Below are 72,089 nucleotides of genomic sequence, written 5' to 3' on the forward strand. Positions count from 1 at the left end.
TGGAAATGCTGAATAATATCTTCGGAGTCTCCACCTGGATCTAGAACGGATCCTTCCCAGCCTCCATCTTCCTTCGGTCTTGCCTGTCATGTCACTGCAGCCCGCAGCTGCAGGTAAGAAGCAAAGTTTTCTGACTTTCTCGCTAGGTTAGCATTTCGAAAACAAGACACGAAGCTGCTCGATTGACAGGAAACTGTCAGGGGTTGAAATGTTTGCTGTCTTGGATGAGAAATTACCGACCAGTAAAAAAAAAAAAAAAAAAAGCCCTCGCTGAGAAAAAGCTGCCATCCCAGGAAACTAATTGGGATTGGCAGGTAAATTCTTTACTTGGTCGCAAATGATCTCGCCTGTTTTGCTAAAGACAGCAATAAACAAGGGTGGGCGAGATTTTGACGGCCAGCCTGGTGGTCTCGCCAGGCGATATCGACTAGCGCCTTATTAATCCTCATAATGATACTTAACAACCTGGATAAGGAGATCAAAGGCCCGGCTTGTTCTAGAATTAAAGGATTTGTAGCGCGAGATGCTCGCCACTGGGGCGATACAGAAAAATCTGCATTTTTTAAAAAAAGGAATATAGTTGAACGGAGGGCGCATGTCGTCACCTTTTATCTCTCACCCACCTACTCCAAGGGGAAAAAAAAAACACAAAGGAAAATCAGAAGAAATTCGAAGTAATAGTCTCCCTGAACGTTTTTAGCAATGAAGCAGGCCAAGATTCGATTTTTTTTATTTTTATTTTTTATTTGCATTTATATCCCGCCCTTCTCCGAAGACTCAGGGCGGCTTACACTATGTTAGCAATAGTCTTCATTCTATTTGTATATTTATATATAAAGTCAACTTATTGCCCCCAACAATCTGGGTCCTCATTTTACCTATCTTATAAAGGATGGAAGGCTGAGTCAACCTTGGGCCTGGTGGGACTCGAACCTGCAGTAATTGCAAGCAGCTGCTGTTAATAACAGACTGCATTAGCAGTCTGAGCCACAGAGGTTTAAACATTTTTTATGATTATTGTTATTTCTCTTTTAAAAACAAAACAAACACAACCATAAAAACATATATTTCCTTTTTACAACAGTTTCAAATCGGTGTTCTTCCATCATTTACATTTCCCCCCAACTCTTCTTTACATACATTTATTTTTATAGTCCCCTTTATTCCTTATTCATATATGCAATCCTTCACACATAGTATTGTAACTATATATTATTTTACTGACATTATCTGCTTTATGACGCTTTCCCAATTGTTCTTATTTACTGTTTCTACTCCCCAAGATTGGTGTAAATATTATATCTTTACTTTTTTAAAGAAGAGACTAGACAGCCACTTATCTGAAATAGTATAGGTTCTCCTGCTTGAGCCGGGGGCTGGACTAGAAGACCTCCAAGGTCCCTTCCAGATTCTATTCTATTCTATTCTATTCTATTCTATTCTATTCTATTCTATTTTTTCTTTTATTTTCTATTCTATTATCTCTTCTCTTCTATTTTCTCTTCTCTTCTATTTTCTGTTCTCTTCTATTTTCTCTTCTATTCTATTCTATTATTTTCCTTTCCTTTCCATTTCATTCTATTCTATTATCTCCTCTGTTCTCTTCTCTTCTATTTTTCTTCTCTTCTCTTCTCTTCTCCTCTTCTCTTCTATTATCTCTCTCTTCTATTTTCTATTCTATTCTCTTCTAGTTTATTTTTCTTCTATTTTCTATTCTATTATCTCTTCTCTTCTCTTCTCTTCTCTCTTCCATTCTATTCTATTTTCTATTCTATTCTCTATTATTTTCCATTCCATTCCATTCCATTCCATTCCATTCCATTCCATTCCATTCTATTCTATTCTATTTTTTCTTTTATTTTCTATTCTATTATCTCTTCTCTTCTCTTCTATTTTTTTTTTTCTTCTATTTTCTGTTCTATTCTATTTTCTATTCTATTCTATTCTATTATTTTCCTTTCCTTTCCTTTCCTTTCCTTTCCTTTCCTTTCCTTTCCATTCCATTCCATTCCATTCTATTCTCTCTTCTGTTCTCTTCTCTTCTATTTTTTCTTCTCTTCTCTTCTCTTCTCTTCTCTTCTCTTCTCTTCTCTTCTCTTCTCTTCTCTTCTCTTCTCTTCTCTTCTCTTCTCTTCTCTTCTCTTCTCTTCTCTTCTCTTCTCTTCTCTTCTCTTCTCTTCCCTTCCCTTCCCTTCCCTTCCCTTCCCTTCCCTTCCATTCTATTTTCTATTCTATTCTCTATTATTTTCCATTCCATTCCATTCCATTCCATTCCATTCCATTCCATTCCATTCTATTCTATTCTATTCTATTCTATTCTATTCTATTCTATTCTATTCTATTCTCTTTCAATGCATTGGACCTTCTCTGATGGACATCAGCTATCTGGCTTCTTAAAACCTTCAAAACCTTCAATCTTGGGGAAAACAGGATTTCTTCCCGGGCAGCTTTTCAGCATAGAAAATATGGGCAACCAATCAAACCTTCATAGAAAGATAAATGGAGAGAAGAGGAAGGGACTGAATATTATAAATATTATCGTATTATAAGCAAGGGATACAACATTTTTCTCCATACATCCACAAACTGGACTTTGTGATGGGGATGAGTTTTGCCCTTGGTTCCTGAAGAGTAAGTGGCTTTAATTAAAGTGGTTTGTAGCTTGTGGAGGGAGGCAAGGAAACCACAGTGGTCACATCTTCATTTAAAGGAACTTGGTCCGCACAGCTAACCTGGTTAGTTAAAGAACTAGGTTCTGCCTTTGCCCAAATTGCACTTCAGTTATAATAGACTAGCTGAGCTGGAAGGGACCTTGGAGGTCTTCTAGTCCAACCCTGCTCAACCAGGAAACCCTACACCATTTCAGACCAATGGCTTTTCCAGCCTCTAGCGATGGAGCACCCATGACTTCTGAAGGCAAGTTGTTCCACTGATTAATTGTTCTAACTGTCAGAATATTCATGATTGGGAAGACATAGTAACAAGGTCAGCCAATGAGTAGGCATAGCAACTAAGTCAGCCAATGGGAGTTGAAACAGTTTGGAGTCTGGGCGTGGCTTAGCTCTGAGTGCTGTGCTGAGAATAGAAAACAGAACTCGTCTGTCTGTTATACTCTGCTTGTGTTTTGCTTGTAATTGCTACCACGTTGGAAGAAACTGCTGTTGGTAGTGTACATTTCTTCATGTGTTATTATGTATATAAAGAAAGTTAATGAATCCTGCTGAACCAGTGATCTGTGTGTGCTTATTTGATTTTTGCAAGAAACTCTGACATTCTCACTGTCAGGAAATTTCTCCTTAGTTCGAGGTTGCTTCTCTCCTTGGTTAGTTTCCTTCCCTCACTCCCTGTCCTGCCTTCAAGTGCTCTGGAGAATAGGTTGACACCCTCTTCTTTGCGGCAACCCCTTAGATATTGGAAGACTACTATCATGTTACCCTTAGTCCTTCTTTTCATTAAACTACACATACCCAATTCTTGCAATCGTTCTTTGTATGTTTTCTCGTCTCCTCATCATCTTTGTTGCGTTTCTCTGCGCTCCTTCCAAAGTCTCAACATCTTTTTTTCATTGTCCAAATCGGTTTGGTGTCTTTGTGGATGAGTGAACTGTGAGAACCTAACTGGCTTGATAAGCTTCTGTTTCCCAAGGATGGAACCAATGGCGAACATGGGCCTACTCAGAGGCTAGGTTAAGGACCTTCTGCAAAGACAAATACTTCACACCTGATACTTGGATTCAAGACAGGTCTCTAACGATCAAGCTTAGTACAGTCCAGGGAGCCAAGATTGAACTGGCTGATTGAACAACGAAAGCAATCGACAAGCCGGTATTAAGCTCAGCCCATGAGTTGACTTGCAGAAGTGCAGAACCACCAATCTAGGAAGCGTTGGCTGTCTTCCGTTACTAACCGCACATCGAAAGTATCCTTCTATTGGCACTTTACACTTCGTTAAAATGATGTCAAGTGTCTAGCAGGAAACACAACGCACGGCGACAAATGTGAGGATTCTCACTCTTGCTAACAAGCCCACTGCTTGGATGCTAAAATAAGGCTTTTTTGGCATCATCGGCTATAAATAGGAAGAAAGGGTTGGCGTCCTATGTATAGAGCAGTGGGTATTTTAAAATCCGGATTAATAGTTGTTTTGCCACGTTCTGCTCAAGTTGCTCTCCTGGCATGGCGTCAGCACACACTGGGGTTCCTTCCCAAGCTGCGAAATTTGCTCAATTTGGTTTACGCTTTCTTCCCTTTTCACGAAAGCTAATACACGATGCGCTGGATGTTTTTTTTTTTATTATTATTTGCATTTCTATCCCGCCCTTCTCCGAAGACTCAGGGCGGCTTACACTGTGTTAAGCAATAGTCTTCATCCATTTGTATATTATATACAAAGTCAACTTTTATTGCCCCCAACAATCTGGGTCCTCATTTTACCTACCTTATAAAGGATGGAAGGCTGAGTCAACCTTAGGAAGACAGTTGCGACCTTATGAGGGTGGAACTCCGTCATGATGGACCCACAGACTTTATCTTGACGTGCCTTAACGTAGAATAACAAAGTTGGAAGTGGACTTTGTAAGGAGGTCATCTAGCCCAGTTCCCTGCACGAGCCAGGAGAGCCTTTTTCCATTTCAGGAAAAAGTGGCCATGCTGTCTCTTCTTGAAAGCCTCCAGTGATGGGGTACCCACAACTTCTGAAGGCCAGGCGTTCCACAAACGAAGAAACGACCACTGCAGTGACTCCAGAAGTACTCTTAATTGTGGTAGGGTAGAATAAAAGAATCTTGGAAGCCTTCAGAATGGCACAATTATTTTCCTGTAACCTTATAATAAAATTAGCATTCGCTTGCATGGTTTTGGTTTGGTTTCCTGGTCTACCTTGAAGGATTGACTCTCTCTCTCTCTCTCCCTCCCTCCCTCCCTTTCTCATCTATCTATCTATCTATCTATCTATCTATCTGTCTGTCTGTCTGTCTTTCTGTCTGTCTGTCTATCTATGTCTGTCTCTATCTGTCTATCATCTATCTATCTATCTATCTATCTATCATCTATCTATCCATCTATTCTATCTATCTCTATCAACTCTCTGTGTCTGCGTCTGTCTCTATCTGTCTGTCTATCTATCATCTATCTATTATCTATCTATCTATCTATCTATCTATCTATCTATCTATCTATCATCTATCTATCTATCTATCCATCCATCCATCCACCCACCCACCCACCTACCCACCATCTATCTATCTATCCACTATCTATCTATCTATCTATCTATCTATCTATCTATCTATCTATCTCTCTATCATCTATCTATCCATCCATCCACCCACTATCTATCTATCTATCTATCTATCTATCTATCTATCTATCTATCTATCTATCTCTATCTATCTATCTATCTCTCTATCATCTATCTATCCCTCCATCCTCCCACTATCTCTCTATCTATCTATCTATCTATCTATCTATCTATCTATCTATCTATCTATCTATCTATCTACTATCTCTGTGTGTCTGTCTGTCTGTTTGTCTCTCTCTGTCTCTCTATCTATAAATCATCTATCCACCTTTCTTTCTTTCTTTCTTTTTCTTTTCCTTCTTTCTTTCTCTGTCTCTGTCTCTCTGTCTGTCTCTGTCTCTCTGTCTCTCTCTGTCTCTCTCTGTCTCTCTCTCTCTCTCTCTCCTCGGTTCTAGGTTGCTTCTCTCCTTGATTAGTTTCCATCCATTGTTTCCTGTCTTGCCTTCTGGTGCTTTGGTAAATATTTTGTGCTCCCCCCCCCCACATCTTTGTGACAGCTCCTCAAATACTGGAAGGCTGCTATCATATCTCCTCTGGTCATATCATACCTTCTTGTCAGGGGAAGAGAAACTCCATCAAATGGCAAGTGCCGTTATCTTCCCCTCTACCAGTCCTAGTATCTTCTGACCCAGGAGAGTTGAACACTGTTGTTCCACACACATAGGAGAAAAGTATGAATTAGAATTTACATCCTTTCAAACTGCAAAACCTTCTCTCTATTCCAGAGGTCTAACAAGGTAAACTTCAGCGGAGTGTAAAAGACTCGCCAAGTTTAACTTAGCTTTTCCTTTCCTTTCCTTTTTTTTTTTTTTGGACTCTTTTTAATTATTTCCCCTTATTTGTGTGAATTGGGGGAAAAGACAAAATCCATTTTAATCAATGAAGCCACCCCAGTTCCAAGGCTCAGCTTCGCAGAACCAATAAATGTATTTCCTGTATCATCTAGATTTGCTTCAGCAACCGAGACAGCTCATACATCATGGAAAAATATAAGCAAATATCAGTTTCTTGTATACTATCTATAAGTTCTGTTTTCTCTGGTGTTCTTTTTTTCCCCTCTCTCTTCCCTTTCCCCTAGTTTGCTCTCAGGATGCTCCACCGCTTCCTTCAAATTTCGAAGGCAGCGCGTTGTTAAAAAGTAAAAATAGGAAATCGCTGTAATCCTATGCTTTGTCTGGAAATACGCCTAAGGGGGACAGGAGGAGGGAAGGAAATGATATAATGGGATGTTAGGAGGCACCAGGAGATACGAAGAGCCACCCTACAATTTGTCTTCTGGAAAAGGTCTGCTTGGTGAGTCATCGCAGCCTGGAACGACAGCCAGAGTTTTCTTTAATGTGCCTGGTACATTTGTTCCCCCAAATTCAAAAAGCCGAAACTTCTTTCTGAAATGAAATATTTGAATTGGGAAGAAAAGTGTGAGAGGTTTTGGAGGGGAGATTTGTGTGTGTGTGTGGGGGATCTTGGGTTTGGTTTATAAAAAATATCATAACAGGAGGAGGAGGAGGAGGGAGAAGGAAGAAGAGGAAGAAGAAGAGGGGGACAAGGAGGGAGAAGGAGAAGAGGATCAGGAGGAAAAAGAAGGATCAGGAAGAGGAAGAGGAGGAAGTGAATGAAGAGAAGAATGAGGAGAATGAGGGAGAAGGAAGAGGAGGAGGGGGACACGGAGGAAGAATGAGAAGAGGAACAGGAACAGGAGGAAGAAGAAGGATGAGGAAGAGGAGGAAGTGAATGAGGAGAAGAATGAGGAGAAGGAGGGAGAAGGAAGAGGAGGAGGAGGAGGACAAGGAGGAAGAAGGACAAGAGGAACAGGAACAGGAGGAAGAAAAAGGATGAGGAAGAGGAGGAAGTGAATGAGGAGGAGAATGGGGGAGAAGGAAGAAGAGGAGGAGGAGGACAAGGAGGGAGAAGGACAAGAAGAACAGGAACCGGAGGAAGAAGAAGGAGGAGGAAGAGTAAAAGGAGGAAGTGAATGAGGAGAATGGGGGAGAAGGAAGAAGAGGAAGAGGAAGAAGAGGAGGAGGAGGAGGAGGAGAAGGAGGGAGAAGGAAAAGAGGAAAAAGAAAAGGAGGAGGGGGGATAGCATTTTCAGTAACAGCATCAGCATGGGTATTCAAGGGAAACTCTCCCCAATTGAAATCTTTCCCTTACATCAGCCCATAGCTCTGGTGAATTAGTTTCTCCTTGGCTGCAATTTGATTTCATCTGCTCCGAGACATGGGGATATATATTTAAACAGAAATCTCCAACAACAAGGCAGCCAGTTGCTTCTAATAAAAACAGTTCTGCTGGAATAATGCAGTCTCCGAGAGATAGGGTATAATATGGTTAAATGCTTTTACAATCTCCCATTAAAGTAAGTGGATGGAAATTCATTAAATATTTATAGGGTTTGGAGAAGACAAGGAAAGAGAGAGAGAGAGAGAGAAGGAGAGGGAGAGGGAGAGAGAGAAAGAGAGGGAGAGAGAAGGAGAGGGAGAGAGAAGGAGAGGGAGAGAGAGGAGAGAGAGAGAGAGAAGAGAGGGAGAGAGAGAAGGAGAGGGAGAGAGAGGAGAGAGAGAGAGAAGAGAGGGAGAGAGAGAAGGAGAGAGGGAGAGAGAAGGAGAGGGAGAGAGAAGGAGAGAGAGAGAGAGAGAGAGAGGAGAGAGAGAGAGAAGAGAGGGAGAGAGAAGGAGAGAGAGAGAGAGAGAGGAGAGGGAGAGAGAGAAGGAGAGAGAGAGAGAGAGAGAGAGACCAAAACTTCATGCCACTTCTCAGAATGCCAAATAGTTCGTGCTAGAGATGGTGTGATGGGACAAGAGAACAGGCGCATGGCACCCAACACATATGCAACACTCAGGAATATATGTCCATCTCCTAGAAGAGCCTTAGTAAAACCATGCATCCAGTTTTGGTCACCACACTATAAAAAAAGATGTGGAGACTCTAGAAAGAGTGCAGAGAAGAGCAACCAGGATGATTAGGGGACAGGAAGCTCAAACATATGAAGAATGGTTGCAGGAACTGGCCATGGTTAGTCTAGTGAAGAGAAGGACAGGAGGAAACATGATAGCAGTCTTCCAATATTTGAGGGGCTGCCACAGAGCGGGGGGCGGGGGGCAGTCAAGCTATTTTCCAAAGCACCTGAGGGCAGGACAAAAAACAATGGATGGAAACTGACCAAGGAGAGATTCAACCTAGAAATAAGGACAAATTTCCTGACGATGAGAACAATCAACCCATGGAACAGAAGTTGCCTTCGGAAGTTGTGGGAGCTTCATCACTTGAGACTTTCAAGAAAAGATTGGACTGCCATTTGTCAGAAATGGCGTAGGGCCTCCTGCTTGAGTGGGGGGGTGGAGTAGATGACCTACAAGGTCCCTTCCAACTTTATTCATCTGTAAAGACCTTTCTGAATATCTTCTGCTCTATATTTCTTCTCAGATGTTTAAGCATCTGAATGTCTCATCATCATCATCATAGCCAGTATTATGATGTCGAATTTTCCGACTTTCTGCTTCCACCAGGGCCAGTCCGATCTTCCTAGGAAATCCAGAAACAGGATCTGTATGTAATATCACTCACAGGTTCACGAGCGTGATAGAATATATTTATAAAACATATCCAATATCCAATATCACTCACTAATGATATAGCATCCTTCATCATTCTACCCTGAACGTAGCATGATTAAAGGTAAAGGTAAAGATTCCCCTCACACATACGTGCTAGTCATTCCTGACTCTAGGGGGCGGTGCCCATCTCCATTTCAAAGCTGAAGAGCCAGTGTTGTTCTCGGTGGTCATGTGGCCGGCATGACTCAATGCCAAAGGTGCACGGAACGCTGTTCCCTTCCCACCAAAGATGGTCCGTTTTTTCTACTTGCATTTTTTACCTGCTTTCGAACTGCTAGGTTGCCAGAAGCTGGGACAAGTCACAGGAGCTCACCCGCATTACGCAGCACTAGGGATTCGCACCGCTGAGCTGCCGACCATTCGATTGACAAGCTCAGAGTCTTAGGCCCTGATCCAATGCATCCCTAAGTAGCATGATTAGAACCCCTAAATATCGTTGTTGTTGTTGTTGTTTTGAATTTATATCCCGCCCTTCTCCGAAGACTCAGGGCGGCTTACATTGTGTTAAGCAATAGTCTTCATCCATTTGTATATTTATATACAAAGTCAAACTTTTATTGCCCCCAACAATCTGGGTCCTCATTTTACCTACCTTATAAAGGATGGAAGGCTGAGTCGACCTTGGGTCTGGTGGGACTTGAACCTGCAGTAATTGCAAGCAGCTGTGTTAATAACAGACTGCATTAGTCTGTTGAGCCACCGGAGGCCCATAAATTTCTCCGTGAATTTATCAGCTTCCTCCATGCAGGCCATCCGTGTTGATAGCCATCACACCGAGGCTTAACCATGTGAAAATATACTAGAAGAACAGAATTGGAAGGGATCTTGGAGGTCATCTAGTCCAACTCCCTGCCCGTGCAGGGGACTCTATATACCATTTGAGAGAAATGGCGGCTCACTCGTCTTTTAAAAGCCTCCAGTGATGGAGCACCCACAGCTTCTGAAGGCGAACGGGTTCCACTGGTTTATTGTTCTCACTGTCAGGCAATTTCTCCTTAATTCTAGGTTGCTTCTCTCCTTGATTAGTTTCCATCTGTTACTTCTTGTCTTGCCTTCTGGTGCTTTGGAGAACAGGTTGATCCCCCTCTTCTTTGCGGCAGTCGCTCATTTATTGGAAGGCAGCTCTCATGTCCCCCTTAGTCCTTCTTTTCGCTAGACTAGACAGACCCAATTCCTGCGACCGTTCTTCGTATATTTTAGCCTCCAGGCCCCTAATCATCTTTGTTCACCTTCTCTGTACTCTTTCCAGAGTCTCAATGACTTTATATTGTGGTGACCAGAACTGTAACAGAAACAATTAAGATATATGGCAGAACATTTCCCAGACCTGAATAAGAATAAGCTAACTGTAAGTGAAAACGCTACTTCATTCAATGACAATTCCAACGCCATTTGGCGCAGGTCACCTGGCATGTGTGGCCTTGTCTGTTTGTCTTCCGGGTTTCCGGCATGTATGCGCACATGATGATCAGCTGTCCTTCACGCAGCGGTCATGCTGAAAACCGATGTGCGATGCGTACTGGCCAGCTGATTATCGGGAACCTGGAAGTTTGGCTTTTCCGGAGCGAGATCCCTTGGCGTATGTGGCAGTACCGAAAACTGGCCTTTGCTGGCCAGCTGATCGTCAGGCGTGCATGTGCTAGAACACAAAAGTTCAGCTTTCCCAGAGCGTGATCCCTTTGCGCGCATGGCATTGGCAAAAAAACAGTCTGTGCATGCACGCCGGCCAGCTTATCATCAGGCGGCATGCACGCTAGAACCTGGAAGTTCAGCTTTTCCGGACTGCAGGCCCAACCAGCGCACACATGCGTGCGCAACATTTCCTCGCAACCTTTTTGGCACTCGGAAAGATTCGCCATCACTAACGTAAGTCAGGGTAGTTGTAAATTGTAATTCAACAAGACGCAGAGAATCATAGATTTCTTCAATAGCCAAATTCGATCGCCAAAGAATAGAATAGAATAACAGAGTTGGAAGGGACCTTGGAGGTCATCTAGTCCAACTCCCTGCCCGTGCAGGGGACTCTATATACCATTTGAGAGAAATGGCGGCTCACTCGTCTTTTAAAAGCCTCCAGTGATGGAGCACCCACAGCTTCTGAAGGCGAACGGGTTCCACTGGTTTATTGTTCTCACTGTCAGGCAATTTCTCCTTAATTCTAGGTTGCTTCTCTCCTTGATTAGTTTCCATCTGTTACTTCTTGTCTTGCCTTCTGGTGCTTTGGAGAACAGGTTGATCCCCCTCTTCTTTGCGGCAGTCGCTCATTTATTGGAAGGCAGCTCTCATGTCCCCCTTAGTCCTTCTTTTCGCTAGACTAGACAGACCCAATTCCTGCGACCGTTCTTCGTATATTTTAGCCTCCAGGCCCCTAATCATCTTTGTTCACCTTCTCTGTACTCTTTCCAGAGTCTCAATGACTTTATATTGTGGTGACCAGAACTGTAACAGAAACAATTAAGATATATGGCAGAACATTTCCCAGACCTGAATAAGAATAAGCTAACTGTAAGTGAAAACGCTACTTCATTCAATGACAATTCCAACGCCATTTGGCGCAGGTCACCTGGCATGTGTGGCCTTGTCTGTTTGTCTTCCGGGTTTCCGGCATGTATGCGCACATGATGATCAGCTGTCCTTCACGTGTGCGGTCATGCTGAAAACCGATGTGCGTATGCGTACTGGCCAGCTGATTATCGGGAACCTGGAAGTTTGGCTTTTCCGGAGCGAGATCCCTTCGCGTATGTGGCAGTACCGAAAACTGGCCTTTGCTGGCCAGCTGATCGTCAGGCGTGCATGTGTGCTAGAACACAAAAGTTCAGCTTTCCCAGAGCGTGATCCCTTTGCGCGCATGGCATTGGCAAAAAAACAGTCTGTGCATGCACGCCGGCCAGCTTATCATCAGGCGGCATGCACGCTAGAACCTGGAAGTTCAGCTTTTCCGGACTGCAGGCCCAACCAGCGCACACATGCGTGCGCAACATTTCCTCGCAACCTTTTTGGCACTCGGAAAGATTCGCCATCACTAACGTAAGTCAGGGTAGTTGTAAATTGTAATTCAACAAGACGCAGAGAATCATAGATTTCTTCAATAGCCAAATTCCGATACGCCAAAGAATAGAATAGAATAACAGAGTTGGAAGGGACCTTGGAGGTCTTCTAGTCCAACCCCCTGCTTAGGCAGAAAACCCTACACCATTTCAGACAAATGGTTATCCAATCTCTTCTTTAAAATTTCCAGTGTTGGAGCATTCACAACTTCTGCAGGCAAGTCGTTCCACTTATTAATTGTTCTAACTGTCAGGAAATTTCTCCTTCGTTCTATAGTTCTAAAGGAGTACCGTGTTTCTCCGAAAATAAGACCCTGTCTTATATTTTTTTTGAACCCTGAAATAAGTGCTTGGCCTTATTGCCATGCGCTCAAAAGCCCAATTGGGCTTATTGTCAGGGGAGGTCTTATTTTAGGGGAAACAGGGTAGGTAGGTAGGTAGGTAGGTAGGTAGGTAGGTAGGTAGGTAGGTAGATAGAAGATAGATAGATAGATAGATAGATAGATAGATAGAACTTTGTAGATAGATAGATAGATAGATAGATAGATAGATAGATAGATGATAGATAGATAGATAGATAGATAGATAGATAGATGATAGATAGATAGATAGATACTGTGTTTCCCTGAAAATAAGACCTTGTCTTATATTTTTTTGAATCCTGAAATAAGCATTTGGCCTTATTGCCCTGCGCTCAAAAGCCCGAATGGGGTAAACATGATATACTACAGCTCTTGTGCGATTGTTGGCCTACAGTTCCTGCTAAAAGGAAGATTGGTGAAGGATGACACGAGAGGAAGGTTCTAAAAAGCCACCTCTTGCCCAGACCTGCAATAACTTCCCCAAATTTATGAAGATCCTAGATCTTCCAGAAAGAGATGTCGAAGGAATAACAATAAACGAGTGTTAAACAAGTCAAAAGAGCAGTTTTTTTAAAAAAGTCACCCCCCGTAGAAATAATTCCAGAACTGATGAGGCATTCTGCCACGGTTTGTCCCTGAAGGCTTAAATCACTGTTTGTTTTCCCACCTCTGAACGGAGATGTCTCACCAGCTCGCATTATGCATGTTCAAATGTTAACATTTTCATACTCTTAAAAAATGCCACATCCATCATTTTGCAAAAAGCCAGATCCCCGAGAGGGGAGACCAGCTACAAATAGTGATCGATGACTAATAATAGCCATTTTTAACGTCACGTCTATTCCCAAGAACATGACAGCAGGAGCCTGTGGAGATCATTCATCCGAGGTAATCATTGTTCTAGGGATTACCTGTGAGATGGAAGATGTTGGGTACATTCCTGTGATAGGGAAATGTGGGTTTATGGAACGTAAAAAGTTTGGAAAGGCAGTTTGGCGGCCATTCTGGAGACCTCTGGTATCTAAAATCAAACTTGTGGAAATGTCTATGGAGATTCTTAGCCATCCAGGTCATGGTTGTCCCAAAGGTGCTTTGCCAAGAGACAAGTGGACTTCCTTGTTTTTGTTGAAGACATTTGACTTCTCATCTAAGAAGCTTCTTCAGCTCTGGCATAGAGTAGAGTAGAGTAGAGTAGAGTAGAGTAGAGTAGAGTAGAGTAGAGTAGAGTAGAGTAGAATAGAATAGAATAGAAGTAGGGTGGGGTGGGGTGGGGTGGGAGGGGAGGGGAGGGGAGGGAAGGGAAGAGAAGAGTATTTTTTATTGGTCAAGTGTGATGGGACACACAAGGAATTTGTCTTCGGTGCATATGCTCTCAGTGTACATAAAAAGACAAGAAGCATTTGTCAAGAATCATAAGGTGCAACACTTAATGATAGTCATAGGGTACAAATAAGCAATCAAATCATACTAGGAGACAATCAATACCAATATAAATAGTAAGGATTCAAGCAACAAAATTACAGTCATGCAGTCATAAGTGGGAGGAGATGGGTGATAGGAACGATGAGAAGACTAATAGTAATAGTAATGCAGACTTAGTGAATAATTTGACAGTGTTGAGGGAATTATTTGTTTAGCAGAGTGATGGCATTTGGGGAAAAATTGTTCTTGTGCCAAGGTCATACCTATCTTCAAAAAGGGAGACCCTAGCCTAGTTGAAAATTACAGACCAATCTCTTTTTGTTGCGTCACCTGCAAAGTCATGGAATCAATCATTAACCAATCTATTACCCTCCACCTAGAGACGAACAACCTACTTTCTATCAAACAGTTTGGTTTCAGAAAAAAATTATCCTGTAATCTACAACGACTACATTGCAAAAACATATGGACTACACGTCTCGATCAGGGCAAAGCAATAGACGCAGTTTACATAGACTTCTGTAAAGCTTTTGATTCAGTGGTACACAACAAATTACTTCTAAAACTAAAATCCTGTGGCATTTCTGGACTCCTACATAAATGGATAGCTGCCTTCCTGTCAAACAGACAACAAGTGGTCAAAATAGGAAGTGCTCTATCAAATCCTGTACCTGTGAATAGTGGTGTTCCCCAAGGCCGTGTTTTAGGTCCAACACTCTTCATACTTTACATAAATGACCTTTGCGATCATATTAAAAGTAACTGTGTTCTCTTGGCTGACAATGTTAAACCATTCAACATTACAAACAATGCAACTACCCTTCAAAAAGACCTTGACTATGTGTCAGATTGGTCTAACAAATGGCAACTTCAAATCTCAACCAACAAATGCTCTGTCTTGCACATTGGCAAAAAATCGTCATTTGTCTGATATGTTGTAGGGTTTCCTGCCTAAGCAGGGGGTTGGACTAGAAGACCTCCAAGATCCCTTCCAATTCCGTTTTTCTACTCTACTCTACTCTATTCTACTCTACTCTATTATATTCTCCAAAGCACCTGAGGGTAGGACAAGAAGCAATGGATGGAAACTAATCAAGGAGAGAAGCAAATTAGAACTAAGGAGAAATTTCCTGACAATGAGAACAATTAATCGGTGGAACAACTTGCCTCCAGCAGTTGCAAATGCTCCAACACTGGAAGTTTTTAAGAAGAGGTTAGATAACCATTTGTCTGAAATGGCGTAAGGTTTCCTGCCTAAGTAGGAGGTTGGACTAGAAGACCTCCAAGGTCCTTTCCAACTCTGTTATTCCATTTTTCTTTCTGTCCCGTTTTTACGCATCCTTTTGGGTACCAGACAGATTTGTACAGTCGGAGTATCCATCTGATAAGTGAACAGAGAAGCTTTCACATCCCTGATTTATAGCACATCAAAGACCATAAATTGCCATTAGGAGAAGTGCAGTCTTGTAGATCATACAATCTGAGACTCTGGGTCACTATTTATTCTCCACTGACATATGGGAAGTACTGCCTGTCACACCTAATTTGTAAAAGGATAAGGATGAGGCTCGGGCTCAGCTGGCAGAGATGCCCTTTGACCCGGAAGTGCTACCCATAGGCAGGATGATTGCTGCAATTCAAGATAACATCCATTGTCCCTCCCAATGAGAGGTTATGTTGCTAGTAAGTATGTTTCCCCCGTTGCTGTTCTTCTGGAACATCTTTATACCAGGATGGCTGGCGCGGAGATATAATTAGTTCAAATGAGGAGAAGGCAGTCACATTTTTCAGAGTTATGGAGAAGGGACAGCTCGGGAATGAAGAGGCTAAAGCTATTGCTGAAATCCTCCCTTCAGCAGCTGTCTTAAAATTTCTGGTTTTTGGTGGATTGCTTGATGATACAGGAGAGAAGGAAAGCAGGACAAGAACAGCTTGTTCTTCAGCCACAACAATACATGAGCACACAATAGATACAAACTTAAAGTGAACCGCTCCAAACTCGATTGCAGAAAATATGACTTCAGCAACAGAGTAGTCAACTTGCCTCCAGAAGTTGTAAATGCTCCAAAACTGGAAGTCTTGTACGTAGCTTCTTTTCCAAAAACACCACACTACTGACCAGAGCATATAAAAATTTGCTAGGCAAATTCTTGATTACAGCTCGCCTGTCTGGAACCCATACCATATTTCTGACATCAAGAAATGAGGTGGTAGAAATGGTGGTAGACTTTAGGAAAAACCCTTCCATACTTCCAACTCTCACAATACTTGACAACACAGTATCAACAGTAGAAACCTTCAAATTTCTGGGTTCTATCATATCGCAAGATCTCAAATGGACAGCTAACATCAAAAACATCATTAAAAAAGGACAACAAAGAATGTTCTTTCTGCGCCAACTCAGTAAGCTCAAACTGCCCAAGGAGCTGCTGATCCAATTCTACAGAGGAATTATTGAGTCTGTCATTTGCACCTCTATAACTGTCTGGTTCGGTTCTGCAACCCAACAAGAAAAACACAGACTTCAGAGGATAATTAGAACTGCAGAAAAAATAATTGCTACCAACCTGCCTTCCATTGAGGACCTGTATACTGCACGAATCAAGAAGAGGGCCGTGAAAATATTTGCAGATCCCTCGCATCCTGGACATAAACTGTTTCAACTCCTACCCTCAAAACGACGCTATAGAGCACTGCACACCAGAACAACTAGACACAAGAACAGTTTTTTCCCGAAGGCCATCACTCTGCTAAACAAATAATTCCCTCAACACTGTCAGACTATTTACTGAATCTGCACTACTATTAATCGTTTCATAGTTCCCATCACCAATCTCTTTCCACTTATGACTGTATGACTATAACTTGTTGCTGGCAATCCTTATGATTTATATTGATATATTGATCATCAATTGTGTTGTAAATGTTGTACTTTGATGAACGTATCTTTTCTTTTATGTACACTGAGAGCATATGCACCAAGACAAATTCCTTGTGTGTCCAATCACACTTGGCCACTAAAAATTCTATTCTATTCTATTCTATTCAATACAGTTGAACGTGTCCAGAGGTATTTTACGAGAAGAGTTCTCCACTCCTCCATAACCAACAAAATACCTTATTCCACCAGACTTGAAATCCTGGGGTTAGAAAACTTGGAACTCTGTCGCCTTCGACAGGACCTGGGTGTAACTCATAGAATCATCCGTTGTAATGTCCTTCCTGTTGAAGACTACTTCAGTTTCAACTACAATAACACAAGAGCTACCAATAGATTTAAACTTAATGTCAACTGCTCCAGTTTGGATTGCAGAAAATATGATTTCTGTAACAGAATTATCTGTGCTTGGAATGCATTACCTGACTCTGTGGTCTCCTCTCATAACCCCAAAAGCTTTAACCAAAATCTATCCACTGTTGACCTCACCCCATTCCTAAGAAGACTTTAAGGGGCGTGCATAAGAGCACAAATGTGCCTACCGTTCCTGTCCTATTGTTTCTTTCCCTATATATATATATGCTTATACTTCCTTGTTTCTCCTCATATATATGTTTATATATTATATAATCTTTTTGTGTTATGCTTGTGTATATTGTTATGACAAAATTAAATAAATAAATAAATAAAAAGAGATTAGATAACCATTTGTCTGAAGTGGTATAGGGTTTCCTGCCTAAGCAAGGGGTTGGACTAGAAGGCCTCCAAGGTCCCTTCCAACTCTGTTATTCTATTCCATTCTAAGAGGGAGAAGACCTGTGCGATGGAGGGAGATACTGGCCACCGAACGAGAAAGCCATCTCAAAAACCAGAGTCAGAATCGCCAAAGGAGGACAACAGTTTATCTTAACAAGGGGAAGTTCATCAGCAGGAATCTTCTGAACAAAAATGAAAGCAAACCGTTGGCTCTGAACAACTGTAATTGCACAATAACTTGTTCAATTGTGGCATCCGATAATAGCTTGTTATTGTGGCGTCTGACGATGACACAAATTGCTGCCGTTTGCAGGAAGATGGGGTGTCGAAATTGGGGCAAGCCAGAGCTTTCATTTCCTATCCCGTCTACAGTCTGTGTTTGCCAGATCCAACAGCTGCCTTCAGCATCTGGCATTCAAAGCAAAATCTGTGCAACATGGTGTGTGGTTTTTTAGGGGGGGAGTGCGGGGATGGGGGGGTGGGCAGGGCAGGGGGAGCCGAAGAATGTGCCAGACAGATTTTCATGGATGGCGTTCAAGCTTTGCTGCCATCTCTGTCACATTTATTGGAAATCGCATTTTAAAATGTCATATGGATAACAAATTGATGTGTTGGTGGTTGTTGTTGTTTTTTCTTCCTTAACAGGCGCCAATTTTATTTTTTTTCCCCCTGAGTTTGTAGCACCTCAATGTAATGTTTGGAAAAGTAAGTTCCAATCGAAACCAGGATGCGATGCAGATTTCCAGAGCAGCTTTTCTTTAAAATATGGAGTGCCAGAGAGCCGATCGGGGAGTGACCGGTGGTGGGATTCAGCCAGTTCGCACCAGTTCGGGAGAACCGGTTGTTAACTTTCTGAGCAGTTTGGCAAACTGGTTGTTGGAAGAAATCATTAGGGCAGAGAACCGGTTGTTAAATTACTTGAATCCCACCACCGCTTATAGATCATCTAGTCCAACCCCCCCACCCAAACAGGAGACCCTACACCATTTCTGACAGATGACAGTCCAGTCTCTTCTTGAAATCTTCCAGGGATGAAGCTCCCACAACTAACTTCCGAAGGCACCTTCTGTTCCGTGGGTTGATTGTTCTCACGGTCAGAAAATTTCTCCTTATTTCCAGGTTGAATCTCTCCTTGGTCAGTTTCCAGCCATTGTTCCTTGTCTGGCCTTCAGGTATTTTGGAAAATAGCTTGACCTCCTTTCTCCTCTCTGTGGCAGACCTTTGAATATTGGAAGATGGCTATCCTGTCTCCCCTGGTCCTTCTCTTCCCTAGACTAGCCATGCCCAGTTCCTGCAACCGTTATATAAATATTCTATTCTATTCTATTCACTAAGACTCCAAGATCCCTCTCACAGTGACTGCTATTAAGCCTGGTTTTACCCAGTCTATATAGAATAGAATAGAATAGAATAGAATAGAATAGAATAGAATAGAATAGAATAGAATAGAATAGAATAGAATAGAAATTTTATTGGCCAAGTGTGATTGGACACACAAGGAATTTGTCTTTGGTGCATATGCTCTCAGTGTACATAGAAAGACAAGATACGTTCATCAAGGTACAACATTTACAACACAATTGATGGTCAATATATCAATATAAATCACAAGGATTGCCAGCAATAAAGTTACAGTCATACAGTCATAAGTGGAAAGAGATTGGTGATGGGAACTATGAGAAGATTAATATATGTGTGCTTTTAGTTTTTCTTGCCTAAGTGTGGGACTTGGCCCAACCACTCCCAACCAAGAAAAGGTTAAAAAAAACAAAAAACGCTGAGCACTGTAGTTCAACGACATCCAGAAAGCTACAGACGTCCTACCTGGGACCGAATACGGTAGACCGAATACGCTTTGCTTCCTTTGGAAAAGTATTTGGTTTCCTCGAACCCCTACAGCTTTCCCCGATTCAGGTCATCCTCCTCCTCCTCCTCCTCCTCCTCTTCCCGCTTACAAAAAAGGTGAACAGACATCTGGTACGGCAGATAGCCTTTTCCGAACCCTTTCATGCATGATCTCCACATCCGGCGTCGCTTTATAAATATGGTAATGGTTATTTCCCCTTGCTTGCCTGGGTAGGAAAATAAAGTCCAGAGACAGCTGAAGATCCTGGACCCGGAGAGATAACCATAGAAACAACCTGCTGCAAAGCAAACACTCCATATTATACACTCTGGGTCAAATTAACTCTCCCTTTTTTTCTCTCTCTCTCTCTCTTGTCCTTGTCCTGGTGCCCATCGCTTTCCAAACAGCTTCTGTGCTCGCCTCCTTTGCTGATTGCATCCAGTGAGGAGCCCCTTGTTTGCTTCGTTACCAGAAAGTGTGAGCTTGAGATAAAAAAAGAAAATAATAATAATAATAATAAAAAAGAAAGCACTGATTTATACAATAGCTTCACTTCAATAGAGTTGTCCTGCTGAGAAAAATTGCAGATAAACTCTTAATTTCTTCTCCATTAAAGCACCAGAAGGAGGTGTAGAACAGAACGGTGGACTCTATAATCTTATTCCTGAGATGCTCTCTTCCTCCTTCCGCTCGATGGGCAGCTGCGGTCGAGAGGAGAAGACACAAGGAGGACTTGTTGCCTAGCATGGTCTTCCCGCAACAAGCGTCTGAATAACGGAAGGGTTTGGAAGGGGCCGAGGAGGTCTTCTAGTCCAAACCTCTACTCAAGCAGGAAAGCCAATGCCATTTCAGACAAATGGCTGTCCAATCTCTTCTTAAAAACCTCCAGTGATGGGGCGCCCACAACTTCTGGTGGCAAGCAGTTCCACTGGCTAATTGTCCTCACCGTCAGGTAATGTCTCCTTCTTTATAGGCTGCTTCTCTCCTTGATTAGTTTCCATCCATCCCATCTTGTCCTGCCTTCAGGTGCGTTGGAGAATAGGTTGACCCCACCTCTTCTTTGTGGCAGCCCCTCAAATACTGGAAGATTGCTATCATGTCACCTCTAGTCCCTCTTTTTGACTAGACTAGACATCCCCAATTCCAGCTACTGTTCTTCGGATGTTTTATCTTCCGGTCCCCTAATCATCTTGGTTGCTCTTCTCTGCACTCTTTCAAACTCTATTTCATTGAGAGCCGCATCAGGGTAGTGTTTGACCTCGGGGGTCCGGGGTGGGCATGGCCAGTTCAATGTCACTCATGTTGGGGATGCTTGTGGTGGCCCAAGCGCTCTGCCAATGAAAAGGGTGTGGCTCAGGCTGTAAGAAGCCTGTTATTAAAACACAGCTGCCTGCAATTACTGCAGGTTCTAGTCCCATCAGGTCCAAGGTTGACTCAGCTTTCCATCCTTTATAAGGTAGGTAAAATGAGGACCCAGATTGTTGGGGGGGGCAATAAGTTGACTTTGTAAATATACAAATAGGATGAGACTATTGCCTTACACACTGTAAGCCGCCCTGAGTCTTCGGAGAAGGGCGGGATATAAATGTAAACAACAACAACAAAAAAAACAGACTCTGGAGCTCCGTTTTCGGCTGCGACAGCCTCCTGCAACCCTCTGCCATTTTCGCTGGCAGAGAAACCAGGGGCCAGTCATTTCCAGGGTGGCCCCATGGGCCAGATCTAAAAACCCTGTGGGCCAGATCCAGCCCCCGGGCCTTGAGTTTGAAACCCCTGTTGTAAAGTCTCAACATCTTTTTTTTACATCGTGTGGCCCCCAAAACTGGTTGCGGTATTCAACGTGTGGCTTTACCAAGGCATTACAAAGTGGTATGAACACTTCATGTGATGTTGGCTTGTGTCCTTCTGTTAATGCAGCCTAGGACTGCGTTGGCTTTTTGGGCAGGGCAGATAGAACTCACAAGGAAGGTTAAGAGAGAAGCAAAAGTCCGCTGGAAGGGAATGCGCTTTGAACGTTATTTATCTGCCTAAGGTCTTAAAGGTCCTGCTTAATTCTTCCAATTTGTCCCCTTTTGCTAACTGTTCAGATGTCTCCCACAGCCATTGTGGTTAAAACCAGGGCTGAGCTGCTGGGGGTTCGGGAGAACCTCTAGCTAAGATTCTGTGCAGTTCGGAGAACCCCCCAAATCCCACTCCTGGCTGGCCTCGCCCACTCCGCCTTGCCCCTCTCAGGAGTCCCCACACGGGATGAAGGGTGGGTGGATGGATGATGGAAGGATGGATGATGGAGGGAGGGATGGAGGAAGCCAGGGAGGGAGGGAGGGATGAATGGATGGAAGAATAGATGATGGATGGATGAAGGGAGGGAGGGAGGAAAGGAGGGAGGTATGAAGGATAGATGTATGGACTGATGATGGAAGGAGGGAGGGAGGGATCGATGAAGGATAGATGGATGGACTGATGATGGATGGATGAATGGGTGAAGGATAGATGGATGGATGGATGGACTCATGATGGATGGGTGGGTAAAGGATGGATGGATGGACTCATGAGGGAGGGAGGGAGGTAGAGAGGGATGGATGGACTGATGATGGATGAATGGATGAATGAATGGATGGATGGATGATGGAAGGTTGGAGGATGGATGGATGGATGGATGGATGGATGGATGGATGGATGGATGATGCATGGACGGATGGAATGAGACAAAAAAGGGGAAAAAATCATTGTATTATGCCCAGGAACCCACTTTGAATTTGCTTTTTTATCTGGGACCATTTTTGAAGATGCTTTGTGACATTTAGGTAAAATCCGGCACTTGGCTTTGCTGAAATAAGGGCAGAGGGAAGAGAAGGAAAGATTGTGAGTTAGCAGAAGAGGTCAACTGTCTGCTTCAGCAGCAATCATTTCTGACAGAGGTTTCAAGAGTCCTAACATCTCCATGAAATATGTATGCAGATGGAGTCCATGAATATAGCTTGCCTGCCAGAAGCACAGCCTCTACTTCATCCCGTGGGATATTTGATTGGCACAAAAGCTGGTCACAGGAAGATCAATATTTCAGTGTCTTTTTTAGAGCTCAAATATGTGTGCGCGCGCGTATATATATATACAACATACATAGATACATACATACATATATATTTTTATTTATTTATTTATTTTGTCAAGCATATATAAGATAACAGGTAAAAGTATAATTTGAAAACATGAAAAGACTAAGTAAAAAGGAATATTAGGACAGGGACGGTAGGCACGCTGGTGAACTTATGAATGCCCCTTGTATTATGTATAAATGTATTATGTATATGTAGGTCTTGGCGTATTCGGGTCTTTTCCTGTGTAAGGTTGAGAGTATCTTGGCGACGTTTTGACGAGGTCTCACTCGTCATCTTCAGGCTGGTGCTTATGGCTTCGTGCTTGTGCGAGCAAAGCGTGGTCTCTCTATAAATACTGGTGGAGAAGTGGGAAGTGTTGCTGTAAGCAGGTTGGTTGGCTGTGTGGTTGCATCTTGATTGGTAGGTGGAGTGGGTGTTTGCAGATTAATCGGCTGTTTCATAACATCCTGTGTGGGTGTGGTCCTAGTTGTGTGGCCATTAGTCTTTTGTGTTGTAACGACCTGGGTACTGGGCTGTGTGGAAATATCCTGAGTTCTGGGAATGTGAACTCCTGTAGTGGTAATGGGCTTCCTGGAAATGTCATATATCTATATAGATAGATAGATATCTATATCTATATAGATCTCTCTCTCTCTCTCTCTTATCTCTCTATATATTATACATAATATATATTTATATATAATTATATATATTTATACGTGTGTGTGTGTGTGTATAATACATACTTATATATGTATTATGGCGCACCTATGTACGCCCCTTATATATATTGTATGCACGTATGTATTTATGTATGTGTATGTATGTCTGTATGGGAGAGAGACAGACAGACAGACAAGAACTTCTCAAGTTTCCAATTTTGTATTATAGGAGATTACAAGAAGAACGTTGGCTTTTCAATATATAAATGACCTTCTATGCTCATCCTAGAAGAGGGGATGTATATTCTCTGTCTGTCCATCCATTAGTCCGTCCATCCATCCATGTTTAGAGGGACAGTTTCCATCCATTATTCCTTGTCTGGCCTTCGGGTGCTTTGAATAATAGCTTGACCCTCTTCCTCCTCTCTGTGGCAGCCCCTCAAATATTGGAAGACTGCTGCTATCCTGTCTCCCCTGGTCCTTCTCTTCCCTAGACTAGCCAGGCCCAGTTCCTGTTCTTCAGATGTTTTAGCCTCCAGTCCCATCGTCTTGGTTGCTCTTCTCTGCATTCTTAGTTCAGAGCCACAGCAAATATATATATATATATATATATATATATATATATATATATATATATATATATATATATATATATATATATATATATATATATATATATATATATATATATATATTAGTGCTGAACAGCTGCAGCTGTGAACGGCTGGGACTTGACAGCGTGCGCTCCAAGGAGCCATGGCGTTTTAGAAGCTTTTAGAAAAATGTATTCTTGATGCTGAGCAAGCGTAGCTTGCTTTATGTGATGACTTCGTCCCTTGATTGCACCACTTCCCGGTGTCTAACTCCTTGGACATCCGCTGTCAGAACACTTTCTGCAAATTTGGCAGCTGGAAGCGAGTGATTTTCATTAGCAGGTTCCACTGATGGAAGATTCTGGATTTTGCAGACTGGCAAAGTCAGTCAGTCTACTGTTGACGGCACTTTTGTTTAAACCCTCTTATCAGAGTTTCTTTAGGCTTGGAAAGGCCAGCATTTCCCACCCGACTCTCGGAAAAGGGACTAGAATAGACCCACCATATCTGGACTGCAAAATCCAGTTGGCCATTAGATGGCAGCAAAGAGATGCATGGAGCTCTTGGCTGACCTCTAGTCACCACCTGGATCTTTGCAATCCAGACTTGAGGGATACAGGTCAGGATATGATTTGAACCAGAGGTCCTCAACGTCTTCTTCACCATGGACCTTCCACTTCAGTGTAACTGAGTTGGAAGGGACTTTGGAGATCATCTAGTCCAACCCCCACCTCTGCCCAAGCAGGAGACCCTACACTATTTCTGACAGATGGCAGTCCTTGAAAGCTTCCAGGGATGAAGCTCCCACAACCTTTTTTTAATAAATATTTTATTAAAGTTTTATTACACACATATTAAAACATTGGACACGGTGTAACCATCCTGGCATTCTTTTTTGAAAATGAAATATGTATCATTTATATATATATATGTGTGTGTGTGTGTGTGTGTGTGTGTGTGTGTGTGTGTGTGTGTGTGTAGGTCTTTGGTTATTCGGGTTTTTTCCCGCGTAAAATTGGAAGTGTCTTGGCGACGTTTCGACGAAGTCTCATTCGTCATCTTCAGGCTTCACCTTCGTGCTTCTGGGAGCAATGTGTGACTGCAGCTGTTTCGAAACGTCGCCAAGATACTTCCAATTTTATGCGGGAAAAAACCCGAATAACCACCCGAATAATATATATATGTAAGTCTTTGGAAATGAAAATTGGAAATTGGAAATTTCTGGAAACATTTCCAATTTTACACGGGAGAAAACCCGAACAACCAAAGACCTACATACAAACACCCGTGAAAACCTCAGAAAACAAATATATACACACACACACACACACACACACACACACACACACACACCTTATTACTTATATACAATTAGTCTGTTCAGTATTTACATATATAAAGACATCCTTCTTCTATCTATATTACTTACACATTTCTTTTATCCATTATCATTCTATTGTAGCTACATACCTAACTTTAGTTCTCCATTTTATGAATTCTAGTCAGTTCTTGTTTTTCGACCTTCTTTTCTGTTCCAACCATTGGTAAAATTTGTTCCGTATCTCGTGGTATTCTGACTCGCCGTTATTTTTCAGTTCCAAGGTTAATCTATCCATTTCCGCACAGGTCAAATTTTTTTTTGATCACTTCATCTTCTAGCGGAGTTTTTCCTTATTTTTCCAATTTTGGGTGAAACGCATTCTTGCTGCTGTTATAATATGTATGATTAAGTAAGTTACCCCCTTTACTGTATTTCCCATTTATTATTCCCAATAGGAATAGTTCTGGTTTATATTCTATTTCTTCTCCAATTATTTCTACCAACCATACATAAATCTTCCGCCAATACTCCTGTGTTTTTTACATAACCACCACATATGAGAGTTTTTGCCTAATTCGTGGTTGTATTTCCAACACTTCGGTGATAAATTTCTAAACACTTTTGTCAATCTCGCTGGCGGAAGGTACCACCTGCAAAACATCTTATATAAATTTTCTTTCTACGGTATTGCCAATGTTATTTTCCTGTTTTTTTCCCCACAATTCTTGCCATTTTTCCAATTGTATATTATACCCAAAATTTATTGCCCATGCCACCATCGTTTCCTTGACCTGCTCTTCCTCCATTTTATAATCCAATAAGTATTTATAAATTTTCTTTACCAATGTATCATTTGTCTCCAGAAAAATCTTGTGTTATATGTATTTGTATTTTATTGGCTGTGAACCGCCCTGAGTCCTTCGGGAGAAGGGCGGTATACAAATTTAATAAATCATCATCATCATCATCATCATATCTATTTTCATTAATTTCATTAATTTCCTATTAATGCCCCCACTCTTTCGTGTCTTTCAAATTATAATGCGCCCACAACTTTTAAAGGCAACTTCTGTTCCAACGGTTGATTGTTCTCCCTGTCCGAAAATTTCTCCCTATTTCTAGGTTGAATATCTTCTTGATCAGTTTCCAACCATTGTTCCTTATCTGGCCTTCCGGTGCTAAAACAGGTTGTCAGAACAAATGGGGATTATCCAGTGGCTTCTTTTCTTAGCAATTGTGGTGACAGGTAGACAACAACACATATGTATACCTGCCGTTTGCGCCCGGGTCAGCATACCCTTGCAGAGAACCTCAAATAATATTGCTAGTTTCTGGGCGAGATCTTTTTAATTTCTACGTATTTTAACCTTGCATATTTATATTTTAAGGTTTAGGTCCTACAGCCGGGATGGCGAACCTATGGCACGCGGGCCAGAGGTGGTACGCAGAGCCTTCTCTGCGCCGTCACCAACTACTCTTCTGGTTTATGAAAAAACGGCCCCAAAACAGCTGAACAATAGCCTGAAAAACAGCCTGAAAATTGGCCAAAAACACCCAAAAAAATTCCCCAAAAAAGGCCCCAAAAACCAGCCAGAAAACACCCTCAAAACAGGCCATTTTTCAGGCCAAAACAGCCTGAAAATGGCCCGAAAAATGGCTTGAAAATGGCATAAAAATGGTGAAAAAACAGGCATGCGCATGCCGGCCAACCGGTCTTTGGGATTCCAGTGCTCCAGTGCATGCACATGCGCACACATTTTGGGCACTCGGCGCCAGAAAGGGTTACATCACTGTCCTACAGCATTCCTCATTTTAATTGTGACGTTTCTGAAACAAAACAAACAAACAAAACAAAACAAAAATCCGATGAACAGACAGGAAGAACAATCCCAAAAGACTCATGTTCAAAATTTCCTTTTCTTCTAAAATCAGGAGTCTTTATGCAGTTTTGAGGTTATTATTATTATTATTTTTTTAAAAAGAGAGATGTTTCTTTCTAAAGTGACCCACCTTGGTTTCTCAAAGTACATTGACTACAATTGTTCCATTGCTGGAGGTAATATATCTCTAAAGAGAGAGCTGAGGGATTCTTTTTTTTTTTTTCTATATTAAACTATCGATTTTTCATAAACAAAAAGCACAAAAGGCCACGGAAAACAATTGCATCTCGGTTCAGGAAGCTGAAGAATTAGACGCTGCTTTGGGTCCCAGTGGCTGCGTTTTGTGCATCAAGTTTTTCGAGTTATCAAACAAACGAAAAAAGCTCGGTGGATATGAGCCGTGAACCTCCGCAAAGGTTCATGAGGTAAAAAAAAAAACAATGGCAAAGTTGATTTTACCTCAGTTGGGGTAAAGTAAAGGTAAAGGTTCTCCTCGCACCTATGTGCTAGTCATTCCCGACTCTAGGGGGCGGTGCTCATCTCTGTTTCAAAGCAGAAGAGCCAACGTTGCCCGAAGATGTCTCTTCTGTTCCAATTTCTCCTTATTTCCAGGTTGAATCTCTCCTTGGACAGTTTCCATCAATTATTCCTTGTCTGGCCTTCGAGTGCTTTGGAAAATAGCTTGACCTCCTTCCTCCTCTCTGTGGCAGCCCCACAAATATTGGAAGACTGCTATCATGTCTCCTCTGGTCCTCTTCACTAGACTATTCTTGACAGATTAACAGAGTTGGAAGGGACCAAATAGGCCATCTAGTTCAATCCCCTGCTGAAGCAGGAGACCCTACACTGTTTCTGACAGATGGCAGTCCAGTCTCTTCTTGAAAGCTTCCAGGGATGAAACTCCCACAACTTCCGAAGGCAACTTCTGTTCCATTGGTTGATTGTTCTCACTGTCTCCTTCTTTCTAGGTTGAATCTCTCCTTGAACAGTTTCCATCCATTATTCCTTGTCTGGCCTTCGGGTGCTTTGAAAAATAACTTGACCCCCTCCTCTTTGTGGCAGCGCCTCAAATATTGGAAGACTGCTATCCTGTCTCCCCTGGTCCTTCCTTCTCTTCACTAGACTAGCCATGCCCAGTTCCTGCAACCGTTCATCGTATGTTTTAGCCTCCAGTCCCCTAATCATCTTGGTTGCTCTTCTCTGCTCTCTTTCTAGAGTCTCAACCTCTTTTTTATAGTGTGGTGACCAAAACTGGATGCAGTACTCTAGGTGTGGTCTTACTAAGGCTTTATAGAACGGTATTAGTACCTCCTGTGATCTTGATTGCATCCCTCTGTTAAGGCAAGTTAAGGATTGCATTGGCATTTTTATTTTTTTTTGGAGTCCGCATTGAGACATTGCCAGATTTCTGGGGTGTAAAAAAAAGGGCAGTGATAAGCTATGGCTAAACCCAATCCGGCTGAAAGGAAGTATGTTGGCTAGCCAACTCCTCCAGTGTGTGAAAAAGCCAGAGCGGTTGCAAAAGGAACAGAGCTTTCTCAGATGGCTTTGTGATTTATCCGAGGTATGCATCCACAGACATTCCTCCCTCGGTCTCCTTTTAATTAAAACTATGGCCAAGGTAGGAGGCGGAGGGCGGGGGGGGGGGAAGAGAGAAGAAAGAGCAAGAGAGACGGAGTGGGCCACAAACCCTGCCTGACAGTTTCAATTTTCACTTACAGCTTCTTCTTCTTCTTCTTTTTTTTTTGTAGGATTGATATCTTTCACCTTTCTGCTGAAGAGGAGGCCTTCGCCGTCATAAATCAAGTCGGGAGACTGAGTCGACAACGCTCACAGCTTTTAGCCTGGCCAAGGCAGGGAAAACTGCAGTTAGAGCATGTAGCCCAGCGACTGTGGAAATGGAATAGACGGGTCTACGAAAGAAGAAACCAGCTCGGGGAGATGGTTAAGCTGTTGCAGCTATTTGGCCTCCATAAATGGAGAAGAGCCTAATGCTGGGAAAGATTGAGGGCAAAAGAAGAAAGGGACGACAGAGAACGAGGTGGCTGGACGGAGTCACTGAAGCAGTAGGCATGAGGTTAAATAGACTCCAGAGGATGGTAGAGGACAGGAAGGCCTGGAGGAATGTTGTCCATGGGGTCGCAATGGGTTGGACACGACTTCGCAACTAACAACAACAACAACAAAATGGAAGGCAGCCCCACTGTAGTGCCAGTTCTAGAGGGGCCTTCAATCAGAATAAAGCTGGAAGGGACCTTGGAGGTCTTCTAGCCCACCCACCTGCTCAAGCAGGAGACTCTATACTGTTTCAAACAAGTGTCTGTCCAGTCTCTTCTTGAAAAGCTCCAGTGATGGAGCATTCACAACTTCTGGTGACAAGCTGTTCCACTGGTTCATTGTCCTCACTGTTAGGAAGTTTCTCCTTAATTCCAGGTCACTTCTCTCTCTTGGATTAGTTTCCATCTATTGTTTCTTGTCCTGCTTTCTGGTGCTTTGGAGAATAATTTTACCCACTCTTCTTTGTGGCATCCCCTCAAATACTGGAATGCTGCTAACATGTCACCCCTAGTCCTTTTTTCCCCCTCTAGAATGGCCATGCCCAATTCTGGCAACTGTTCTTCATATGTTTTAGTCTCCAGGCCCCTAATCGCGTTAGTTGCTCTTCTTTGCACTTTTTTCCAAAGTCCAAACAGGATGTAGCATTCCAGGTGTGGCCTTACTAAGGATTTATAAAGCGGTATGGATACTTCACGTGAGTTTGATTTTATGCCTCTTATTCATACAACCCGGGATCATATTATTTCAAGGATTGCATTCACCACTAGTCAATTACCTTCCTTCACTTTAAATACCCAGAGCGCTTTGGTAGCGTTTATTTGCCCTGAGATAACAAGATGAATTCATTTTTTCTAAAAGTAGCAATATCGGGGTGCGTTCCATGCAAGATTTGCCGGCACCTGGCTGCTTAATTCTTTTTTTTAAGGGATAGTTTCGCATGGGTTGTTTTATTGATTGTCTTTTATTGGCCAATGACCGAAATAAAGTTTGTTTTCTGACCCATTGTGCATTTAAGTTCAAAGTTTGTCTTTGTGGGTAAAAGGAGGGTAGTTCTTTACTGGGTTGCAGAAATCCAGAGGAGCTTTAACGAGGGGCAAAGCAGATCATAAAATCACAATTGTAGAAGTTGAGCAGGATGAGCTGGAAGGTGGAATTAAATGAGTCATTAGTTTGGAATCGTTGTGCAGCCACAAGAGACAAAAATTCCAGCTCCTTGTGAATTCCCTTCCCCCTGTTATCTAATGCAGATTTAGATTTGACTGTTAGTTGACCAGGCAGAAATAATAAACCCTTCAGTGCTTTGAATTCAGCGAGTGTTCCTGCTTCTTTGTGCCTGACAACAAAAAGGTAAAGGTTCCCCTTGCATATACATGCTAGTCGTTCTCGACTGTAGGGGGCGGTGCTCATCTCCGTTTCAAAGCCGAAGAGCCAGCGCTGTCCAAAGACGTCTCCGTGGTCATATGGCTGGCATGACTCAACGCCAAAGGCGCACCAAACGCTGTTCCCTTCCCACCAAAGGTGGTCCCTATTTTTCTACTTACATTTTTTTTACGTGCTTTCGAACTACTAGGTTGGCAGAAGCTGGGACAAGTCACGGGAGCTCACCCCGTTACGTAGCGCTAGGGATTCGAACTGCTGAACTGCCGACCTTTCGATTGACCTGCTCAGCGTCTTAGCTGCTGAGCCACCGTGTCCCTCTCCTGACAACAACATTTCAATCTTTTTGAACATTGCCCCCTCTTTGAAAAGTTGTATGAAAATGGAAGCCAAATATACGTCTCTCCCGGCGACCTTGTTTTCAACTCGTTCTATTATTCCCTAGAAACCGTTTCAACTCCTGGCAACTCTGCCTCATACAGATTTATTTTATTTTATTTTTATTTATTTATTTTGTCACACAGTATATATAAGCATAAACATGAAATAACTATACAATATATAAGCATATATATAAGTATGAGTATGTAATAATATATTAATTGGATATAACAAAAGGAAACAATAGGACAGGAATGAAAGGCACGCTTGTGCTCTTATGCACGCCCCTTACAGACCTCTTAGGAATGGGGTAAGGTCAATAGTAGACAGTTTTTGGTTGAAGCTTTGGGGATTTTGGGAAGAGACCACAGAGTCAGGTAGTGCATTCCAGGCATTAACAACTCTGTTACTGAAGTCATATTTTCTGCAATCAAGATTAGAGCGGTTCACATTAAGCTTAAATCTACTGTGTGCTCATGTATTGTTGCGATTGAAGCTGAAGTAGGAAGGACGTTGTAATAGATGATTCTATGAGTTAAACTCAGGTCATGTCGAAGGCGGCGTAGTTCTAAATTTTCTAAACCCAGGATTTCAAGTCTGGGTTGATGTTTGGGACTCCTGGTTTCTATGCAACTCAACCCACGGTTAAGCATCCCAGATTGCCCAACCTTCATCTATGCTGTGCATGAACACGTTTCCCTAGCAGTTGTAACAGCTAATGAGTAATATTCATATTTGTCATTGCCAACGCTGGGAGAAGAAGCTATTTTATATATATATATATATATTATATTGAGGACTACAATGCGCGATTTTCAGCACCAGGAGGTTATAGATACTGGTTATGGTATCAGAGCGCGAACAAGGAAATACCTGCAGAGTTATGATTTAATTAAAGATAATAAGGAGGCATTCACAAAAGGAAGCTGAGACTAGCACATCTGATCAAACAGTGTTTGAGGGGGCAACAGAAGGAGAAACGGAGAGTTGAGTGCCGTTGTTCAGGCAAGGCTTTTTAAAAAAAACCATGAATAGACCCCATGGGATGCCAATTATACATAATCTCCCCTATCAGTGAGTAGAGAAAGTGGAATAAAAGTAAAAGCAGAAAGATATTCTGCCTCGCAAGAGAAAGATGATTCAGAGACGGAGTTTTTGGGCTTAATAAAAAAAAATTTAAAAAAAGAACCCACAGGGCTTATTTCTCTGCTTCGTTATAATAATAGCTCACGTTTTCTCCAGTTTTTTTCTCTGCAATTGGTTCATCTGAGTTTACTCTCTAAATTAATGTTTCTCAACCTTGCTTGGCCCCTTCAGGATGTCTGGACTTCAACTCCCAGAATTCCTCAGTCAGTTGATGTCTGGACCTCAACTGGCTGGGGAATTCTGGGAGTTGAAGTCCAGATATAATGATAAGAATAAGAATAACAACAACAACCACAACAACAGAGTTGGAAGGGACCTTGGAGGTCTTCTACTCCAACCCCCTGCCCAGGCAGGAAACCCTACATCATTTCAGACAAATGGTTATCCAACATTTTCTTAAAAATTTCCAGTGTTGGAGCATTTACAACTTCTGCAGGCAAGTTGTTCCACTTATTGATTGTTCTAACTGTCAGGAAATTTCTCCTTAGTTCTAAGTTGCTTCTCTCCTTGATTAGTTTCCACCCATTGCTTCTTGTTCCATCCTCAGGCGCTTTAGAGAACAGTTTGACTCCCTCTTCTTTGTGGCAACCCCTGAGATATTGGAACACTGCTATCATGTCTCCCATAGTCCTTCTTTTCATTAAACTAGGCATACCGAGTTCCTGCAACCGTTCTTCATATGTTTTAGCCTCCAGTCCCCTAATCATCTTTGTTGCTCTTCTTTGCACTCTTTCTAGAGTCTCAACATCTTTTTATATCGTGGTGACCAAAACTGAATGCAATATTCCAAGTGTGGTCTTACCAAGGCATTATAGAGCGGTATTAACACTTCACGTGATCTTGATTCTATCCCTCTATTTATGCAGCCCAGAACTGCGTTGGCTTTTTTGGCAGCTGCTGCACACTGCTGGCTCCTATCTAAATGGTTGTCCACTAGGACTCCAAGATCCCTCTCACAGTTACTACTATTGAGCAAGGTACCATATATCCGGTACCTGTGCATTTTGTTTTTTTTGGCCTTAATGTAGAACCTTTCTTTAGGTTCTACTATATGTTAAAGCATACCAACTTGGGAATTCTGGGAGTTGAAGTCCAAACGTGGACCAATGGGAGCAGAAAGATAGACAGTAGGGGATTATAATAGTGGTGATTGATGATGGCTGAGGCATTCAGATTCTTAAACATCTGAGAAGAAATATAGAGTGGAAGGTATTCAGAAAGGTCTCTTCTAGCCACAGATGGGAGATGGACATATAGCTTGGAAGCTGGTAGATTCACTCACTGCCTTGAAGATCTCCATATGTTGTTAGATTCTCTCTGTCAACATCCTAAACCTTGAAGGGGAAGGGAGGAGGAATCAACTGGAAACATCTGGACACCGAGGAATCTCTGCTGAGGTATTGTGTGTAGGTGTTTGGTGCCACGCGTCTTCTTGAACTGGCTAAAACTGAGAAACAAGGGTCTACAACAACTCGCCATGGCCAGCTTGCCATGGGACAATTCGGCATGGCCAACTCCCCATGGGACAACTCAAGAGTTTTACACTAATATCGAAGAAATAGTGAGATAGAATCTTGAAAGAAAGGATGCCAAAGGAAGGACAAACGAAAGGTGAATGACAAAAACTAAAATAAGGTTGAAGCCATTTTAAATCATTAAATTGAACTGCTGAATTGTGCCACAGTGAATTGTACTGTGGCGAGTTGGCTGTGGTGAATTATCCCGTGGCAAGTTGGCCTTGGCTAGTTGACCCGTCAGCGTAACGATTTAAGAGCTGACCAACTGCTACGATGATGTAATGCTAGGAATGAGTCAGCAAGGTTTTTGGGCTGATATCACTTTAAGAGCCTATGGCTTGGTGGCTAAGACGCTGAGCTTGTCGATCGAAAGGTCGGCAGTTCAGCGGTTCGAATCCCTAGTGCCGCGTAACCGGGTGAGCTCCCGTTCCTTGTCCCAGCTTCTGCCAACCTAGCAGTTTGAAAGCACATAAAAAATGCAAGTAGAAAAATAGGGACCACCTTTGATGGGAAGTTAACAGCGTTCCGTGCGCCTTTGGCATTGAGTCATGCCAGCCACATGACCACGAAGACATCTTCGGACAGTGCTGGCTCTTCGGCTTTGAAATGGAGATGAGCACCGCCTCCTAGAGTCGGGAGCGACTAGCACATATGTGCGAGGGGAACCTTTACCTTTAATAAGAAAAGGCCCTGTTGGGACATATCCCTCTCTCCGTGTGTGCTTCCGTACTGTAATTGCTGATTGCTGTTTGTTTGAAGTCTGACTAAAGTACGTGTATGTATATATCCTTTGTAGATAAAACCACTATTTAAATGCAAACCTCCGTTTACTGTATTTGCTCCTGGCTTGTCTCACACAATCACACTGCGCGCACTCCGACATGACTTTGGTGAGTTGCAATTTGGCAATTTGGCTGTGGTGAGTTGTCCCGTTCTGGAGAAACAATGCTACGGAGGGCAGGGCAGGGCAAGGCAACCTTTATTGTCACTTTTTTTTTTTTTTTTTACTGTTGCTAGTTGCTTCCTCCCCTTCGAAGTTTAAGATGCTGACCGAGAGAGAAAATCTAACAATACACGGACCGTGAGTGAGCTTGGATATCTAAACACACAAAGTCCAGTTGAAGGTGTTCCGTACGCGCTTAAGCCTGGCGAGGACATCAGAGAAGAGCTTTCAACGCAAGATTGTGTATCTTGCTTGAGCTGACAGACTTTGCAGCCTGTAATTGGAAAGCTGGCCCGAGCGTTAGAGAACGTGGGACTGATGCCTGAGGCCCCGCTGGTCTCAAAAGAGCAGGCCTTGTTTACCCTGGAGAGCTATCAGAGTGGCCTTGAAAAAGCAGAAGCGGTTTCTCTCCTTTTAGAAAATAGATTCGTCTGAAGGCAGGGCTAGAAATGATGGCTGCAAACAAGGAAGAACAAGAAAATTTCAGGTATTCCTTGCAGGTAGTCCAATTGTGGTCGTAGTCCTTAACCTACGACCACAACTGAGCCCAGAATTAATGTTGCTAAGTGAGACATTTGCAAAATGAGTTTTGTCCCATTTTATGATCTTGCTTGCTTCAGTGGTTACGTGAATCACTGCCATTGATGTTAGTAACTCGGTTGTTAAGTGGATCAGGCTTCACCACCAAGGGCCTCTGGTGGCTCAGACTGCTAAGACAGTCTGTTATTAACAACAGCTGCTTGCAATTACTGCAGGTTCAAGTCCCACCAGGCCCAAGGTTGACTCAGCCTTCCATCCTTTATAAGGTAGGTAAAATGAGGACCCAGATTGTTGGGGGCAATAAGTTGACTTTGTATATAATATATAAATGGATGAAGACTATTGCTTAATATAGTGTAAGCCGCCCTGAGTCTTCGGAGAAGGGTGGGATATAAATGCAAAAAAACAACAACCATCAACTCTGCTTGTAAGAGTGGGTGCAGTGACCTAGAGGTGGAGCTCTCGCCTCACAATCAGGAGGCTGTGAGTTCGATCCTAGGTAGAGGCAGATATTTCTCTCTCTGGGCACACTGAAAATATATCTGCTGGGGAAAAAAAAAAAAAACCTCTGCATTGGCGACAGGGAAGGGCATCCGTCCAGTAAACACTCAGCTACATTCAGTTGCCCAGACTCCACCCCACAAGGGATTACGGGGTCGTTAAAAGAGGATGATGATGATGATTGGGATCGCATGACCTTGGGACACAGCAACGGTCATAAATAGGAACCAGCGGCCAAGCGTCTGAATTTTGATCACATGATCACCGGGCTGCTACAAAGGTCGTAACTGTGAAAAATGGTCATACGTCACATTTTTCAGTGCCGTTGTAACCTTGGGACGGTTACTAAACGAGCTGTTGTCTACGGCTTTGTTCCAGCAGGTGTATTTTGACGGACGCGGCCGTTCTTCTTAAAATCCCAGCTTTTTTTACGGTTTTCCCTTCCCGCTTTTAGGTAGTCAACATAAGAACTGCGCTAAATTGACTGCTCCAGTTTTCCAATTTTGTCTTCCGATTGGCACTCGAGCAGCATTTTTAAGGGGGGGGGAGGGGGAAGGTTGCAGTTCAAAAGAGTCCAAACACTGCTTTAAAAAAAAAAAAAAACGGTGACAGGTTCTTTTGCGTCAAGCTCCCACTTTCAACAATGACCCCTAAACGATTGTTAAAAAGAGGTTTGGGTGGGTTTTTTTTCCCCCCCATCGTGAAAAAAAAAAAGGGGGGGGGGAATGAAACTGAATGGCGTAAATAGAGACGGATGAAGTGCCTCTTTTTAAGGGAGCGTCGTAAATAGGCGATGGGAATGTCAATGTTATCGGTCTCTGCATGCCGGCGCGGCCGAGAATAAAATGGGACCATAATTTCCCCAGAAGTGGCTTTGAAACGCTTGATTGTCAAAGCAAATATAGGAATAACAGGTTTTTGTTTGAAACAAGCCGGGGTGAAAAAGGGGAGAGGCCGTCAGTCACCTTGTTTGATGGACAATCTCGTGTTTTACTGGGAGGTGAAGGCAGCTCGGTTTAGCGTTATCTCCCTCCGCAGGTTTCGAATTGGGGGAAATTGGGAACTTTCCCTGGGACCAACTGGGACAGGATGGAGAGGGAAAGGAGCTGAATACCAGCAGACTCTATGTTTGTGTGTGTGTGAGAAAGAGAAAGAGGGAGGTGGAAGGGAGGGAGGGAGGAGACAGGAATGAGAGGAAGGGAGGAGATGGAAGGATGGATGGATGGAAGGGAGAGGCAGAAATGAAAGGAAGGAAGAAGATGGATGCATTGAAGGAACGAAGGGAAGGAGGGAGGGAGGATACAGGAATAAGAGGAAGAAGGAGATGGATGGATGGAAGGAAGGAAGGATAGATTAAAGGAAGGAAGGAGACAGGAATGAGAGGAAGGAGGAGATGGATGGATGGATGGATGGATGGATGGATGGGGCAGAAATTAAAGGAAGGAAGGAGACAGGAATGAGAGGAAGAATGAGATGGAAGGATGGATGGATGGATGGATGGATGGATGGATGGAAGGATGGATGGATGGGGCAGAAATTAAAGGAAGGAAGGAGACAGGAATGAGAAGAAGAAGGGGATGGATGGATGGATGGATGGATGGATGGATGGATGGATAGATGGATGGATGGATGGGAGAGGCAGCAATGAAAGGAAGACGATGGATGCATGGAAGGAACGAAGGGAGGGAAGGAGGAGACAGGAATAAGAGGAAGAAGGAGATGGATGGAAGGAAGGATGGCTGGATTAAAGGAAGGAAGGAAGGAGACAGGAATGAGAGGAAGAAGGAGATGGATGGATGGATGGATGGACAGAAAGAAGGAAGGAAGGATGGATGGATTAAAGGAAGGAAGAGGACAGTAATGAGAGGAAGGAAGGAGATGGATGGATGGATGGAAGGAAGAGGCAGAAATGAAAGGAAGGAAGGAAGGAACTGGACTAGATTTTAAATTCGAATTGATTTTAATGGGGATTTTACTATTTTTATTATCATCATTTTAATTATTCGGCCAATTATAATAAGTTTTTTAATGGATGTTTTTATCTGTATTTATATGTATATTTTTATTTGGTTGTTAACCGCCCTGAGTCCCTAGGGAGATAGGGCGGTATAAAAATACGAAAAATAAAATAAAAAATAAATAAAATAAAATAAAAGGAAGGAGACAGGAATGAGAGAGGAAGAAGGAGATGGATGGATGAATGGATGGATGGATGGATGGATGGATGGATGGATGGATGGATGGAAGGAAGGCAGGCAATAGGAATAAGGAAAGAAGGATGGAGACAGGAATAAGTGGAAGGGAATGGAGGGATAGGAAGGAAGGAAGGAAGGAAGGAAGGAAGGAAGGAAGGAAGGAAGGAAGAAGGAAGGAAGGAAGGATGGATCTAGGAAGAGCTTTTCGAAGTTCATGAAAATAATTCTTTTGGATTCTTGGGAGGCCTGATTTGCCAGTGGAGTGGCAGAGCATACCAGGTGTCTTATGGTGGTAGAATTCCAATTTTTTTATTATTACCGGTTCTGTGGGTATGGCTTGGTAGGCGTGGCAAGGGGAAGGATACTGCAAAATCCTCATTCCCTCCCCACTCCTGGGGGAAAGGATACTACAAAATCTCCATTCCCACCCCACTCTGAGACCAGCCAGAGGTGGCATTTGCCGGGTCTCCGAACTGCTCGAAATTTCCGCTACCGCGTCTCCGGAACCTGTCAGAACCTGCTGGATTTTCACCCCTTTGTTGTTGTCGTTGTTTAAAAACACCCAAGCGACAAGGCTTCCTTTGCTGCAGTTTTGTTCTAAGTGCCCAATTAAGGGCCCTGTTTACACCTGGCTCCAAAGTCTGCTCTGTTCTGCAGGCACAAAGTGCAAAAAAGAAACCCCAAGCAACCCCCAATAATGAGGCGTCATGTCGAAAACCAGAGAAGCGAAGAAGAAAACCGTATATTCGGTGCCGAAACGAGCAAATGTTCTTTCCGAAGGAGAACAGAGAAAAACAGCAGGACTGAACGGGAGAATCTGCCGAAAGCATTAGAATTAAAAAAAAACAAAAAACTTAAAAAATGGGTCGCTTTTTCTTCTTCGTTTTCAAAAAGGAATGCCGTAAATTCCTGTTAATAAGGACGCTGGGAGGGTTCGTAGCCCAATCATCGCTTAAGAAAATAATGATAATAACACATTTGCCAAAGGATATGGAGTTTTCAATGGGAAACAGATTTTGCTCTGGTTTGGCTTCGGACTAAAGTTTCCAAAAATGTTGGTGACTGCAAGGACATTTTAACAGAAGAACACAGTTAGAAGGGACCTAAGAGGTCATCTAGTCTAGCCCCCTGCTCAAGCAGGAGACCCTATACCAGTGATGGCGAATCTTTTTCTCTCCGTGTGCCGAAACATGCATGTGCTGGCACCCATAGTGCAATGCGTGCATGCCTCCCATGCCCCTACGCCCCCATACGCATGCGTGCACGACCCCCTCTCCTCTCTTCCCATTTTGCGCCTAGTAGACCTCCCTGCAGCCTCCTGGGCCCAAAAATGGGCCCTCGGGGGGATCTCTCTCTCTCTCACACACACACACACACACACACCACTTCCCATTTTAGGCCTAGTACGCCTGTAGGGGACGCAGTGGCTCAGTGGCTAAGACGCTGAGCTTGATCAATCGAAAGGTCGGCAGTTCAGCAGTTCGAATCCCTAGTGCTCCGTAACGGGGTGAGTTCCTGTGACTTGTCCCAGCTTCTGCCAACCAAACAGTTCAAAAGCACATGGGGGAAAAAATGCAAGTAGAAAAAACAGGGACCACCTTTGGTGGGAAGGGAACAGCGTTCCGTGCGCCTTTGGCGTTGAGTCATGCCGGCCACATGACCAAGGAGACGTCTTCGGACAGTGCTGGCTCTTCGGCTTTGAAACGGAGATGAACACCGCCCCCTACAGTCAGGAACGACTAGCATATATAGAATAGAATAGAATAGAATAGAATAGAATAGAATAGAATTTTTATTGGCCAAGTGTGATTGGACACACAAGGAATTTGTCTTTGGTGCATATGCTCTCAGTGTACATAAAAGAAAAGATACCTTCATCAAGGTACCACATTTACAACACAATTGATGGTCAATATATCAATATAAATCATAAGGATTGCCAGCAACAAGTTATAGTCATACAGTCATAAGTGGAAAGAGATGGGTGATGGGAACGATGATAAGATTAATAGTAGTGCAGATTCAGTAAATAGTTTGACAGTGTTGATGGAATTATTTGTTTAGCAGAGTGATGGCATTTGGGAAAAAACTGTTCTTGTGAACCTTTACCTTTTTGCCTTAGGCCTCCTGGGCCCAAAAACCCCCTTGCCCAACCCCCCAACCCCATGTATGCATACATGACCCCTGCCTCCCCATGCATGTATGCGTGACACCCCGTGCTTGAATGCACATCTCCTGCATGTACCTTGCCCCCTCCCCCCCCGCACATCCCGAATCGCGTGCAGGCAGTGGAACTGACCTGGGCGATGACTCACGTACCCGAAGAGAGAGAGAGAGCTCTGTGTGCCAGCTGTGGTACGTGTGCCATAGGTTCGCCATCACGGCCGTATAGCATTTCAGACAAGCGGCTGACCAGTCTCTTCTTTAAAAGGGCCTCTGGTGGCTCAGCAGACTAAGCAGTCTGTTATTAACAGCAGCTGCTTGCAATTACTGCAAGTTCAAGTCCCACCAGGCCCAAGGTTGACTCAGCCTTCCATCCTTTATAAGGGAGGTAAAATGAGGACCCAGATTGTTGGGGGGGCAATAAAAGTTGACTTTGTATATAAATATACAAATAGGATGAAGACTATTGCTTGACACAGTGTAAGCCGCCCTGAGTCTTCGGAGAAGGGCGGGATATAAATGCAAATTTTAAAAAAAAACACCCAGTGATGAAGGACCTACAACTTCTGGAGGCAAGTAGTTCCACTGGTTCATATTGTCCTCACTGTCAGGAAATGTCCCTTTAGTTCTAGGTTGCTCCTCTCCTTGATAAGAACCAGAACAGAATGACAAAAGAGTTGGAAGGGACCTTGGGGGTCATCTAGTCCAACCCCCCCACACACACACACCCAAGCAGGAGACCCTATACCAGTGATGGCAAACCTTTTTGCCATAGCGTGCCACTATGGGGGGCGGGGGGAGAAAAAGTTCGCGCGCGCCGTGCCCACACCCATAATTCTATGTGCCCCGCCCTGCGCATGCGCTCAAGACCCCTCTTCCCCCCCCCCCCGCTCCTGGCACATGATGGCCCGGTAGGCCCGTTTTTATTCCTCACCTGGGTCCAGATCCTCTCTATGCATCTGGGGAGGGCGAAAACAACCTTCCCCATGCCCTCTGGAGGCCCAACAAGGCCCATTTCCCAAACTTCCGGTTGGACAGGAAGTGACTTTTTTTACTGTCCCTAGCCTCCAGAGCCTCTCTAGGATCTCTGGAGGCTGGGGACAGTAAAAAAAGGTCACTTCCTGTCCAACTGGAAGTTGGGAAACGGGCCATTTCGGGCCTCCCACCTTAGTAACTTTAAGGTTTGTGGACTTCAACTCCCACAGTTCCTCAGCCAGCAAAGCTGGCTGAGGAACTCTGGGAGTTGAAGTCCACAAGCCTTAAAGTTACTAAGGTTGGAGACCCCTGTTTCAGAGGGCCTGGGGAAGGCTGTTTTCGCCCTCCCCAGATGCATAGAAAGGATCTGGAGCCAGGTGAGGAAGAAAAACGGGCCTTCCCCACCCACCACAGGCCCTCCGGAGGCAGGAAACAGCCTGGTTTCCTACTTCTGGTGAGCCCAGAAGGCCCGAAGATCAGCTGTGCCCACTGATATGGCTACGTGTGCCACAGGTTCACCATCACTGCCATATACCATTTAAGACAAATTATTAGAAGTCTTCCAAGGTCCCTTTCAACACTTATTCTGATAACGCATATTTTTATGTACCATACATGGGTATGTCTGAGGGGTGGCACCGTAGCAGTCTTCCAATATCTCAGTGGTGGCCACAAAGAAGAGGGAGTCAAGCTATTCTCCAAAGCACCTGAAGGCAGGACTAGAAGCAATGGGTGGAAACTCATCAAGGACAGACTCAACTCAGAACTAAGGAGGAATTTCCTGACAGTTAGAACAATTAACCAGTGGAACAACTTGCCTCCAGAAGTTGTAGGTCCTTAATAATAATAATTATTATAATTATTAATATAATATATATAATATAATATAATATAAAAATATTAATAATTATTATTAATAATAATAATAACAGCAGAGTTGGAAGGGACCTTGGAGGTCTTCTAGTCCAACCCCCTGCCCAGGCAGGAAACCCTACACCATCTCAGTCAGATGGTTATCCAACATTTTCTTTAAAATGTCCAGTGTTGGGGCATTTACAACTTCTGCAGGCAAGTTGTTCCACTGATTAATTGTTCTAACTGTCAGGAAATTTCTCCTTAGTTCTAAGTTGCTTCTTTCTTTGATCAGTTTCCACCCATTGCTTCTTGTCCTGCCTTCAGGTGCTTTGGATAATAGCTTGACTCCTTCTTCTTTGGGGCAGCCCCTCAAATATTGGAAGACTGTTATCATGTCATCCGTAGTCTTTCTTTCTGTTAAACTAGGCATACCGAGTTCCTGCAACCGTTCTTCATATGTTTTAGCCTCCAGTCCCCTAATCATCTTTGTTGCTCTTCTCTGCACTCTTTCCAGAGTCTCAGCATCTTTTTTACATCGTGGCGACCAAAACTGGACGCAGTATTCCAAGTGTGGCCTTACCAAGGCATTATAGAGTGGTATTAAGACTTCACGTGATCTTGATTCTATCCCTCTGTTGATGCAGCCTAGAACTGTGTTGGCTTTTTTGGCAGCTGCTGCACATTGCTGGCTCATATCTAAATGGTTGTCCATTAGGACTCCAAGATCCCTCTCACAGTTAGTACTATTGAGCAAGGTACCACATATACGGTACCTGTGCAATTTGGGTTTTTTCCCTTCATCACTGGAAGTTTTTAAGAAGAGACTGGACAGCTGCTTGTCTAGAATGGTCTCCTGCTTGAGCAAGGGGTTGGACTAGAAGACCTCCAAGGTCCCTTCCAGCTTTATTCTGAACTGAATACTATAGTCAAATTTCCTGTCCCTTGGTAATCGTCTTCTGTGGTAGAAGCCTGTGAGAAACCAAAGCCACTTGTTCATAGCTAGGAATCTTTTAACTTCCATTATTACCATGTTTCCCCCCAAATAAGACAAATCCCCTGATAATAAGCCCAATCGGGTTTATGAGTGCAAGGCAATAAGGCCAAGCGCTTATTTCAGGGTTCAAAAAAATATAAGACAGGGTCTTATTTTTGGGAAAACACGGTATCTATCTATCCATCCATCCATCCATCCATCCATCCATCCATCCATCTATCTATCTATCTATCTATCTATCATGTACAATGTATCATCTATCTATCTATCATCTTCTACCATCATCTACAACTAGCTATCTAGCTATCATCTATCTATCATCTACAAATATCTATTTATATACCCTGTTTTCCCCAAAATAAGATATCCCCTGATAATAAGCCCAATCGGGCTTTTGAGCGCATGGCAATAAGGCCAAGCGCTTATTTCAGGGTTCAAAAAAATATAAGACAGGGTCTTATTTTTGGGGAAACACGGCAGCTCTTTTCCGGACTGATTTCATATTCTAGATCCTAAGTTTTTTGGATTGTTGTTTTTTTTTAAAGAAAAAGTTTAAACAGAATTGGGGATTGTGGATTCATGGCCCCAGGCTGTTTGATTTATTTTAATGATCCTTTTCATTGTAGTTATCATTGAGTTCAAAGTTTACAAAATGGAAAGGTGGGAGGTAGGTTCAACAGTCAATCCACCACCACCCCGCTCCCCTCCCACTGTCCACACACATCTAGATCTTGTCATTTTGCAAAATTCTCTGTGCGAATACACACACACAGAGAGAGAGACAGTTAGCAAAAGAGCCAACAGATGGATAATGGCAGCTCCCTGAGTACCTAATCTTTTCTCTGGGATACTGTCAGGATTTGAAGCCAACAAAACTTAATTGAACTTTCTGTTCCAGCTGAGAAAGGTTATGGATCCTGTCAAGTGGGAGCAGAAGATGGCAAGGAAAGGTTAGGAAGAAGGGGCTTTTGAGGGTCAGACAAGGGGGGGATAGACCAGCTGCATCATTTTATCTTTCTCTCACCACCACCGGATTGCAAAACTCAATTAGCAGCTCTGAATCCCTCAACCATCTCCCAAAGTGTGCGGGTGTGATGATTGCATCCCGGAAGGGTCACAAGAAGAAAGGGTCCCGGCGATGTCGAGTTTAACTCAGAACCCAGAAGGGCTTCAAAGAGGCTCATCCCACTTTGCTGAACGTGCAAGCATGACTAGGAAGACCATCCCTTTCCTGTTTGCGCTCAGGACAAAAGAACAAATGGCCGCAGCGCCCAAATCCTGAAGCTATCCTTTGACCGGAAAACGGCTCCATGCAGGACCAAGGGAGAGCTCTAGTAGTTCATTGAAATGTAGTTTGAAGATTGAGGGGCAGGTGGATGGACAGGGAGATGGACAGGCAGATGGATGATCAGTCGGATGGGCAGTCATATGACGGGTGGATGGACAGGTAGACTGACTGACTGATGGTCAGGTGGTTGGGTGGACATAGGTATGAATGGATGGATGGATGAACAGGTGGATGGGTGGGTGGACAGGTAGACGGATGGATGGATGGACTGGTGGACAGGTGGATGGATGTGTGGGTGGGTGGATAGGTAGACAGGATGGATGGATGGATGGACAGATGGACATGTAGATGGATGGATGGATGGATGGACAGATAAAGTGACAGATCAGATCAGGTCAGGTGGATGGGTGGACATATGGATGGATGGATGGACGGATGAATGAGTGGGTGGACATGTGGATGGATGTATGTGTGGGTGGGTGGATAGGTAGACAGGATGGATGGATGGATGGACAGATGGACATGTAGATGGATGGATGGACAGATAAAGTGACAGATCAGATCAGGTCAGGTGGATGGGTGGACATATGGATGGATGGACGGATGAATGAGTGGGTGGACATGTGGATGGATGGATGTGTGGGTGGGTGGACAGGTAGACAGATGGATGGACAGGTAAACTGACAGACTGATGGACAGGTGGATGGGTGGGCATATGGATGGATGGATAGACTGATAGACAGATGGATGGATGGGTGATCATGTGGATGGATGGGTTGGGTGGGTGGACAGGTAGACAGATGGATTGATGGATGGATGGACATGTAAACTGACAGACTGATGGACAGGTGGATGGGTGGACATATGGATGGACAAATAAAAGAAGACAATACGATACCACATCTTTCCAAGCCCACACGATAGTTGTCTTTTAGTTTTTCTTCCCCCCCTCCCCCCGCTCAGAATCCCAACGTCGCAAAGATAGTTTGGCGGGACCACCACTCCTATCTCGCCCGATCGTCTGCCCTCTTTCGTTGGCAGGCAGGCCAAATCCCAGCCTTCTCTAGCGGGAGGCGTCCGGCTTCTCCTTCGCAGCCTCCAGACTTGGAGACAAGCCTCCGTGTGATCTCTGCCTAGCCCAGGCGGTCCAAGCTCAGTCTCTGTGCGCTAAACCGCCGACGCCATCCCCATCGCGGAACCCTGAGCAAATGTTCACCAGCCTACGAAACAATAAAACATGATGTTTCTCTTTATGTCTAAATTTCCCATGATTAGTTTTGGTACACTAAGCGCAACGGGCGCTTTGTCAGAATCCTACTTCCACAGACTCTCTCATTCGTTCCATTTTTAACGCCGGATACATGACTGCCCCAGAGTCACACCCGAAGGGAAGGGAAGAAGGGGGTGAAAAAAATGATACTAATGCTAGATTGTCAAGGATTTGTTTTATTTGAGCTTAGATTATTCTTTTTTTAAAAAAAAAAAAGGAAAAAAGGCTATTTTTTTTTTTCAATTTGGCCTCTTGCAACGCGGAAATAGTTTGAGGCTATGTTTTAATTAAAATGAATATCTGAGCTATCGTAACGTTATTGCTGGTTAAGTGTAGCGGGCTGATTTAGCGTTCTATAACACAATTATACACCAGTAATGAAACTTCGCGGAGTTATCCTTAGAATTTAAAATGCAGAAGGGAGCCGTAGCTCTCATTTGTATCCATCTTACAGACTTTTTTTATTTTTATTGTCGCAGTATTTTCTATTTTTTCCTCCCAGATTAACTCAATCGTACTTAAAGTCTCCGGTTACATTAGCAGGAAATTCAGGTTTTTTGTTTTCTTTTGCTTGAAAACGTTTGCAACCGTTCGTCAACGAATCAGAAAAAAATTAATTTCTCTCCCCCCTCCCATTTCAAGCTTAATATCACTGTTAATGCAGATTAAAAAACAAACAAACCCATACTATGGCACGCAACTCAGCTGCGTTCCCTCGCCCATGTTTCTAAACCTGATTCCTAAATCAATTGATATTTGAGATTTGTACCCAGGGGTGAAATCCAGCAGGTTCTGACAGGTTCTGGAAAACTGGTAGTGGAAATTTTGAGTAGTTCGGAGAACCTGGCTGGCCCCAGAGTGGGATGGGAATGGAGATTTTGCAATCTCCTTCCCTCAGAAGTGGGGAGGGAATGGGGATTTTGCAATATCCTTTCCCCAGGAGTGGGGAGGGAATGGGGATTTTGCAGTATCCTTCCCCCAGGAGTGGGGTGGGAATGGGGATTTTGCAGTATCCTATACCCCCAGGAGTGGGGAGGGAATGGGGGTTTTGCACTATCCTTCCTCTGGAGTGGGGAGGGAATGGGGGTTTTGCAATATCCTTCCCCTGGAGGGGGAAGGGAATGGGGATTTTGCAGTATCCTTCCCCTGGAGTGGAGAGGGAATGGGGATTTTGCAATATCCTTTCCCTGGAGTAGGGCAAGAATGGGGATTTTGCACTATCCTTTCCCCAGGAGTGGGGAGGGAATGGAGATTTTGCAGTATCCTTCCCCTGCCCACCAAGCCACGCCCACAGAACTGGTAATAAAAAAAAAATTGGATTTCACCACTGTTCGTACCCTATCCCAAAACTGTACATTCTCCAAACCGATTGAGGCTATGCAAACATGCCGAACGAAATGCACAGATACGTGGAAGCAAAGTTAAAATTAATGCTGTGCAAATGCAGTTAATGAGATTGCAGCTGGCATGCAATTTGGTAGAAATGTTAGCTTTTAGCAGAAAATATATATGTATGCATGTATGTATGTATGTATATATTTGTACCAGAGGTCAATCTCTCTTCCGGTATGTCTGAAGGAATAAGTGAGTGTGTATACATACCCAAATATACTCTGTGCTTAAAAAAAATAAAAAAAATCCAAATAGATCTTTGCTTCTGGCAGAGTTGCTGTGTAGGTGGAATTGTGACATATTAAATTTACTTTCAATAGATGGGGGGGAAAAACCTGTTTAAAAAAAAAAGAACGAAAGAAAAGGAGCTTAAATGAGAGGAAAAAAATAACAGCATCTTTCTTTCAGAATAATAACACTTTTGCAACGGAGGCCAGGCTTCTTTTCTTTAAGGCACACAAAAGTCAAATGACAAATATAAATATATAATGCCCTAAAAAGAACTGAACCCCACCCCACTCTCCCTCTTCCCTGGCAATTAAAGTACCAGCGAAAACTCCCACTGAACACTGAGACTCTAATTGTGGCATTGATAAACTATGATTTGCGGTTTTCTTTAACCCAAAGCCATAGATAACAGAGGCATCAAATTGCTGGGATTTTCAGAAGTTTTTTTTTTTAATTGTCTCTCAAATTTTATTTATTTATTTATTTTGTCACACAGTATATATAAGCCTAAGTATGAAATAACTATGCAATATATGTGTATATACATATATATATATATATAAGTATGAGCATGTAATAACTAAATTAATTGGATATAATGAAAGGAAACAATAGGACAGGAACGGTAGGCACTCTTATGTTCTTATGCACGCCCCTTACAGACCTCTTAGGAATGGGGTGAGGTCAATAGTAGACAGTTTTTGGTTAAAGCTTTGGGGATTTGGGGAAGAGACCACAAAGTCAGGTAGTTTATTCCAGGCATTCCAGTTACTGAAGTCATATTTTCTGCAATCAAGATTGGAGCGGTTCACATTAAGCTTAAATCTATTGTGTGCTCATGTATTGTTGCGACTGAAGCTGAAGTAGTCTTCGACAGGAAGGACATTATAATTGATGATTTTATAAGTTAGACTCAAGTCATGTCGAAGACGGCGTAGTTCTAAATTTTCTAAACCCAGGATTTCAAGTCTGGTGGCTTAAGTTAATTAAGTATAATTCCCGTCAGTTCACAGCGTTGGAATTTTCCTTCTGGATTCAGGGGCGGGGTTCTCTGCCTGGTTGCTGGGTGGGCGTGGCCATGGTGGGTGTGGTCTACCTGGCCTCCTGCACCACAGCGAGGGGGGAGGGGCATTTTCATCCTCCCCAAGCTCCAGAAGTTTTCCTCAAGCCCCTGAGAGGGTGAAAAAAGCCTCCCCAGGCACCAGAGGCCATCAAGACACCAGAAATAGGCCCATTTCTGGACTTCCAGAATTTCCACGAGGCCTGTTTTTCACCCTCCCCAGGCTCCGGAGGCTTTCCTTGAGCCTCCGGAGGCTGGAAACGGACCCATTTTCAGACTTTTGGAACTTCCGGGTGGCCCAGGGTGGTGTGGGCGGGGCCAGCCAGTCCTTGCAACTACCGGTTCGCATCCGGTTCGCTCGAACCAGTCCAAACCGGCTGGATCCTGCTTCTGATTTATCCGATGTATTTTTGACCCCGTTTTGCTAGCCTCTTTTCAGGTGACTTGAGAATTCCTTCCAATTTTTTTTTTCCTTAGTGATCCTTGAAGTTGGTTATTGTGTCTTGCAGCCATTCTTTCTTCCTTCCATTTGCCAACTTTCAGCTCAACTAGATGTTTGAAAGCCTCTAGTTTTGAAGAAAGAAGCGGAAAGGGAAGACAGAAGTGAAACCAGAATAACAGAATTGGAAGGGACCTTGGAGATCCTCTAGTCCAACACCCTGCCCATGCAGGACACCTGTACTAGGGATTTGACCTTTCTGATCGACAAACTCAGCGTCTTGACAGATTTGAACACTGGGCCCTATCTAACAAAATGAAATTCAACGTAGAGAACAGTAAAGTCCTACACTTAGGTAAGAAACACATTTCTTAGGTAAGTACATATTTAAACTGGGGGAAACTAGGCTTAATAGCAGGGGCTGTGAGAGGGATCTTGGAGTCTTAGTGGACAACCAGCTAAATATGAGCTAGCAGTGTGTGACGGCAGCCAAAAAAGCCAACTCAATCATAAATTGCAATAACAGAGGGATACAATCAAGATCAAGTGAGGTACTAATGCCACTCTATAAAGCCCTAGTAAGACCACACCTAGAATACTGCATCCGGTTTTGGTCACCACACTATAAAACAAGATGCTGAGACTCTAGAAAAAGTGCAGAGGAGAGCAACCATTAGGGAACTGGAGGCTAAAACATACAATGAACGGTTGCAGGAACTGGGCATGGCTAGTCTAGTGAAGAGAAGGACCAGGGGAGACAGGATAGCCGTCTTCCAATATTTGAAGGGCTGCCACAGAGAGGAGGAAGGGGGTCAAGCTATTTTCTAAAGCACCCAAAGGCCAGACAATGAATAATGGATGGAAATTGATCAAGGAGAGATTCAACCTGGAAATAAGGAGACATTTTTTGACAGTGGGAACAATCAACCCATGGAACAGAAGTTGCCTTCAGAAGTTGTGGGAAAATGAGAAATGACAAATCTAACAAGGCCCCGGAGGCAAAAAACTTTCAGCTTTTTTCTTTTAAACCATTTATCTGGATTTAAATTTTATTTGGAGTTAATTGGGATAAATTAGTAGGCTGACAAAACTACAGAAATCTCTCCATTAAGTGCTTGGGAAATTTGCTAGTTCTAGCAGCAATTTCCCGCTGCTTTGAAAGAGGCGGTGGTGAGACCTCTCCTCAAAAAGCCTTCCCTGGACCCAGCTGTTTTAAGAAATTACCGCCCAGTCTCCAATCTTTGCTTCACGGCGAAGGTTGTAGAGAGTGCGGTGGATGTCAGCTACTCCAGTACCTGGATGAAACTGTCTGTCTAGACCCATTCCAGTCCAGCTTTCGGCCCGGATACAGTACGGAGACAGCTTTGGTCGTGTTGGTGGATGATCTCTGGAGGGCCAGGGATAAGGGTTATTCCTCTGCCCTGGTCCTATTAGACCTCTCAGCGGCTTTTGATACCATCGACCATGGTATCCTGCTGCGCCGGTTGGAGGGGTTGGGAGTGGGAGGCACTGTTTATCAGTGGTTCTCCTCCTATCTCTCTGACTGGACGCAGACGGTGTTGACAGGGGGGCAGAGATCGACTCCGAGGTGCCTCATGTGTGGGGTGCTGCAGGGATCGATCCTCTCACCCCTCCTGTTCAACATCTATATGAAGCCGCTGGGTGAGATCATCAGTGGTTTTGGGGTGAGATACCAACTGTACACTGATGACACGCAGCTGTACTTTTCCACCCCAGGCCACCCCAGCGAAGCTGTCGAAGTGCTGTCCCGGTGTTTGGAAGCTGTACAGGTCTGGATGGGGAGGAACAGGCTCAAACTTAATCCCTCCAAGACGGAGTGGCTGTGGATGCCGGCACCCCGGTACAGTCAGCTGCAGATGCGGCTGTCTGTCAGGGGCGAGTTGTTGGCCCCGATGGAGAGGGTGCGCAACTTGGGCGTGCTCCTGGATGAGCGGTTGTCCTTTGAAGAACATTTGATGTCCGTCTCCAGGAGAGCTTTTTATCAGGTTCGCCTGATCCGCCAGTTGCGTCCCTTCCTGGACCGGGATGCCCTATGCACGGTCACTCGTGCTCTTGTTACCTCTCGCTTGGACTACTGCAATGCTCTCTACATGGGGCTCCCCTTGAAGAGCACTCGGAGACTTCAGCTAGTCCAGAATGCGGCTGCGTGGGTTATTGAGGGAGCGGTTCGGAGCTCCCACGTAACACCTATCCTGCGCAGACTGCACTGGCTACCTGTTGTTTTCCGGGTGTGCTTCAAGGTATTGGTTACCACCTTTAAAGCGCTCCATGGCTTAGGACCGGGTTACTTCCAGGGCCATCTACTGCCGTCTTCTATCTCCCAGCGTCCGGTGCGTTCCCACAGAAGGGGACTCCTCAGGGTGCTGTCAGCCAAACAGTGTCGACTGGCGGCCCCCAGGGGGAGGGCCTTCTCTGTGGGGGCTCCTACCCTGTGGAACGATCTTCCCCTTGGGCTTCGACAATTACCTGACCTTAGGACCTTTCGCCGCGAACTTAAAACCTATTTATTTCGTATGGCCTGACTGGCCTGATTTTTAAATTTTAATTGAATTTAATGGGTTTTAAATTTCTGTAATTTTATAGAGTGTAACGTTATTTTAAATTTTTTGGCTAATTGAATAAGTTTCTTAAGGGTGTTTTTAATATTGTGTATGTTTCTGTTTGTATTTTATTTGGCTGGTCACCGCCCTGAGTCCTTCGGGAGAAGGGCGGTAAACAAATTAAATTATTATTATTATTATTATTATTATTATTATTATTATTATTATTATTATTATTATTATTATTATTATTATTATTAATTTGAAGGTTGTTTTTTTTTAGATTAACAGAGTTGCAAGGGACCTCATAGGTCATCTAGTCCAACCCCCTGCCCAAGCAGGAGACTCTACACCATTTCTGACAGATGGCCGTCCAGTCTCTTCTTGGAAGCTTCCAGTGATGAAGCTCCCACAACTTCCGAAGGCAACTTCTGCTCCAGTGGTGGATCGTTCTCAGAAAAATGTATCCTTATAGGGGTTGGTGGGTTGGGTTTCCCGCTTCCCATTCAGGGGGAAACAGGGCTCCAAACTCCCAACATTCAAAAATTGTCTTTGGAGAGATTTAATGGCTGCTCTCTTTCCAGATTAGGAAATTTGGGGACCGTGGAAAAACTTTAGTCCCGAAACATTTTTTGCATTTTCATATTTTTTACCATAACATCCAACTTGGCCCTGAAAGTATAGGTTGCCCTGAATTTACAATGGTTTGTTTAGTGACCATTTGAAAGTCTATGGAGATCCTCCGTCATTCAGGATACGGTTAGGAGAACATAGTCAGCAGGAGTAGACTGAGCAGTCCATCTGGCATTTGAAAGACAAAGGCCGCTCTTTGGAAGAGAGCAAAGCCCACATTTTGGACGGAGGGGGCTGCTGGTTGGAAAGTGGGGTCAAAGAGGCCATCTAGGTCAAAATTGGAAAAGCCCTCTCTCAACAGAGGGGGAGGGATACTAGAATGGAATGGAATAGGAGAAGGATGAGAGGGAAAAGAAGAAGAAGAAGAAGAAGAAGAAGAAGAAGAAGAAGAAGGAGAAGGAGAAGGAGAAGGAGAAGGAGAAGGAGAAGGAGAAGGAGGAGAAGAAGAAGGAGAAGGAGAAGGAGGAGGAGGAGAAGGAGAAGAAGAAGAAGGAGAAGGAGAAGAAGAAGAAGAAGAAGAAGAAGAAGAAGAAGAAGAAGAAGAAGAAGAAGAAGAAGAAGAAGAAGAAGAAGAAGAGGGGGAAGGGGGAGGGGGAGAAGGAGGAGGAGGAATAAAATAATAGAATATAATTCAGAATTCGTACTTAGAATGCAATAATAGAATAGAATTCAGTATAAATGGAATGGAATGGAATAGAATAGAATAGAATAGAATGGAATGGAATGGAATGGAATGGAATGGAATGGAATGGAATGGAATGGAATGGAATGGAATGGAATAATAGGGATAGGATAGGATAGGATAGGATAGGATAGGATAGGATAGGATAGGATAGGATAGGATAGGATAGGATAGGATAGGATAGGATAGGATACGATAGCAGAGAAGAGAAGAGAAGAGAAGAGAAGAGAAGAGAAGAGAAGAGAAGAGAAGAGAAGAGAAGAGAAGAATGGAATGGACTAAAATAAAAAAATAAAAAAAAAATAAAAAAAAAGTAATAAGTACAAAGATGTTATTCTCACCCCGCCACGCTTCAAAATTCCAGAGAAAGAGGGAAAGACTGTGGATGAGTTGATTCTAGACATGAGGATGAGACAGAGTGTGAACCTATTTCTAAAGCACCCCAGCAGAGAAAATAATTTCCTTCTCAAATCAAGCAGAAGCCATTATTTGCTTGAATGTGATATCGCAGCCCTGTATATTGTACGTTCAAGAATATCTAGCCGGCATAACGCAGTGATTAAGAGATCAGGAGATATCAGATTCAGATCTCCACCTGACCGTGAATTGGACAGCTCCAACTGGTACAGTCAACTCTGCAGAAGAGTTCTATGGTTGTAATTATCAGAATTTGCATGGAAGCTACCACAGAGCTCTCAGAGAAAATACAGAATTGAAATGTGAATAGGATCAGAATAATCATGCCCCAGTAGTAATGTATGGCCAAACCCTAAACCTAACCCCCTGTCCTCCACAATACTAACACACACTACTGACACACAATACTAACACACACTACTAACCAGAGCATACAAAACATTTGCTAGACCAATTCTCAAATACAGTTCGCCTGTCTGGAACCCACACCTCATTTCGAATATTAATACAATTGAACGTGTCCAGAAATATTTTACAAGAAGAGTTCTCCACTCCTCTGATCACAACAAAATACCTTATGCCACCAGACTTGAAATCCTGGGTTTAGAAAATTTAGAACTCCGCCGCCTTCGGCATGACCTGAGTTTAACTCATAGAATCATCTGCTACAATGTCCTTCCTGTCAAAGACTACTACAGCTTCAATCACAACAATACACGAGCACACAATAGATTTAAGCTTAATGTGAACTGCTCCAATCTTGATTGTAGAAATTATAACTTCAGTAATAGAGTTGGTAATGCCTGGAATACACTACCTGACTCTGTGGTCTCTTCCCAAAATCCCCAAAGCTTTAACCAAAGACTATCTACCGTTGACCTCACCACATTCCTAAGAGGTCTGTAAGGGGTGTGCATAAGAGCACCAGCGTGCCTACCGTTCCTGTCCTAATGTTCCCTTTGATTGTATCCAATTCGTTTGGTTATTGCATGCTTATACTTGTACATACTGTTGTGTTTGACAAATAAATAAATAAATAAATGTTGGGCTTGCCCAAATTCTCTTCACTGGAGTAGCCATGAGAAATCAATGCAACCTTGAGTTGCATTAACAGAGGGATACAATCAAGATCAAGGGAGGTACTAATACCACTCTATAAAGCCTTAGTAAGACCACACCTAGAATACTGCATCCAGTTTTGATCACCACACTATAAAAAGATGCTGAGACTCTAGAAAGAGTGCAGAGAAGAGCAACCAGGATGATGAAGGGACTGGAGGCTAAATCATATGAAGAACGGTTTCAGGAACTGAGCTTGGCTAGTCTAGTGAAGAGAAGGACCAGAGGAGACAGGATAGCAGCCTTCCAATATTTGAGGGGCTGCCACAGAGAGGAGGAAGGGGGTCAAGCTATTATTCAAAGCACCCAAAGGCCAGACAAGGAACAATAGATGGAAACTGAACAAGGAGATGGAAATAAGGAGAAATTTTCTGATAGTGAGAACAATCAACCCATGGAACCCTTTGGAAGTTGTGGGAGCTTCATCCCTGGAAGTTTTCAAGAAGAGACTGGACTGCCATCTGTCAGAAATGGTGTAGGGTCTCCTGCTTGGGTGGGGGGTTGGACTAGATGACCTAGAAGGTCCCTTCTGTTAATCTGCAATCTGTTATAAACAAGTTGGGGCTAGAACATCATGGAGAAAAGCCTTGGTTTTAATCCTTTTTAGCACTGCTTATTGTTGCTTGCGCCAAAAAAAAAAAAAGGAACATTGTGATGAGTATGTGTTTGTGTGTGATCTAACACAGCTAGGTCTCTAATAGCTAGGAATTTTCTCCTAAATGTTTAGCTAACGTTTAGATCTTTTGCTTTGTGGGTTATTTGTCGACTCAAGCAAAATCTCAGCGCAGCCGACAAAAATAGAACCAAACAGAACCAGCAAGTTGAAAAAACAATCATTACAATTCATTTTAGCATTTATTAATTATTAGCATCTAATTAAAGGGAGTTTAATTAGCAATTAAAAGACTGGCAAAAGAGATGCATGGTTCCGATTGTGAGAAAGAGAGGATCAAACGCCACTCCCAAGGCAAGAGTATTCCATGAGGTCTAGAGCAAGAGTGACTCCTCCATACCAGAAGTGCAAGCTTTTGGAAACCAAAGGTTCAGAACAGCCTTTCTCATAGATCTTTGCAGAGCCATCATGAAAAAACAACAGACAATCAGTACAAATCTTTCCGTGTGCAATGACTGAAAATGTAGCCTCACACTGCAATGAACCAAGGCACGCATTCAATTTTTCAGCTACTAAGATTGTTGGACGAGCAGGGACAAGAACAGCCAGGGAATTGATTGAAACCTGGGGAAACAGCTGCCTCGTCAGTTAGCCGGAGAGCTGATTTACCACCAGCCTATCAAGTATCAAGGGATGTGGTGGCTCGGTGGCTAAGACACTGAGCTTGTCGATCGAAAGATCGGCAGTTCAGCGGCTCGAATCCCTAGTGCCGCATAACGGGGTGAGCTCCCGTGACATGTCCCAGCTTCTGCCAACCTAGCAGTTCGAAAGCATGTAAAAAATGCAAATAGAAAAATAGGGACCACATTTGGTGGAAAGGGAACAGCATTCCGTGCATCTTTGGTATTTAGTCATGCCGGCCACCTGACAACGGAGGCATCTTCGGACAGCGCTGGCTCTTCGGCTTTGAAATGGAGATGAGCACCGCCCCCTAGAGTCAGGAACAACTAGCATGTATGTGCGAGGGGAACCTTTACCTTTACCTTTTATCAAGTACTTAGAAGGTGAGGGCCAGGCAAATGAGAGCCAACAACTTGAAAACCAGCCATCTACACACCCCAATCCACATCTAAAAAGTCACACACAACAGGCACCATATAAATATCGCACACAGAACAGTACACACACTGTTCCCCAAAGATGGGCTCCAGCGCAAATTCGAAAGCTCGGAAGACAACATTACTGATCCCGATAGACCGACCCAGATTGGACCCTGCAATAACAGAAGAATCTGGAGACTTTTCAAGAGAAGTCCCATGTCATGTGTGATAGAGAGACATCACCAAGTTGTGAATCGCTGTCAACAGACTTGTCGTGTCCCACTCCTCCGCTGACGGCCGGGTCAGGGAAATCCGAATCAGGCTTGCCTCTGCAGCTCTGCCCAAAGTCCTAGCAAAGTCCTCAGAGCAGGCAGGAGACCAGTAAGTGACTTCAGCAAGATAAGTTCGACTTTGCCTGACTCAGAGACTGCCAGAAAGCAGATCCTTTATATAGGCCATGGGGTGTGGCTCCATGATTCAGCACTCATTAAGGCCTGCCCCTCCCTTCCCTCTGTTGCCTCCGCCTATCCAGTCTTCTGATGCGAGGGTCACTCCAATCAGCAGCTGTTGGAAATAAACTTTCCTCAGGCTCACATGCTGTGGAGGAGGGGGAGGGGTCTAGCTGCTCTGTTTGCCTGGGCATGGAGCCAGGACTGGGGCCGGGAGGCATACATTCCTCCGTGTTCGGGAGCAGATAAGAAGGCCCCGGCTGCTGTGAGAGCGGACAAGACACAACAAGACTCCAAAAATTCTGGAAGAATCCCAGTGGGTATCGTAGTTAGAGCAGGTTAAATATAGCCACCACCTGCCTCTTCATAATGGAGTGTTCGGTAAAAGTGCGTCTATCATGGTTTGCGGTATCCTTATCCTATGGAGCTAGGGAATAAATTCAACCCACAACAAATAGAATTCAGATCCCAGCTGATCATTCTACATTCCAGTCTGTCTACGTGCATGTGTTTGGGTCTTCTGTGCATCCTGGTGAAATATAAAAAGTGTCATCAGCAACATGGCTGGGTAGGTACCATATTAATCAATATCTAATTTCATAGCTGGGCAACTGTTTGTAATGACTTTGTACGTCGAGTATGTTGTTGCGAAAAAGAAAAAAAGGGAAAAATTATTCTCATAGTAACTTGACAACAGGATCAGAAGAAAAGGGCGAGCATATTGCCTTGTCATCAAAGAGAGCCAAAGGTTCTTAAAGATTGATTAATTAAGAAGAGAGCTAGTCATATTTATGGGCATTCAAATAGCAGTGAAGGTTAACAGAGTAACAGAATAACAGAGTTGGAAGGGAACTTGGAGGTCTTCTAGTCCAACCCCCAGCTCAAGCAGGAGACCCTATAACATTTCAGACAAGTGACTGTCCATTCTCTTCTTATAAACCTCCAGTGATTGGAGCAGCCACATCTTCTGCAGGCAAATCTGGTTAATTGTTCTAATTGTTAGGAAATTTCTCCTTAGTTTATTTTATTATTTATTTTATTTATTAGATTTTTATACCGCCCTTCTCCCGAAGGACTCAGGGCGGTGTACAGCCAAGGATAAAACTCAATATATATACAATTAAAACCAGAATTTAAAACAAAGCAAATTACAAAAAAAAAGGCCGACATTAAAATTTAAAAAATTTAAAACCCTAAAACAATAAAAACCCAGTTTAAAATAGTAAAACTATTATGCCAGTCCCGCTTGAATAAATAAATGTGTTTTTAGCTCACGGCAAAAGGTCCAAAGATCAGGCACTTGGCGTAAGCCAGGGGGAAGTTCGTTCCAGAGTGTCGGAGCTCCAACAGAGAAGGCCCTGCTCCTGGGGGCCGCCAGCTGGCACTGTTTGGCGGACGGCACCCTGAGAAGACCCTCTCTGTGAGAGCGTACGGGTCGGTGGGAGGCATAAGGTAACAGCAGGCGGTCTCGTAAGTACCCGGGTCCTAAGCCATGGAGCGCTTTAAAGGTGGTAACCAAAATCTTGAAAATCTAGTTCTGTGGTCTCTTCCCAAAATCCCCAAAGCTTTAACCAAAAACCTTAGGCTGTCTACCATTGACCTCACCCCATTCCTAAGAGGTCTGTAAGGGGCGTGCATAAGAGCACCAACGTGCCTACCGTTCCTGTCCAAGTGTTCCCTTTGTTTGTATCCAATTAATATAGTTATTACATACTTATGATTATATTTATGCTTATATATCGTACAGTTTTTTCATGCTTAGGCTTATATATAATGTGACAAATAAAATAAATAAATAAAATAAATAAATAAATAGGTTCTAGGTTGCTTGTCTCCTGCCTTGGTAAGGCCACACTTGGAATACTGCCTCCAATTGTGGTCGCCACAATTTTTGTTTGGCCTTAAATTAAAAGAAAAAAATTCTCAAACCTCTCCCCCCCCCCAAAAAACAAAACAAAACACCTTTTCTTTATTATTCCTTGCTGCTGGGAGCCTGAAATGAGCTGAGCTTCTAGAATCTAGAGCAACGGTAAAAAAGATGTGGAGAGAGTGCACAGAAGAGCAAGAAAGATGATTAGGGGACTGAAGGCTAAAGCATACAAAGAACGGTTGCAGGAACTGGGTATGTCTAGTTTAATGAAAAGAAGGACCAGGGGAGACATGATAGCAGTCTTCCAATATCTCAGGGGTTGCCACAAAGAAGAGGGAGTCAAGCTATTTTCCAAAGCACCTGAAGGCCAGACAAGGAACAATGGATGGAAACTAATCAAGGAGAGAAGCAACTTAGAACTAAGAAGAAATTTCCTGAAAGTGAGAACAGCTTGCTACCAGAAGTGCTCCATCACTGGAGGTTTTTAAGAAAAAGATTGGGCAGTCATTTCTCTGAAATAGGATAGGGTTCCCTGCCTGAGCAGGGGGGTTGGACTAAATGACCTCCAAGGTCCTTGTTGTAGAATTTACCAAGGTCTTTATAATGCCTTGGTAAGACCATACTTGGAATACTGCATTCAGTTTTGGTCGCCACGATGTAAAAAAGATGTTGAGACTCTAGAAAGAGTGCAGAGAAGAGCAACAAAGTTAATTAGAGGACTGGAGGCTAAAACATATATAGAATGGTTGCTAGAATTAGGTAGGTCTAGTTTAATGAAAAGAAGGACTAGGGGAGACATGATAACAATGTTCCAATAGCTCAGAGGCTGCCACAAAGTAGAAGGAATCAATCTGTTCTCCAAAGCCCCTGAGGACAGGACAAGAAGCAATGGGTAGAAACTAATCAAGGAGAGAAGCAACCTAGAACTAAGGAGAAATTTCCTGACAGTGAGAACAGTTAATCAGTGGAACAACTTGCCACCAGAAGTTGGGAATGCTCCAACACTGGAAGTTTTTAAGAAAAGGTTGGATAATCATTGGTCTGAAATGGTGTCGGGTTTCCTGCCTTAAGCAGGGGGTTGGACTAGAAGACCTCCAAGGTCCCTTCCAACTCTGTTATTCTATTCTATTCTAGTTTCCATCAATTGCTTCTTGTCCTGCCTTCTGGTGCTTTAGAAAATAGGTTGACTCACCTTCTTCTTTGTGACAGCCCCTCAAACATTGCAACATTGCCATCAAGTCTCCCCTAGTCTTTCTTTTCACTAGACTAGATATAGCCTATATATTTATTTATTTTATTTTTATTTTATTTTATTTACATTTATACCCCGCCCTTCTCCGAAGACTCAGAGCGGCTTACACTATGTCAAGCAATAGTCTTCATCCTATTTGTATATTATATACAAAGTCAATTTATTGCCCCCAACAATCTGGGTCCTCATTTTACCTACCTTATAAAGGATGGAAGGCTGAGTCAACCTTGGGCCTGGTGGGACTTGAACCTGCAATAATTGCAGGCAGCTGTTGTTAATAACAGGCTGTTTAGCAGCCTGCGCCACTCAAGGACCCAATATATACAATACAATCTTCTCATATTTGTATCTGATACAGGTGTCCAAGTGTACACGCTAAAAAAATGTACTCTTTTTTTTTTCACCCACTAAAATGTATCCCTTTACAAAATCAATGCAGTGATATTCAACCAGATGCATTTTATCTGAATTTTCTGTTCCAGCCAGCTAAGAATACATTTCAGTTCCCTGTAAATGAGGGTTGTTGTTGTTGTTTTTTTAAAAAAATTCTCCCTGCCCCAAAATGAATTTTACCATAAGCAATGTATTTTCCATCTTTTTGGGCAAACAGTTCCTCTTTGAGTTAGTTGTCATTTTATAAATAGATGCTTTGGTGCAGCCTTGGATTTGAAATTGATAGATTTCAGAACAAACAAGAAGCGTAATTAATTCAGATAATATGTTACACTTGCTTCCTTTTTTCTATCATCTTTTTTAAGCATATATCCTTCCTTCAAGAAACATATTTGTTTTCGGTTTTAAACTCATGTTATTTTTCCAGTTGCCTTGTGGGATAAAAAAGGCAGTGATTACTTGGTGTGTGTTTTTTTTTAACCGACAATTTATCGTAAAGCTAAACCATAATTAGGAACTTTGAAAATGAGGAATGGAATGGAATGGAATGGAATGGAATGGAATAGAATAGAATAGAATAGAATAGAATAGAATAGAATAGAATAGAAAGTGGAATAGACTAGACTAGAATAGAATAGAAAGTAGAATAGAATAGAATAGAATAGAATAGAATAGAATAGAATAGAATAGAAAAAGCAAGGAGAATGGAATGGAATGGAATGGAATGGAATGGAATGGAATGGAATGGAATGGAACAAAAGCTGGAATATAAACTGGAATAGATTTGATTTAATTAGATTAGATTCAAGGCCTGGAGATTAAAACATGAAGAATGGCCACAGGATTTGGGACTAGGGTAGACATGGTAGCAGTATTCCAGTATTTGAGGGGTTACCACAAAGAGGAGGGGGTCTATTTATCTTCCAAAGCAACAGAAGGCAGGACATGAAATAATGGATGGAAACTCATCAAGGAGAGAAACAACCTGGGATTAAGGAGAAACTTCCTAACTGAGGACAATTAACCAGGGGAACAGCTTGCCACCAGAAGTGGGTGCTCCATCATTGGCGGTTTTAAAGAAGAGACTGGACAGCCACGTGTCTGAAATCATATAGGGTCTCCTGCTTAAGCAGGGAGTTGGACTAGAAGACCTCCAAGGTCCCTTCCAACTCTATTCTGATTGATTGATTGACTAGATGGAATAGGATACAGAGTAAATGAATGGAATGGAATGGAATCTCTGTCTACGATGCAGAGCCCTTGTCTGGGCCTTCCCCTGACTCTAGGACTGGCCCATTGCCCTCCCCAGCCTCCTCACTGTCCGACTCCGCTGCCAGGTCTGCAGGCTGCTGGCGGACCACAACAATAGCCTTAACTATACGCACTTGCCCCACCCCACCGGATATATAAGACCGCCTGCTGTTACCTTATGCCTCCCACCGACCCGTACGCTCTCACAGAGAGGGTCTCCTCAGGGTGCCGTCCGCCAAATAGTGTCGGCTGGCGGCCCCCAGGAGTAGGGCCTTCTCTGTTCGAGCATCGACGCTCTGGAATGAAATTCCCCCTGGCCTACGCCAAGTGCCTGATCTTCGGACCTTTCGCCATGAGCTAAAAACACACTTATTTATTCAAGCGGGACTGGCATAATAGTTTTAATATTTTAAACTGGGGCTTGTATTGTTTTGGGGTTTTAAATTTTTAAATTTTAAATTTAAATTTTTAATTATCGGCCTTTTTGTAATATGCTCTATTTTAAATTTTGGTTTTAACTGTATATATATTGTGTTTTATTTTGGCTGTACACCGCCCTGAGTCGTTTGGGAGAAGGGCGGTATAAAAATTTAATAAATAAATAAAAAATAAAAAATAAAAAATAATAAATAAATAAATAAATAAATAAATAAATAAATAAATAAATAAATAAATAAGGAGCTTTGGGACTGCTCTCACTCCACGGGAAGCAAAAGTTGAGCTGAACCGTTTCAAAAAGAGCTGAAAGTCTTGCTACATGACTTTGTTTGAACTTTGGCAGGCAGCTGCGATTTCTCTGCCAGGACTAATAAGAGCCATGAATCCACTGGCTGAAGGCCAGCTCATTAATCCGAAGTGGGGAAGGAGACAGAACAGTATCTAGAATTGGCCAACTGTCACCAACCCCTCGGTCCATATTTCAAGAAGACCCATCTGCACACTAAAGAATCCAGCTCTGTCCATGATCAGTCCATAATCAAATTCATGGCTAGATATTTAACCAGGAATAATATACGCACTTGGTTGTCATGGAGAAGATAGCAACTGTCTTCCCCATCTATTGCTCAGGTTTAGTGCTGGATGGGAAACTCAAGGTCACTTTCCTCTTTCCCCCCTCCCGCCCCGAGTCCTTCATCACCTCTCAAATTAAATGCTTTGCCCATCTCAGGTCATTTCAAGGAAACCAGAATGACCCTTTCATGGAGCAATGGTTAATCTCCATCCCGTAATTTAGGGGTGGGCTTCAAAAATTTTAGCAAGAGGTTCTCTTGCCGGTTGCTGGATGGGCATGGCCATGGTGGGCATGGCCTATTCAGCCTCCTGCACCAAAGTGGGGGGGGGCGTTTTTGCCCTCCCTGGGCTCTGGAGGCTTTCATCGAGCCTCCAGGAGGGCAAAAATGGCCTCCCCAGGCTCTGGAGGCCCTTTGGAGGCTGGAAATGGGCCCATTTCTGGCCTTCCTGAACTCCCAGTAGGTCCATTTTTCACCCTCCCCGAGACGCTGGGCATACCCTGTACTTACTTGCATCCAAAACGGGCCGCGTGGGGGCTCCTGGGAGGGGAGGGGAGGGGAGGGGTAGGCATGGTCAGCCAGGCGTGGGATTTGGGGGTTCTCCAAATTGCACAGAATCTTAGCGAACCCCCAGCAGGCCACCCCTGTTGTAAATTTATGGCCCCAAGTTGGTTTTTTCTGTTGCTAAAGGCCATGTCTGTAAGGGTGGGGGGAGGAGGGCTTCTCCAATCTCAGCCAAACGATGGTTTGTTGCTTGCAATCCCTGGGAGAGAAAAAGAGAGCCCAGGTTGCGTAGCTGTGTATCTTATGCAGAGCATTGAAAATAATCACTCCAACAAGGGGATATTTTTAGCGCTAAATCAGATTCAAAGCAGCTGCCAGGCAGACACAATACCCAGCTAATGATTTCACGGAGACCTCACAGTCTCTCTTTAATGGGCCCCCCCGCCCGCCCCGCTCTATTGTTCTCTTCCAGCAAAAAGAGCAACCCGTAATGACTCAGATGGGCTACGTGGAGGCCCGAAAAAAATCGTGCGCTGACCAATCCAGGAAAAGATACATTGGTCTTTTATTTGCTAAGCCGTGAGCTACACAATGGGACATGATGCAATTAAGGACTGGGGGGGGGGAATGAAGTTTCCCTGAGCAAAATGGGGATATTTATTTAGCAATATCAATGCGATTTTTGCATCAGACGCTATGGGGCAGACGAGAGTCAAATCCCCTAGAGGAAAGAGAAGGAACTTAACTTCAGATCATTGTTGTGGTCCGCCAGCAGCCTGTGGACCAGTGAGGAGGCTGGGGAGGACGATGGGCCAGTCCTGGAGTCAGGAGAAGGACTAGATGAGGGCTCTGCGGCGGAGGCAGAGATGGGGCCAGGGCCATCTGGGAGCAATGCACGGACTCCAGAGCCTCCAGAGGCAGACAGCAGAGAGGCAGAGGAACAGGAGGAGCCTGTTCCTAGTGCACGCATGCAAAGAGCTGTCAGAAGGCAAGAGCAGCTAAAGCAAAAAGGATGACTCAGGAGTAAGGCCAGGAGATGATTGGCCCCTCCCATAAGGGGAGGGGCCAATCACTTGAGACTTTCAAGAAAAGACTGGACGGCCATTTGTCAGAAATAGTATACGGTCTCCTGCTTCAGCAGGGGTTTGGACTAGATGACCTATTACGTCCCTTCCAACTCTGTTAATCTGTTAAAAAAGGACATCACGATCTCTGGATCCATCCTTTTTCCTTGAAAACAGACCTCGGGTGAAATAAGAGAATAAGAACGACAAATGCGTCAAAGCACGCATGGTAAAAAAAAATAAAAATGCTGCCGTTCTGGCAGTCAGCCACACAGAGAAATCCAGGCATTTCAGTGTAATTTTGACCAGCTGGTAAACTTGTTCAAAGAAGGACGTGACAATCCTAGGAAGCATTCAGAGGATGGTTGGAAGCCTATCAAGTGTTTGGTGGCAGGAAAGCCACCAGAGAAAACATGGGGGGAAATTGCATGTATTCAACCTAAGGACAAGAAAGTTGATGAGTGATATGTCCCTGGAACAGATTGATGGAAACAGAGAGTGGATAGAACAAGGAGAAACATGTGTATTATAGGACGCTGCACACAGGTTCAGCCACGCTGAAATGGAACGCTCTATGCACAAGGCACAGAAGTATTGAATGGAGGCTGTTTCCCAGAGCAGTTCTTCTAGTGAGCTCCACTGTCATCTTCTCCATCTGGCAAGCCTCTGTTTCAACTCATGTGTAAGCTCAAAAATGTTCTCCAACAAGCATTCTTCTAATGAGCATTGTCTTCTAGTGAGCTCCACTGTCATCTTCTCCATCTGACAAGTCTCTGGCTCAAGTCATGTGTAGGTCCAGAAATGTTCTCCAATAAGCATTCTTCTAATGAGCTCCACTGTCTTCTTCTAGTGAGCTCCACTGTCATCTTCTCCATCTGACAAGCCTTTGATTCAACTGTTGTGTAGCCCCAGAAATGTTCTCCAACAAGCATTCTGCTAGTGAGCTCCACTGTCATCTTCTCCATCTGAGAAGCTTCTGGCTCAGCTCATGTGTAAGCTCAGAAATGTTCTCCAACAAGCATTCTTCTAGTGAGCTCCACTGTCATCTTCTCCATCTGGCAAGCCTCTGGCTCAGCTCATGTATAGGTCCAGAAATGTTCTCCAACAAATATTCTTCTAGTGAGCTCCACTGTCATCTTCTCCATCTGACAAGCCTCTGGCTCAAGTCATGTGTAGGTCCAGAAATGTTCTCCAACAAGCATTCTTCTAGTGAGCTCCACTGTCATCTTCTCCATCTGAGAAGCCTCTGACTCAGCTCATGTGTAGGCCCAGAAATGCTCCCCAACAATCCAGCTTCTCTGGCAGCCAAGAGATCTTGGCAGAAGACCAAAGATGGGAGTCTTGAACACCATCCGAACTGTACAGGGTAAAGTAGGGAGGGCTGCCCGGTGGGGAAAAATAGAGTGGAGGAGAACTGATGGTGGGAAAAATAGATGCTAACCACAAGGGCCAAGAAGTTGTGTGGAGGCATGCATTTCCTCTAAGATGAACCAGCCAGACAGTTTGGAGACAGTAGGCTATTAGAAGAAGGATGTGAATTAATTTTCTTTCTCCCCACCCTCAAACCCCACCCACCACTTCCATTAGATTTCTCCCATTTCTTGAAGAACATTATTTATTCTTAAAGAATAAGGAATTGGGTTTGGCAACTGTTCTTTGTATGCTTTAACCTCCAACTCCCATATCAAGAAATGAACATTCCCTCCCCCTCCCCATTCCATTTAACAATAGTCTCAATCCTATCCTTCTTGGAAGAGGACCTGGACAATAAAAGGCAAAGGTTCCTCTCGCGCATATGTGCCAGTCGTTCCCGACTCTAGGGGGCGGTGCTCATCTCCATTTCAAAGCCGAAGAGCCAGCGCTGTCCGAAGACGTCTCCATGGTCATGTGTCCGGCATGACTCAACACCAAAGGCTCATGGAACGCTGTTCCCTTCCCACCAAAGGTGGTCCCTATTTTTCTACTTGCTGTCAGCGTTCCAGAAAACCCCCAAACTCCAAGTAAAAACTCCGAAGCAAGCATCTTTCAAAGTTCTATTTACTAGGGTAGGTAAACTGGCACACCTGGGAAAACCCGAATCTGAGAGGTCCGGGTTTTTCCTCAGTAAATCCAAACCCCCAAAACCATCCCCTCACTCCTCAGTCGATCACATGCTCCAATCGCCAACCGTCCCATCTCGAGACAGCACTCCGACTGCTCCTCCTCCAGACGCAGGATCGGCCTGACCTTGACCGACAGGAAGAATGCTATTATATCTAAAGACAACCCCTCTACTAAATCCCCCCCTCCTACTTTCCCACACATGAGAAAGTGGCAACACAGAAGCTTTTGGCCTAATATGGCTTCCAAAGCTGACACTTGCATTTTTTACGTGCTTTCGAACTGCTAGGTTGGCAGAAGCTGGGACAAGTCAAGGGAACTCACCCCGTTATGCGGTGCTAGGGATTCGAACCGCTGAACTGCCAACCATTCAATCAACACACTCAGTGTCTTAGCTGCTGAACAACAGCGTCCCAATAGACAGTAGAATAAAATATTTTCCGTTTGAGTTCTTCCCCCGTAAAGGATCAAGGAACTAAATTTTCTACTCAGCTAACAGTGATGAAAATGTTGCCATGGAGGTGTCTCTTTGTGACCGGATCAGCACACACAACCAAGGGTGCTCTGCTGTAAAATGAAATTACCAATATCCTGTAATTAGTCCTTAATTATTTATCATTTTTGTACTTAATTACCCCTATTCACCCAGTTAACACGTTATAAAACTCCTGGGCTGTGTTTATTAAATGTTAAGGGATCATTAGCGAATTAGTCTCAGCGCCAAAACGAGCTAATGAAATATCCATGGAAATGCTGGTTGGCTGAGGCACCTGAGAAAGTTGACATATTTTTTTTTTTAGAAGAAGACAATCCAGATGTCATACAATCCCCCATCCCAGTTTCCCACAGTAGTAAATGTGGCAGGTCTGAAGGCCTAATGCAAAAGATGGCTTCCAGGCCTGACACTGTTCTGACCTAGGCTTCCTTAGAAAGCACAAAGCACCACCTGAGTTCTGGCAAACCTCTTTTATTCATAACGGCTGTGAATTATTGTCATTTCCAGTCCAAAAAGCTTCACAAACAGTCTCTCAGGGGAGTGTTTACAAACACCCACCTTATCTCCCTTGGAATGCTGCCAGAGAACTAATTGCCACACGCAGGGCAAGGCCAAACTTAGCACAGAGTCAGACAGAACTTTCCAAAGCTTTAACTAACCAGATGAACTAATTGCTTCCTGCAAAAGCTCATATCCCGTTCACTTCCTCTTTTATATCTTACGGGAGGGGCCAATCATCTCCAAGCCTTTACTCCCAAGTCGACCCTGTTTCCTTAATTGTTCCTGTCTCCTGGCAGCTCTGTGCATGCGTACACTGGGAACAGGCTCCCGCTGTTCTTCTGCCTTGTTGATGTTAGACTCCGGAGGCTCTGGAGGCAACAAATAACTACCAGATGGCCTTGGCCCCCTCTCTGCCTCTGACTGAGCACCCTCATCCGAGCCTTCCCTAGACTCCAGGACTGGCCCATGTTCCTCCCCAACCTCCTCACTGTCTGAATCTGCTGCCAGTTCTACTGGCCACTGGTGGGCCACAACAGACACTGTGTTCTGTCTCCTTCCCCATTTCAGACCCACGAGCTGGCCTTCAGCCAGTGGATTCACGGCTCTTATCAATCCTGGCAGAGAAATCGCAGCTGCCTGCCAAAGTTCAAACAAATGACTCATGTAGCAAGACTTTCAGCTAAACTTTTGCTTCCCGTGGAGTGAGAGCAGTCCCAAAGCTCCTTATATATCCTGTGGGGTGGGGCTCCTGCCCCACCCTTCCTTTTGATGACGCCACCTCTCTAATCTTCTGAAGCGCGGGTCAAGCCAAGCTTGATTATTATTATCAGCTGGGTCTGAAGGCGTAGCCTGGGGAAGGGAGGAATCAGGGGATGACGGCCTCATTACATCCTCCGTCTGGTTCTGGCTCCTGGAGCTGAGCCAAAGGAATCGATGCTCCCGAGGTAAACCTTACTGGCCCTTCCCCCTCACTCTCGGAGTCACTATCGGGCATGGGGCCAGGTTCGGGGGCTGGAGTCACAACACAGTGACCGAAAAGGGTCTCCTGAGAAATGGTAAAAGAAGTGGAGATAATTAGCTCGGGAAGAAAGAAAATTAAGGAGACGTAAACTGGGTGCCCCATAAGTTTCTCTCGCTCCGATTTAATGAACCAATTCCGGATGGATATTCAAAACATCCGCCAAGCCAAAACCCATGGTTTATGTCCATGTTCCCACCAGACGTTATAGTGTTAACTGCACCTTATTACAGAGATGTTGGGTTGCCTTTCACTGCAGATATTTAAGGAAAGTCAGTTTTATGGTTGCCTGCCTGGACTTCGAAGCAACTGAGCAAGGGAATTATTACATTTCTCGCCCAGCCCAAGCTACCAAATCTGAATTGAAAAAATCCCGATGACCTCTAAACGGCAGCAAAGAGATCCAGAAAACTCTAGTGCTTTGGTGACACCTAGTGGTCCTCCAAATGCTTAGATCCCAGATCTTCCAGATCTACCTTCAGGTCCATGATTACATGATCTTGTTTCTTTCTTTTTTTTAAAAAAAAAATTTGACCGAGCTTCATTTTAGGTCCACCAAATCCTTGTGTGCAATCATCTTTTCGAACTGTATCTCTTTGGTGTCATGTCAAAGTTCTCCAGATTTGTACAATGCAACAATCAATCAGAATAGAGCTGGAAAGGACCTTGGAGGTCTTCTAGTCGAGCCCCCTGCTCAAGCAGGAGACCCTCTACCATTTCAGACAAGGGGCTATCTAGTTTCTTCTTAAAAACCTCCAGTGTTGGAGCAACCACAACTTCTGGTGGCAAGCTGTTCCACTGGTTAATTGTCCTCACTGTTAGGAAGTTTCTCCTCAATTCCAGGTTGCTTCTCTCCTTGATTTAGTTTCTATCCATTGTTTCTTGTCCTTCCTTCAGGAGCTTTGGAGAATAAGTTGACCCGCCTCCTCTTTGTGGCAGCCCCTCAAATACTGGAAGATCGCTATTTCAGTATTAGGTTTCATTTTTTTTTTCTACCAGTTCTGTGGGTGTGGCTTGGTGGGCGTGGCTTGGTGGGCATGGCAGGGCAAGGATACTATAAAATCCCCATTCCCACCCCACTCCGGGGGAAGGTTACTGCAAAATCCCCATTTTCCTCCCAATCAACTGGGAGGCAGAGAATAGATGGGGGCAGGGTCAGAATTTTTAGTACCGGTTCTCCAAACTACTCAAAATTTCCACTACCGGTTCTCTAGAACAGGTCAGAACTTGCTGAAACTCACTTCTGCCCTAGTTCTTCTTTTCTCTAGACTGATCATATCCAATTCCTACAACCGTTCTTCATATGTTTTCATCTCTAGGGCCTTTAATCATCTCAGTTGCTTTTCTTTGCACTTTCACCTTAGTAACTTTCGCCTTGATGGATCCTTCTGCTCATACAAATATCAAGGATATATGGGGCAGTATTCCATAGGAAATTTCAGGTTGATGGCTACGACATCTTCCATCCAGCTTATCGTCTCCTTTCAGATAATCTGGAAGAGATCATCCAACCGTCCTCTTTGTTGTTTGATGGCCACTTAAGATTCCCAAATGCCCTGTCTGCTATTTTTTTTTTTTGACAACGTACAGTAGTGGCCAAAATTGTGGAAACCTTTTGGGAAAAGTGCATTTTCTAAAACTAGCTAATTACATCCCTTTTTTTGAGGGGGGGGAAGTAGTGCCATAAAATTATGTATCAATGGAAAGAGAATTGAATCAAGAATGGAATGCAATAACTTTTATGAAGGATTTGCTATTAGAATAGCAGTTATGGTATATAGAAGAAGAGTGAAACACATAGAAAAAACGAGATATACAGAAATGATCACCGTAGAAAAAATAAGATATACAAAAATGATCACCATGTCAGTGAATACTTAGTTGGGTAACCTTTAGCATGAATTACAGCCTTACAACATCTTCCCATGGAGTGAACCAAGTTTTTTAGTTCTGCAGCTGTTATCATGTGAAACCAAGATTGAAGGATTGCTTCTATTAACTGGGTTTTATTGCTGGGTCACTTCTGACTAACCAGTTTCTTTAGTCGGTCGGCTCCGTAGATTTTCAGTTGGATGAAGGTCTGGGCTATTACCAGGCCATTCCAGCAGTGGAATAGGATTATCTTGAAACTGCCCCCCCAAAAAAAGTGGCATTATTAGCCATCAAACCTCAAAAATACACTTTTCCCCAAACGGTTTCCACAACTTTGGCCACTACTGTACTTTTATTTATTTATTTATTTATTTTTGGATACTGAAAACAAGTCTTAAAATCTTCAGACCTAGATAGACGCAGATGCCAAGAGGTTTGATGGCTGGTACCAACTGTGCACCTCTGTTCTACCTACCAGCTGCCACGGTCTAAATTATGAATGGATGGAAAATTTCCACATGGCATTCAAAGAGTCTGAAATGTATATTTTTATGACTATTTGGGGAGAGGTTTCCACACTTCCAGGGCAGGGTGGGTGGGGAAGACAAGTTCTAAATGATTCACGAGAGATTATCTGATTTGATTAAAACCAAAATGTGCGTTGGTAGAAATAGCCTTTTTTTTCCCTTCCCCTTCTCGTCTTCTTCTTTCCTTTAAAATTAAATCCTCCTATTGTTTAATACTAAGCAAGGGCAGACTTCACGGTGGGAGATATGAAGCTATATTCACATAAGAGGGAAAGGAAGAAACAGCAAAATTTTCCTTTGCAGGAAGATTATCTCCCGAAACAACTGGAGCATTTTTAACCGTGCATGAACTGTACCTTGTGAAATGGAGCTATCTGGCCAAAAATCTCAAAAGACAGTCTAGAGGGAGAAATGAGGTAAAAATTAGAAGCGCTGATTAGAACGGGGGCTCCTTTGGAGACGGAATAGCTCCTGCCCATAACCAGCTTTTAAATATTTTATTATTTTATTCATTCATTCTGAATAGGAAAAGCGCTTCGTCAAACACAGATGCAAACAAACAGATGGAGACTAGTGGAGAATATTAAGAGAGGATTCGGGGAAGGGAGGGAGAGAGGGAGGGAGGGAGGAAAGAAGGGAGAGAGGGAGGGAAAGGAGAAAGGAAGGAAGGGAGAGAGGGAGGGAGGGAGAGAGAAAGGAAGGAAGGAAGGGAGAGAGGAAAGGAAAGGAGGGAGGAAGGAAAGGAGGGAGGGAGGAAGGAGGTTGGGAGGGAAGGAAGAGAGGAAGGGAGGGAAGAAAGGAAGGAAGGAAAGTAGGGAGGGAGGGAAAGAAGGAAGGAAGGGGAAAGGAAGGGGATGAAGGAGGGAGAGAAGGAGTGAGGTTGAAAGGGGAGGAGGGAGGGAGGGAAAGGAGAAAGGAAGGGAGGAAAGAAGGGAGGTTGGGTGGGAAGGAAGGGAGGGAGGAAGGAAGGAAAGAAGGAAGGAAGGAAGGAGGAAGGAAGGAAGGAGGAAAGGAAGGAAATGAAGGAGGGAGAGAAGGAGTGAGGTTGAAAGGGGAGGAGGGAGGGAGGGAAAGGAGAAAGGAAGGGAGGAAAGAAGGGAGGTTGGGTGGGAAGGAAGGGAGGGAGGAAGGAAGGAAAGAAGGAAGGAAGGAAGGAGGAAGGAAGGAAGGAGGGAAAATAGGTTGTGGATGACAAAAAGGAGGAATTTTGAGTTTTGGAAGGAAAGCTGGGTATGCTGTTGGTTTTTGGGATCCTGGAAATCAGGATCCCCTCCCCCCAAATTAGCTCATATTTTGGAACCTCCAGTCTGTCAATCCAAATTCTAGAAGACCAGTGTGAATTCACAGCCTTCCTACTGGCAACCTTACATTGTTGAAGTAGATCCCATTCTTCTCCATTAAAAGGTGATTAACTTCACTGTTAAGAAAGCCAAAGACTCAAAAATATTCCTACTTAGTCTTTGGCAAGACTTTTACACCGGGGCCTATCATATTTCTGGCCTCTGTTTATAATCCAAATCTTTTCTCCGTGACCCAAAAAAGCAGGAAGCTGCTGAGTGACGGGTAGCATAGAAACCATAACATTTTTTTAAATTTTTATTTTATTTTATTTTAATACAAACATTTCATCTTTCATTAAACAGTGTGCCGTCTGGGTACAAATATTTTTGTGCAATAACAATTAAGATTTACAGCCGTATTTAATATTTTGTCTGTTTTTAACTTAATACTAATACCTTAAAAAGGTAAAAGGGAAAGGTTCCCCTCGCACATATGTGCTAGTCATTCCCAACTCTAGGGGGCGGTGCTCATCTCTGTTTCAAAGCCGAAGAGCCAGCGCTGTCCGAAGACGTCTCCGTGATCATGTGGCCGGCATGACTCAATGCCAAAGGTGCATGGAACGCTGTTCCCTTCCCACCAAAGGTGGTCCCTGTTTTTCTACTTGCATTTTTTATGGGCTTTCGAACTGCTAGGTTGGCAGAAGCTGGGACAAGGAATGGGAGCTCACCCTGTTATGCGGCACTAGGGATTCAAACCGCTGAACTGCTGACCTTTTGATCGATGATCATCTTAGCCACTGAGCCACCGCATCCCTTACATCCCTACTATTATAACAATCCTCTTCTTAGCTTATTTAACTTTATTAAAACGTTTTCCATATTTCACTTCTCTGCTTTTCTTTCTAATTTTCATATTTGTTCTCTAACCATTGATAGAATAACTCCCATATACTATAATAATCAGAATCTTCCTTTTCTTTAATTGCAAGTGTTAATCTATTCATTTCTGCACATTCTGTTGTTGTTGTTGTTGTTGTTGTTGTTGTTGTGAATTCGTGTCCCACCCATCGCAACTCCATGGACAACGTTCCTCCAGGCCTTCCTGTCCTCTACTATCTTCTGGAGTCCATTTAAGCTCACATCGACTGCTTCAGTGACTCCATCCAGCCACCTGGTTCTCTGCTGTCCCCTTCTTCTTTTGCCTAGATAGATATAGTG

The 72,089-nt window shown here is 43.6% G+C and overlaps 1 protein-coding gene across 1 annotated transcript; it reads right to left on the reverse strand.

The window, feature by feature from the left end:
* Positions 1–36,899: 36,899 nt before the first annotated feature.
* LOC131186215 (guanine nucleotide exchange factor subunit RIC1-like) lies at positions 36,900–44,673 on the reverse strand (the record flags this gene model as incomplete). The annotated part of the gene is given in 4 exon segments (XM_058159569.1): positions 36,900–36,934; positions 43,992–44,140; positions 44,188–44,544; positions 44,546–44,673. Coding segments are annotated over 4 exon segments (669 nt in total), but the record flags the coding sequence as incomplete, so codon positions are not given.
* Between the last annotated feature and the right edge of the window lie 27,416 nt (positions 44,674–72,089).

The sequence above is a fragment of the Ahaetulla prasina genome, chromosome 16, assembly GCF_028640845.1.
Source record: "Ahaetulla prasina isolate Xishuangbanna chromosome 16, ASM2864084v1, whole genome shotgun sequence".
NCBI lineage: Eukaryota > Metazoa > Chordata > Lepidosauria > Squamata > Colubridae > Ahaetulla > Ahaetulla prasina.